This window comes from Triticum aestivum, chromosome 2B (genome assembly GCF_018294505.1).
Source record: "Triticum aestivum cultivar Chinese Spring chromosome 2B, IWGSC CS RefSeq v2.1, whole genome shotgun sequence".
In the NCBI taxonomy this organism is placed as follows: Eukaryota; Viridiplantae; Streptophyta; class Magnoliopsida; order Poales; family Poaceae; genus Triticum; species Triticum aestivum.
Window position 1 is genome coordinate 614,931,082 of NC_057798.1, and position 71,654 is coordinate 615,002,735.

At 44.6% G+C, this 71,654-nt stretch overlaps 2 protein-coding genes, 2 long non-coding RNA genes and 1 other non-coding gene across 17 annotated transcripts; 3 read left to right on the forward strand and 2 right to left on the reverse strand.

Moving 5' to 3' along the window:
- The first annotated feature begins 12,816 nt into the window (after positions 1-12,816).
- LOC123046304 (uncharacterized) lies at positions 12,817-17,360 on the forward strand. Of its 13 annotated transcripts, none has more exons than XR_006422157.1 (9): positions 12,817-13,729; positions 13,830-13,994; positions 14,289-14,397; positions 14,823-14,870; positions 14,951-15,077; positions 15,270-15,319; positions 15,681-16,476; positions 16,724-16,787; positions 16,996-17,360. It is a non-coding gene; the product is annotated as an uncharacterized lncRNA (long non-coding RNA). The 13 variants fall into 13 exon arrangements; XR_006422153.1 differs by having other exon boundaries at positions 15,681-15,832; positions 16,411-16,476; positions 16,724-17,360; XR_006422152.1 differs by having other exon boundaries at positions 15,681-15,832; positions 16,416-16,476; positions 16,724-17,360.
- A 16,549-nt stretch (positions 17,361-33,909) lies between these two features.
- On the forward strand, positions 33,910-43,985 carry LOC123046305 (uncharacterized). The gene is made up of 24 exons (XM_044469630.1): positions 33,910-34,263; positions 36,134-36,267; positions 36,405-36,489; positions 36,570-36,623; positions 36,719-36,810; positions 36,896-36,999; positions 37,436-37,508; positions 37,651-38,032; positions 38,647-38,964; positions 39,044-39,235; positions 39,341-39,433; positions 39,520-39,577; positions 40,162-40,274; positions 40,877-41,123; positions 41,233-41,351; positions 41,431-41,555; positions 41,647-41,761; positions 41,879-41,934; positions 42,156-42,249; positions 42,320-42,512; positions 42,715-42,813; positions 42,938-43,056; positions 43,273-43,335; positions 43,569-43,985. The coding sequence occupies exons 1-24, from the start codon at positions 34,225-34,227 to the stop codon at positions 43,671-43,673; spliced, it is 3,072 nt and encodes a 1,023-aa protein (XP_044325565.1). The 5' UTR covers positions 33,910-34,224; the 3' UTR covers positions 43,674-43,985.
- TRNAT-CGU (transfer RNA threonine (anticodon CGU)) lies at positions 36,011-36,082 on the reverse strand. Its single transcript has one exon. It is a non-coding gene; the product is annotated as a tRNA-Thr (tRNA).
- A 484-nt stretch (positions 43,986-44,469) lies between the features above and the next one.
- Positions 44,470-46,402, reverse strand: LOC123046306 (DNA-binding protein MNB1B). The gene is made up of 7 exons (XM_044469632.1): positions 46,169-46,402; positions 45,963-46,046; positions 45,827-45,884; positions 45,646-45,690; positions 45,060-45,122; positions 44,886-44,954; positions 44,470-44,788 (listed from the first exon to the last, which is right to left on the reverse strand). Exons 1-7 carry the CDS (start codon positions 46,195-46,197, stop codon positions 44,774-44,776), a joined length of 363 nt encoding a protein of 120 aa, XP_044325567.1. The 5' UTR covers positions 46,198-46,402; the 3' UTR covers positions 44,470-44,773.
- On the forward strand, positions 46,391-47,957 carry LOC123046307 (uncharacterized). Its single transcript, XR_006422158.1, has 2 exons — positions 46,391-47,127; positions 47,632-47,957. It is a non-coding gene; the product is annotated as an uncharacterized lncRNA (long non-coding RNA).
- The last annotated feature ends 23,697 nt before the right edge of the window (positions 47,958-71,654 follow it).

Consider the following 71,654-nt stretch of genomic DNA (forward strand, 5'->3'; position numbering starts at 1 on the left):
GTTGACATCATATTTGTGGCAAAGCCACCTTGACAATTCTTTCATACATGTCACTCTTGATTCATTGCATATCCCGGTACACCACCGGAGGCATTCACATAGAGTCGTATTTTGTTCTGAGTGTTGAGTTGTAAATAAATAGAAGTGTGATGATCTTCATTATTATAGCATTTTCCCAAGTGAGGGAAGGATGATGGAGACTATGATTCCCCCATAAGTCGGTGTAAGGGCATATTTATCCCAAGGTGTTTTGGTGATTGATGACAATGCTTTTGCGGACTAATTGTGTGTGTTGAGTTTTTCAGAGATTCATCCTTTTGCATGAGACGATTCCTTCCCCTTGGTGTTTTATTCAAGACGGTGTAGCTCCTTCGTTCCTATGTTGGTGGACTAGTTTCGTAGGAGTCATCGTACTATCAAGAGGGGATCCACTTTGGTAAGGTTTGGGTGGAATCAACACGTACACATCCTTATCGCACCCGTTGTTCCTTTCCGCTTCAATGGAGTTCCCTTTCCTCTCCTTGCTTGCCCTGACTGGTCCCAGTGGTAGTACCGCGGGCCTCAGCGGTAGTACCGCCGAAGCACATCAAGCGGTAGTACCGCTCCATAAGCGGTAGTACCGCTTGCTGTCTTCCGCCACAGTACCGTTGTGGCTCCGGGCTACTACCTCCTTGACTTGAGGCCTCGTTTTCTCGTGTCAGATTGTGTGGCACTTGCTACGGCAGTAGCGGCAGTAGTACTGCTCCCAAGCGGTAGTACCTCCCTTACCACCGCGGTAGTACCGCTCTGGGCCCAGGTCCCTGCTCCTCTCATGTGCGCAGCAGTACCGCTAGGTGGGACAATAGTACAGGTGGCTCAGCGGTAGTACCGCCCACCCAAGCGGTAGTACCACTCTTTGCGGGGCTGCTTGGGGGGTAACGGTTGGATTGTTCCCCCCCACTATATAAAGGGGTCTTCTTCCCCAAAAGTTGACCTACGTCTTCCCCCCCAAAACTCCATTGTTGCTCCAAGCTCCATCTTAGCCCGATCTCTCTCCCTAGCCAATCAAACTTGTTGATTTGCTTGGGATAGGTTGAGAAGGCCCCGATCTACACTTCCACCAAGAGAAATTTGATTCCCCCACTAATCCCTAGCGGATCTTGTTACTCTTGGGTGTTTGAGCACCCTAGACGGTTGAGGTCACCTCGAAGCCATAGTCCATTGTGGTGAAGCTTCGTGGTGTCATTGGAAGCCTCCAATTAAGTTGTGGAGATAGCCCCAACCTTGTTTGTAAAGGTTCGGTCGCTGCCTTCAAGGGCACCAATAGTGGAATCACGGCATCTCGCACTGTGTGAGGGCGTGAGGAGAATACTGTGGCCCTAGTGGCTTCTTGGGGAGCATTGTGCCTCCACACCGCTCTAACGGAGACGTACTTCCCCTCAAAAGGAAGGAACTTCAGTAACACATCCTCGTCTCCATCGGCTCCACTCTTGGTTATCTCGTGCCTTTACTTGTGCAAGCTATTTGTGTTGTATCCCTTGCATGCTTGTGCACTTATTGTTGTTGCATCATATAGGTTGTTCACCTAGTTGCATATTTAGACAACCTACTTTGATGCAAAGTTTAATTTGGTAAAGAAAAGATAAAAATTGTTAGTTGCCTATTCACCCCCCCCCCTCTAGTCAACTATATCGATCCTTTCAATTGGTATCAGAGCCTCGTCTCTTTATTAAGGGATTTGCCGTCCGAAGAGTATGGTTGACACCGTAGACGGTGGGGAGGAGGAGCACTCCGGTGTGAATCCGATCTTGTCTACGGGTGATGGGGAAACCGCGATGTCCCGTGAGGAATTCAATGTGGCCTTGGACACATTGAAAACCTCCATGACGACCATGGTTGAAAGCATGTTTAATAAATTCTTAGAAGGACTTAAGCTACCTACTTCGCCGTTGAAAGTGGGTGATCCCACTAACAATGTGATAGATGCTAACTCCGACAAGGGGGAAGCTAATAGTGAGAAGGGTCCTTCTACTAGTGGTAGAAATGGCACCGGCATCTTTGCCCATGTGGAACCTCCAACTTATGGAGGACGATTCCCTCTACTCATTTAAATCATGCCGGCCCTCCTCCTAAGATTGTGAAAAATGAGGATTTTAATTCTTGGGTGTATCGCTTCAAGCGTCATTTAAATCATGTGAATACTAATCTTTGGAGAATCATTGAAGAAGGTTTCTATCCACATGACCGAAGCAACTTCACCCCTAGAGAAGCAGTGGATAATCAATTCAATGAGAATGCTCTCTTCATCATCCAAGATGCTATCCTCCCTGAAGATCTTCCTCGTCTCCAACCCCATGCCATGGCCAAAGACACATGGCAATGCATTGTGTCTCTTTATCGGGGAAGCGCGAGCATTCAATGCTCCAACTATGAAGTGGTGCAAGATGAAGCCGATGAGTTTGCAATGAAAGAAGATGAAGAACCTCGTGAGCTCTTTTGGAGAGTAACCAAACTCGCGGTCTCACTCCGAGATCATGGAAGCAAGGACACGAATGACAATTGGATCAAGCGCAAGTTCCTCAAGGCCATGATGCCCTACAACAAGGCCATGTCCTCCGTCATTCGTCAAAGACCGGACTTCCACTCCATGACCTCAAGTGAAGTGTTGGATGAGTTCATTGCAATGAGCATCTTGGACAAGACCGCCGATAACGCAGTGCTCCGCTCTCAAAGGGCAAAGAAGCCCAACCTTGCATTGAAGGCCAAGGTTATTTTGGAAGAAGAGGAAGAAGAGGAAGATGAGGAGAGCAACCCCGAAGATACAAAATATGATTATCATGAGCACATGGCTCTTGCTTCAAGGCAATTTTGGAGCAAGAAGAACTCAAGGCCCAATTTCAATAAGAACAACTCAAGTGGCTTCAAGGGCAAGCAACGAGAAAGAACTTGTTACAACTGTGGCAATGTGAGCCATTTCATTGCGGATTTTCCTTACGAGAAGCGGGAAGACAATGGTGGCAAGCTCATCCGAAAAGACAAAGCCAAGTCCTTCCCCAACAAGAACAACTTCACCAAGAAGACTCCTATTCGAGGGTTGGTGGTTCAAGAACAATACCGTGAGGATGACGATGATGATGAAGATAGTGAAGCAATGGCCATGGCATCCGTTGCCATTGCCACAACTCCCCGGATGTCTCTCTTCGATTCACCCAACGAGAACATCACCGCCATGTGCCTCATGGCTAAAGCCACCAACAAGGTAACCCCCAACATCAAAACCACCATCATTACTAATCCCTCTTTGACGGATGGCATTGATGAAAGTGAAGGGTCTAATGAGGAAGTCAATGAATTTGAGTCTTTTATGAGTAAGCTCAAGGGAAAATCCAAGAAGCACTTTGTTGCTCTCTTGGAACAACTTGGTGAAGCCAATGACATGATCGAGGCTCACGAAGAAACCATCTCTAAGATGGAAGGTCATAGTCATGACTATGCCGATGAGATATCGGATCTCTCTAATGCTCTTGAGGAAGAGTGTGGGCTGTTGGAAATATGCCCTAGAGGCAATAATAAAATGATTATTATTATATTTCCTTGTTCATGATAATTGTCTATTATTCATGCTATAATTGGGTTATCCGGAAATCATAATACATGTGTGAATACATAGACCATAACATGTCCCTAGTGAGCCTCTAGTTGACTAGCTCGTTGATCAACAGATAGTCATGGTTTCCTGACTATGGACATTGGATGTCATTGATAACGGGATCACATCATTAGGAGAATGATGTGATGGACAAGACCCAAATCCTAAGCATAGCACAAGATCGTGTAGTTCGTTTGCTAGAGCTTTCCAATGTCAAGTATCATTTCCTTAGACCATGAGATCGTGTAACTCCCGGATGCCGTAGGAGTGCTTTGGGTGTACCAAACGGCACAACGTAACTGGGTGACTATAAAGGTATACTACAGGTATCCCCAAAAGTATCTATCGGGTTGACACGGATCGAGACTGGGATTTGTCACTCCGTATGTCGGAGAGGTATCTCTGGGCCCACTCGGTAATGCATCATCATAATGAGCTCAAAGTGACTAAGTGGTTGGTCACAGGATCATGCATTACGGTACGAGTAAAGTGACTTGCCGGTAACGAGATTGAATGAGGTATTGGGATACCGACGATCGAATCTCGGGCAAGTAACGTACCGATTGACAAAGGGAATTGTATATGGGATTACTTGAATCCTCGACATCATGGTTCATTCGATGAGATCATCGTGGAACATGTGGGAGCCAACATGGGTATCCAGATCCCGTTGTTGGTTATTGGCCGGAGAGTCGTATCGGTCATGTCTGCATGTCTCCCGAACCCGTAGGGTCTACACACTTAAGGTTCGGTGATGCTAGGGTTGTAGAGATACTAGTATGCGGTAACCCGAAAGTTGTTCGGAGTCCCTGATGAGATCCCGGACGTCACGAGGAGTTCCGGAATGGTCCGGAGGTGAAGAATTATATATAGGAAGTCCAGTTTCGGCCATCAGGAAAGTTTCGGGGATCACCGATATTGTACCGGGACCACCGGAAGGGTCCCGGGGGTCCACCGGGTGGGACCACCTATCCCGGAGGGCCCCATGGGCTGAAGTGGGGAGGGGAACCAGCCCCTGGTGGGCTGGTGCGCCCCCCTTGGGCCTCCCCCTGCGCCTAGGGTTGGAAACCCTAGGGGTGGGGGGCGCCCCACTTGGCTTGGGGGGCAAGCCCCCCCCTTGAGATCCAATCTCTAGGGGCCGGCGCCCCCCCCCCCCCAGGGCCCCTATATAAAGAGGGGGGAGGGAGGGCTGCGCACCCCTGCTCCTGGCGCCTCCCTCTTCCTCTGCAACACCTCTCCCTCTCGTAGAGCTTGGCAAAGCCCTGCCGAGATCGCCGCTAGTTCCACCACCACGCCATTGTGCTGCTGGATCTCCATCAACCTCTCCCTCCCCCTTTCTGGATCAAGAAGGAGGAGATGTCTTCCCCAACCGTACGTGTGTTAAATGCGGAGGTGCCGTCCGTTCGGTGCTAGGATCTCCGGTGATTTGGATCACGACGAGTACGACTCCCTCAGCCCCGTTCTCTTGAACGTTTCCGCGCGTGATCTACAAGGGTATGTAGATGCACTCCTCTCTCTCGTTGCTAGATGACTCCATAGATTGATCTTGGTGAAGCGTAGAATTTTTTTTATTTTCTACAACGTTCCCCAACAGTGGCATCATGAGTTAGGTCTATGCGTAGTTTCTATGCACGAGTAGAACACAAACTTGTTGTGGGCGTAGATGTCGTCAATTTTCTTGCCACTACTAGTCTTATCTTGTTTCGGCGGCATCGTGGGATGAAGCGGCCTGGACCGACCTTACACGTACGCTTACGTGAGACAGGTTCCACCGACTGACATGCACTAGTTGCATAAGGTGGCTAGCGGGTGTCTGTCTCTCCCACTTTAGTCGGATCAGATTCGATGAAAAGGGTCCTTATGAAGGGTAAATAGAAATTGGCATATCACGTTGTGGTTTTACGTAGGTAAGAAACGTTCTTGCTAGAAACCTATAGAAGCCACGTAAAAACATGCAACAACAATTAAAGGACGTCTAACTTGTTTTTGCAGCATATGCCTTGTGATGTGATATGGCCAAAAGGATGTGATGAATGAAATATATGTGATGTATGAGATTGATCATGTTCTTGTAATAGGAATCATGACTTGCATGTCGATGAGTATGACAACCGGCAGGAGCCATAGGAGTTGTCTTTATTTTTTGTATGACCTGTGTGTCATTGAATAATGCCATGTAAATTACTTTACTTTATTGCTAAACACGTTAGCCATAGAAGTAGAAGTAATCGTTGGCGTGACAACTTCATGAAGACACGATGATGGAGATCATGGTGTCATGCCGGTGACGAAGATGATCATGGCGCCCCGAAGATGGAGATCAAAGGAGCAATATGATATTGGCCATATCATGTCACTATTTGATTGCATGTGATGTTTATCATGTTTTGCTTCTTATTTGCTTAGTACGACGGTAGTAAATAAGATGATCCCTTATAATAATTTCAAGAAAGTGTTCCCCCTAACTGTGCGCCGTTGCGAAAGTTCGTTGTTTCGAAGCACCATGTGATGATCGGGTGTGATAGATTCTAACATTCACATACAACGGGTGTAAGACAGATTTACACATGCAAAACACTTAGGTTGACTTGACGAGCCTAGCATGTACAGACATGGCCTCAGAACACAAGAGACCGAAAGGTCGAACATGAGTCATATGGAAGATACGATCAACATGGAGATGTTCACCGATGATGACTAGTCTGTCTCACGTGATGATCGGACACGGTCTAGTTGAGTCGGATCATGTATCACTTAGATGACTAGAGGGATGTCTAATCTGAGTGGGAGCTCATTAAATAATTTGATTAGATGAACTTAATTATCATGAACTTAGTCTAAAACCCGTTGCAAAATGTCTTGTAGATCAAATGGCCAACGCTCATGTCAACCTCAACTTCAATGCGTTCCTAGAGAAAACCAAGCTGAAAGATGATGGCAGCAACTATTCGGACTGGGTCCGGAACCTGAGGATCATCCTCATAGCTGCCAAGAAAGCATATGTCCTAGAAGGACTGCTAGGTGAAGCACCCATCCCAGAGAACCAAGACGTTATGAACGCTTGGCAGTCATGTGCTGATGATTACTCCCTCGTTCAGTGCGTCATGCTTTACAGCTTAGAACTGGGGCTCCAAAAGCGTTTTGAGCAACACAGAGCATATGAGATGTTCGAAGAGTTGAAAATGGTTTTCCAAGCTCATGCCCAGGTCGAGAGATATGATGTCTCCGACAAGTTCTAAAGCTGTAAGATGGAGGAAAATAGTTTTGTCAGTGAGCACATACTCAAAATGTCTGGGTTGCACAACTGCTTGTCCCAGCTGGACATTAACCTCCCGGACGAGGCGGTCATTGACAGAATCCTTCAGTCGCTCCCACCTAGCTACAAGAGCTTTGTGATGAACTACAATATGCAGGGGATGGTGAAAACTATTCCTGAAGTATTTTCAATGCTGAAATCAGCAGAGGTGGAAATCAAAAAGGAACATCAAGTGTTGATGGTCAATAAAACCACTAGTTTCAAGAAAGGCAAGGGTAAGAAGAACTTCAAGAAGGATGGCAAGGGAGTTGCCGCGCCCGGTAAACCAGTTGCCGGGAAGAAGCCAAAGAATGGACCCAAACCTGAGACTGAGTGCTTTTATTGCAAGGGAAAGGGACACTGGAAGCGGAACTGCCCCAAATACTTAGCGGACAAGAAGGCCGGCAACACTAAAGGTATATGTGATATACATGTAATTGATGTGTACCTTACCAGTACTCGTAGTAGCTCCTGGGTATTTGATACCGTTGCGGTTGCTCATATTTGTAACTCAAAGCAGGAGCTGCGGAATAAGCGGAGACTGGCAAAGGACGAGGTGACGATGCGTGTCGGGAATGTTTTTAAGGTCGATGTGATCGCCGTTGGCACGCTACCTCTACATTTACCTATGGGATTAGTTTTAAACCTCAATAATTGTTATTTAGTGCCAGCTTTGAGCATGAACATTGTATCTGGATCTTGTTTAATACGAGATGGCTACTCATTTAAATCCGAGAATAATGGTTGTTCTATTTATATGAGAGATGTGTTTTATGGTCATGCCCCATTGGTCAATGGTTTATTCTTAATGAATCTCGAACGTGATGTTACACATATTCATAGTGTGAATACCAAAAGATGTAAGGTTGATAACGATAGTCACACATACTTGTGGCACTGCCGCCTTGGTCACATTGGTGTCAAGCGCATGAAGAAGCTCCATGCTGATGGACTTTTAGAGTCTCTCGATTATGAATCATTTGACACATGTGAACCATGCCTCGTGGGCAAAATGACCAAGACTCCGTTCTCTGGAACAATGGAGCGAGCAACCAACTTATTGGAAATCATACATACTGATGTGTGCGGTCCAATGAGCGTTGAGGCTCGCGAAGGCTATCATTATGTTCTCACTCTCACTAATGACTTGAGTAGATATGGGTATGCCTACTTGATGAAACACAAGTCTGAGACTTTTGAAAAGTTCAAGGAATTTCAGAATGAGGTGGAGAATCAATGTGACGAAAGATAACATTCTTACGATCAGATCGCGGGGGAGAATATTTAAGTCACGAATTTGGTACGCACTTAAAGAAATGTGGAATCGTTTCACAGCTCACGCCGCCTGGAACACCTCAGCGTAACGGTGTGTCCGAACATCGTAATTGCACTCTACTGGATATGGTGTGATCTATGATGTCACTCACCGATTTACCGCTATCATTTTGGGGATACGCTCTAGAGACAGCTACATTCACTTTAAATAGGGCACCGTCTAAATCCGTTGAGACGACACCGTATGAATTATGGTTTGGGAAGAAACCTAAGCTGTCGTTTCGAAAAGTTTGGGGATGCGATGCTTATGTCAAGAAACTTCAACCTGAAAAGCTCGAACCCAAGTCGGAAAAATGCGTCTTCATAGGATACCCTAAGGAAACCATTGGGTATACCTTCTACCTCAGATCCGAAGGCAAGATCTTTGTTGCCAAGAACGGGTCCTTTCTGGAGAAAGAGTTTCTCTCAAAATAAGTAAGTGGGAGGAAAGTGGAACTTGATGAAGTACTACCTCTTGAACCGGAAAGTAGCGCAGCTCAGGAAGATGTTCTTGTGGTGCCTGCACTGACTAGAGAGGAAGCTAATGATGATGATTAAGGTACTTCGGATCAAGTTACTACTGAACTTCGTAGGTCCACGAGGACACGTTCCACACCAGAGTGGTATGGCAACCCTGTCCTAGAAATCATGTTGTTACACAACGGTGAACCTTCGAACTATGAAGAAGCAATGGCGGCCCAGATTCCAACAAATGGCTTGAAGCCATGCAATCCAAGATAGGATCCATGTATGAAAACAAAGTGTGGACTTTGACAGACTTGCCCGATGATCGGCGAGCGATAGAAAACAAATGGATCTTTAAGAAGAAGACGGACGCGGATGGTAATGTTACCATCTATAAAGCTCGACTGGTCGCTAAGGGTTATCGACAAGTTCAAGGGGTTGACTACGATGAGACTTTCTCTCCGGTAGCGAAACTGAAGTCCGTCCGAATCATGTTAGCAATTGCCGCATACTATGATTATGAGATATGGCAAATGGACGTCAAAACGGCATTCCTTAACGGCCATCTTAAGGAAGAACTATATATGATGCAGCCGGAAGGTTTTGTCGATCCTAAAAATGCTAACAAGGTATGCAAGCTCCAGTGCTCCATCTATGGGCCGGTGCAAGCATCTCGGAGTTGGAACATTTTCTTTAATGAAATGATCAAAGCGTTTGGGTTTATGCAGACTTATGGAGAAGCCTGCGTTTACAAGAAAGTGAGTGGGAGCTCTGTAGCATTTCTCATATTATATGTGGATGACATACTTTTGATGGGAAATGATATAGAACTTTTGGACAGCATTAAGGCCTACTTGAATAAGTGTTTTTCAATGAAGGACCTTGGAGAAGCTGCTTACATATTAGGCATCAAGATCTATAGAGATAGATCGAGACGCCTCATAGGTCTTTCACAAAGCACATACCTTGATAAGATATTGAAGAAGTTCAATATGGATCAGTCCAAGAAGGGGTTCTTGCCTGTGTTGCAAGGTGTGAAATTGAGCTCGGCTCAATGTCTGACCACGGCAGAAGATAGAGAAAAGATGAGTGTCGTCCCCTATGCCTCGGCCGTAGGGTCTATCATGTATGCCATGTTGTGTACCAGACCTGATGTAAACCTTGCCGTAAGTTTGGTAGGAAGGTACCAAAGTAATCCCGGCATGGAACACTGAATAGCGGTCAAGAACATCCTGAAGTACCTGAAAAGGACTAAGGATATGTTTCTCATTTATGGAGGTGACAAATAGCTCGTTGTAAAGGGTTACGTCGACACTAGCTTCGACACAGATCTGGATGACTCCAAGTCACAAATCGGATACGTGTATATTTTGAATGGAGGGGCAGTAAGCTGGTGCAGTTGCAAGCAAAGCGTCATGGCGGGATCTACATGTGAAGCGGAGTACATGGCAGCCTCGGAGGCAGCGCATGAAGCAATCTGGATGAAGGAGTTCATCACCGACCTAGGAGTCATACCCAATGCTTCGGGGCCAATCACCCTCTTCTATGACAACACTGGAGCTATTGCCCTTGCCAAGGAGCCCAGGTTTCACAAGAAGACTAGGCACATCAAGCGTCGCTTCAACTCCATTCGTGAAAATGTTCAAGATGGAGACATAGATATTTGCAAAGTGCATACGGATCTGAATGTTGCAGATCCGTTGACTAAACCTCTTCCGCGAGCAAAACATGATCAACACAAGAACTCTATGGGTGTTCGATTCATCACAATGTAACTAGATTATTGACTCTAGTGCAAGTGGGAGACTGTTGGAAATATGCCCTAGAGGCAATAATAAAATGATTATTATTATATTTCCTTGTTCATGATAATTGTCTATTATTCATGCTATAATCGTGTTATCCAGAAATCATAATACATGTGTGAATACATAGACCATAACATGTCCCTAGTGAGCCTCTAGTTGACTAGCTCGTTGATTAATGGATAGTCATGGGTTCCTGACTATGGACATTCGATGTCATTGATAACGGGATCACATCATTAGGAGAATGACGTGATGGACAAGACCCAAATCCTAAGCATAGCACAAGATCATGTAGTTCGTTTGCTAGAGCTTTTCCAATGTCAAGTATCATTTCCTTAGACCATGAGATCATGTAACTCCCGGATGCCGTAGGAGTGCTTTGGGTGTACCAAACATCACAACATAACTAGGTGACTATAAAGGTATACTACAGGTATCCCCGAAAGTATCTGTTGGGTTGACACGGATCGAGACTGGGATTTGTCACTCCGTATGACGGAGAGGTATCTCTGGGCCCACTCGGTAATGCATCATCATAATGAGCTCAAAGTGACTAAGTGGTTGGTCACGGGATCATGCATTATGGTATGAGTAAAGTGACTTGCCGGTAACGAGATTGAATGAGGTATTGGGATACCGACGATCGAATCTCGGGCAAGTAACGTACCGATTGACAAAGGGAATTGTATATGGGATTACTTGAATCCTCGACATCATGGTTCATTCGATGAGATCATTGTGGAACATGTGGGAGCCAACATGGGTATCCATATCCCGCTGTTGGTTATTGGCCGGAGAGTCGTCTCGGTCATGTCTGCATGTCTCCCGAACCCGTAGGGTCTACACACTTAAGGTTCGGTGACGCTAGGGTTGGAGAGATACTAGTATGCGGTAACCCGAAAGTTGTTCGGAGTCCCTGGTGAGATCCCGGACGTCACGAGGAGTTTCGGAATGGTCCGGAGGTGAAGAATTATATATAGGAAGTCCAGTTTCGGCCATCGGAAAAGTTTCGGGGGTCACCGGTATTGTACCGGGACAACCGGAAGGGTCCCGGGGGTCCATCGGGTGGGGCCACCTATCCCGGAGGGCCCCATTGGCTGAAGTGGGGAGGGAAACCATCCCCCGGTGGGCTGGTGCACCCCCTTGGGCCTCTCCCTGCGCCTAGGGTTGGAAACCCTAGGGGTGGGGGGCGCCCCAATTGGCTTGGGGGGCAAGCCACCCCCCTTGGTCGCCGCCCCCCCCCTCGAGATCCAATCTCTAGGGGGCCGGCGCCCCCAGGGCCCCTATATAAAGAGGGGGGAAGGGAGGGCTGCGCACCCCTGCTCCTGGCGCCTCCCACTCCCTCTGCAACTCCCTCTCGTAGAGCTTGGTGAAGCCCTGCCGAGATCGCCGCTACTTCCACCACCACACCGTCGTGCTGCTGGATCTCCATCAACCTCTCCCTCCCTCTTGCTGGATCAAGAAGGAGGAGACGTCTTCCCCAACTGTACGTGTGTTGAACGCGGAGGTGCCGTCCGTTCGGCGCTAGGATCTCCGGTGATTTGGATCACGACGAGTACGACTCCCTCAACCCCGTTCTCTTGAACGCTTCCGCGCGTGATCTACAAGGGTATGTAGATGCACTCCTCTCTCTCGTTGCTAGATGACTCCATAGATAGATCTTGGTGAAGCGTAGAATTTTTTTATTTTTTGCAACGTTCCCCAACATGGGCATCGTTTGGCTCTTGAGGAGTCACACAACGATGACCATGCCAAGTTAAAGAAAGATCTTGATCATGGTCTTGTTGTGTCTCGTGTGCTAACTTCCGAGAAGGCTAAACTTGGGGTTGATCATGCTAGACTCAAGAAGAGTTTGATGTACTTGACAAGGCCCATAAGGTCTTGAAGGGTGCTCATGCAAACCTCAAGGAGTCTCATGATCAACTCCAAGTTAAGCTAACCAACGAAAAGGCCACCTTTCCTCATATGGTATCTCTACTCCTAATGGAGCAGTTGGTAGTCTCGCTTCCAGGCTTTTTTTCGTCCCACCTTCCATGGTTTTTTTTGATACCTCCTCCCACCTTCGCTGGTTTTTTTTCGTAGATTTTTTTCGTCCCCTCCCCCCACTTCATCGGTTCATTTTCGCGTCACCCTCTCACACAACGAAAGAAATCTGAACATATCAGAACTTTCCATACTGGCGCAAGTTATTTAGTAATGTAGAATCAATCACGAACAATCTCTAAAGATTAAATCTAAATTAATTAACCTTACCTTAAATCACTCAATCACATTAATTAGAAAACAAATATCCCCGAAAGAAAAATCCAATCCCCGAACACCTCGTCCCTCCATGCCCCGAACCCTCGACCTACCTATCCCAGGCTCTCAGCCTCCCTCCCTGCGCCGCCGCTAGCACCTCCATCCCTAGCTGGCCGCCATCACACCCCCAGCAGCCATGTACAGCGGGGCGGCCCAAGGAAAGGAGCTCCCCTCCCCGACCCGATCTGATGGAGAGAACGCCAGGCCTTGCCACTCCGGTTGTCGCTGTGGCCAGATCCGATCGTGGGAGCCGCCGTAGAGCCTCCATGTCGGCGGAGCAGAGCAGTCCGACAGTGGTGGGTGCCCGATCTCGTCCAGCAAGTCGCCGTTGGTTGCCACGACCACCTCATTCCCTGTCGCCCCTCTCCTTCAACCATGGTGGCGCTCCTCCCCGCATTGCCGTCGTTGGTGGAGCTCGCCTCACCCTCCTCACCCCGTCAGCTGCAACCGCTCCTTACCTCCACGGTGCTCCCCTTCTACATCCAATGCAGGCCAGTGAACGGCGACGACTAGGAGGCCTCTACCTCGACTCTACCGGCCGTGGTCGCCCCGCGTCTCCGCGCCCCCGCCCCTTAGCATCGCGTCGACGCGTCGCATCCCTCTCAACGAAGAGAGGAAGAGGTGTACGAGAGTGAGGAGAACGCTGTTCGCGGGGCCTCCAAGCAGAAAGACACAAGAGGAGAAGCGGATGTGACGGAAATCTCACAATCGCATCTCCCGTCTCTCTCATGTCAAGTCAGGTGACGAAGACCGGCGACTGCGACCACGCTCTACCATCGTGCATGTCTCTCCGCCTATCTTCCCGCCCCTCTTCGCTTGTCTATCCTTGAATTCAGAATTTCGCTATCATTGGTGACCACTACATCATCATCATCGATGGAGATGCTATTGATGTCGATGAACATGGCTGTGTAAAAGGTGCAAGTCATCATCGATAAATGGGGTACACCCAATGATGCTACTACTACTGCTTTGGAAGATCAACTGAATGAGGCTGAACAATGCATCTGTGTTGCAGGCAAGGACATGGATGGTATTCATGTGAGGGGAACATGCTGGAGCAAAGGATCTGCGTCACGGTCTTATTTCATTGCTGAAAATCACAAGGATGTAGTGGGGTGTGTCTGCCATGAACGAGGTGCACCTGGGTATGATCTTGCCATGAACATGACAGCTTATCAAGGTACCAGAGAAATTTGTCTTCTGCGGCGTTCTCAGCCTTGCTCTGTAATCCTGCTATTCTATCTGAACCTTTGCTTCTCTTCTTTTGTTTTAGTTCTTAGTAGTGTCGATCATTTTTGTTTACTTTAATTGTGCGTGTAGTTTACTTCCTTTTACTTACTGAATCTGGTTCTCATTGTTTGAACAATGTGTTAATTCGGTTATGATTGAAAAATGCAAAAATATTAGTGTCCTCTGTATTGTGTTTCTGCCTGAACTTGTTCTGAACCTTACCTGCTGATGCTTTACTTTGCAGTTTCGTCAGAGTTATGTTTTGGTTGGCTGATAGCTTGCAAGATCTTCATCTTCTACTATCTGCTTCCTTCAGTTTGTGTAGTCTACATAGTAGGCCATCATCCAGAAAGGTAAGCATTTGAGGCATGTCTGGTTTCATGTAGCTTTTAAGGAAAAGTGGATAAAGTTGTAGCGAAGACCAGTTAAGTAGAGCAACGAAAATCACATGGATTTTAGAAATTAATCATTGTGGAGCTCAATCGAAAGGTGAGATTGATGATTTCATCCGTCTATATTCAGTCAAATCATACTATCATAGGATTATTGATCCGGCTAATTAGATTTTTTATTTTGGCATGAATTTCTCCCTCAAAATTAGCTGTCCTACTGGTCCTTGCCAAATCCTTATATATTATACGCAGGGACTAACGATATATAGTTGAACACAGAGCTAGATCCTCTTATTGTTTATTGTCCATAAAGTGTCGTATTCAAGTACCCTATTAATTCCATTGTTACTATTAAACTACCCTATTAATTCCATTGTTACTTGCAGGAAGCGATGGATTAAAACTTGTGGGTTTATGGCTCTTTCCTCGTGAAGGTAAGCTTCTCCGGTTGATCCATTTATATACCTGTAATATCTTAATTCGGTTACTATGTTTACTTTTCATTGCTTTACAGAGTATTCCGGGAAGTACGAGCTCAACTTTCAGGTTCATCGGCTTAGGTGTCGTGCCTGCTCGGAAAGGATGTGATGGAGATGGTGCACACGAACTGATATTTCTTATAAGAAAGAGAAATCAACAAGGTATTTTTCTTTGATGCCTAATTTATATGTACCGGTTATGTTTTCTTCAGATATATAGCTATATCCATGTATAAATAACTATTTTTCACGAAGATATATTTATAATAATATTGCCAAAGTACCTCTTATTATTTGATTACCAGTAACAGTTTGAGCTGCTCATATTGTTTCCACCCATGTGAAAAATAACAGGTGCTTGGAATTGGAATGTTTTCATTCTTTGAGTTTTGGTCATTTTAAAGGTATGCATGCCACTACTCATTTTTTTGCCTCTGTAGCCAAGTGTTTAAATAGTGTATGGACTAAATCTGGAATTATATGAGCTAAATTATAGTATCAGAGTATGCTACTGGTCTTCAGTCTTCCGCTTCATGGTTTATCATAAAATAATATAATCATTTCCTCCATGTGAGAGGTAGCATAGCAATATATTTAGTGTTATCCAGCAAGTTTTTTGAGGCATGTGTGTTCCTCAAAGAAAAAGGTGTGTCAGTCTCGGTGATAGCCTTTGAGTTTTTGAACAATTGCCACTGCTAAGGTGATTGGAAATTGCTTTGTACACATTCTACTAGGCTCATTTTCTGTTAATCCCTACAATTTCAGGAATGAAGGGAAGGGAAGACGTGAGGAGAAAGCTCTACCTGCACAGGACACAAGATCCGTGCCGGGAATTCGGTTGTGCTTGTATGTTACTGTAGAGCGACCATTTCAGGGTGGATGTTGATGGTCTCAGATTGATTCGATGCTGCAGCGAGGTAAAGTTGCTATTTACTTCTCAAGTTCAGACTTGCATATCAAACAAACATAACTTGGCAGCAAGGTTAACATCTAGGAAAAAATGTGTGTGTGTGTGTGCGCGTGCGCGTGCATCTTGCATGCGTCAGTGTCGATACATTCACATGTTGATAAGTATACGAGCATGTAGGCAAATGATGTCAAGACAATTCAAGACACACAATATATACTTTGGTAGAGAAAACCTTGTATATGTTTCAATACATAATCTAATGTGACTTTCATGCATTTCAATATCTACAAGAGGGTTAACACAAGAACCATACAGTACCATCTTGGATCTTCCTGCCATCAGATCAATGTTTTAATACATCATTAGTGCAAACCCATACTAGCTGAAAACACAAACATGGAATTAGTTTCTAGGGGACGATGCTTTGTTTGGATACCAAAAAGAAAAATAGTACACATAGAGAGACTTTCTTCGTTGCAGAGTAACAACATATAAGGGTGCATCTTTTGACCATTTAATGAATCAGAGTTTTAAGTAAGACTAACTCATAACTGGAGCGTGAGATACTAATTGCTTTCTTTGTAGTGAAGATGGCCTCTTTTGGGGTGAGGCACAACTATAGTTGCACAGCTAAAGTTCCTATGTTCAAAGGTTATAACTCCTTGTCCTTTGTAGTTTGGATTTTGGAATAATTATCCTGGATAGATGCTAGAATGGGAGAAATACCCAACAAAACACAAATTTAGCAATGGACATGCATGTCTTTTAATCACTTCGGCTTGCTTCTATTGTTTGTGTTTTCATCTGGTATGGGCTTTGAAGCATGCCGTCGTCAGAAAGAATCCATCATTTTGTCAAAATATTGGATGTATAACTAATTCCATGTTTGTGTTTTCAGCTGGTATGGGCTTGCACTAATGATGTATTAAAACATTGATCTGATGGCAGGAAGATCCAAGATGGTACTGTATGGTTCTTGTGTTAACCCTCTTGTAGATATTGAAATGCATGAAAGTCACATTAGATTATGTATTGAAACATATACAAGGTTTTCTCTACCAAAGTATATATTGTGTTTCTATTGTTTGCCTGAGTAATCTGAATTCACCTTATATTGTTGAAGTTATTGGTCTATCAATTATTTATCTGTATTTCATTTTGCCAAAAAAGCAAACAAACAGAAGAGCCAAACATTGCATGCTTCGACAGACGAAACCTGCCCACGGAGGTGGTGGCGCCGGTGGTAGGCGGCAATGAGGCAACAACGCTTCATGAGGCGGTCAAGTCTGTGGTCATGAGCCGATGCATCCACCAACACCGCAATCGAGTCAACTTCAGGACTCCATTAGTGATAGTTGGCTGTGTTAAAGGAAAAAATTATTAGGATAATAGAAACTGTTGGGATAATTTCTTTCTATAGTGGATGAAGTTATTTCAAGTAACATATCTTGGTTTCTCCCTGTAGTCGTGTACTTAAGAAAAGCTCCAACACAATGAAATGGCAGCAAAGAAGCCCGTATTATGTTAGCACAAAATACATTTGGTATTTGGCCTTCTTTTTTTTATGTTAGCATGTAATTAGTCATGTACTCCTATACTAAAGCTAAATCAAGTAGATAGTCTAAAGCTTGGTCAGTTAAAATAATGATTGAGTCTTTCTTATTATCTTTTGCCATTTTGTGTACTTTTGGTTTATCTTCAAACTATTTTCTTCCAGCCCTTGGTTTCTCCCATAACAACCTAAAGAAGTTGATCCAATGACAACATAAATAAGTTGCTTGGCATGGTAGTTTCTCCATCCCATTATTTGAGGATTAGAGCTTGAAATAATTCTCTAGCAAAGGTAATATAGCTAGGAAGTCAGAATTTCACAAAGTAGGAACAATTTTTCAAGTGTGCTTCTTTGGTCCTGAAATATGTCTTCGCACGGTTTCTGTTCTAAAAAGCAAAATGCTTCAGGTTTCGGCAGTTAGGGCAAACAATCAGGAAGGGAAGTATATATATTGAAAAGAGAGCCCAGACATGGTGTCGAGAATGAAGGAGAATGGAAAGTAAGGGTATGATTTCTTTTTTTTTTGTCTTCTAAAAATAAATAGAGCGAGGTTAAGGAGACACAGAAAATGGAAATGAGGGGTAGGATTTTTTTTGGTCTTCTAAAAATAAATAGAGCGAGGTTAAGGAGACACGACAATTATTGATAGAGAAAAAGAGTTGGAGAATTAGTTTTTGTGGTATCAATGGACGGTATAAGCCATCATGTTTGACATATTATTTTCTAAATTAGAACAATTTTTGATCATTTATTGTTATTGCGTGGCAATGCGTGAATATTTATTGTAAAGTATATGTCGGACAAGATTGATGTTGAACCGCTAGAGTACATGCCCATTGTCGTAGTATATATACCATTTCATATATCATGGCCGACTATGATGGTGTGCATTCTTTGGCACTGGAAATTGGCCCGGGACACCATAGAGGGGAAAGGATGGGGAGGGCGACGCCATGGAAGGAAGGGGAGACTACGCTGAGAGAAAGATGTCGGTTGAACGTCGTGGTTGGGAGAGATGGCAATGGCATCAGCGAGGAAAGCAGTGCGGGGGAATGAGATGTGGGTATGAGCGTTGTGCCATGTAGTGAGAGAATGAGAGAGTGATTTGCTTTTTTTTCATAAGAAAAACAATAAGGTGTGGCTGTTTGCTTTTTTTAGGGAAAGAGGTTGTTTGCTATGAGAGAAATGCCACATACTCTTATGTAGTGACAAATATCAGATACCTTAACAAAGACATTTCTAGATTTTTTTTACCAACAAGTGATTTACATGTGAACTTATACTTTATTAAAATTAGAATCTGACCCACTTTACTAGAAAGTATGATGCCACTCACTCCGACTAAAAACGTAACCTACTCTCATTTAGCATCTGACCAATGAATATATGTTGTATATAAGCTTATATTTTTTTTAAATACTGTTTATATGTTCACTTTTGTATATCAGAGATAAAAACCGGTGGCATCCGAGGATGCTTTGGTAAATGTCGATTGACAAAGTTTTATGATGGTTCTGACTGAAAAATCATCGAGTTTTACACAATCCGGAAAGATGCATACAAATGATTATTCTTTATATATTTGTTGCACATCATAATACAAAAGGTGTGTTTCTATATATCTTTATTTTTGTAGATTATGGGAGAGATGGAAATGGATTATGTCGACTTTAAAAAAATCCATCCACAAAGGTGTCGAGGTGATGTTGTTAAAATTCACCGAGCTTTATACAACGAAAAGCCCGTAGCAACGCACGGGCATTCTACTAGTTAATTGATAATGCATATGCCACTAACCCGTGTTATGAGCATGTGCATCTTGTGGAGGAGAATGCCAAATTGAAGGATCAACTTGAGAAAGGCCTTGTGACATGCATTCAAGGTAAGAAGAACCTCAACGACCTTTTGAGCAATCAAAAGGAATTTGTGGCCAAGGAAGGTATTGGGTTCGCACCCAAGTCCAAGAACAAGAAGAAGAACGACAAGACCAAACGATCTCCTCCTCTCAAGCAAACCTTTGTGAAAGAGGGAGAGGGTGCTCCTAAGGAGAAGAAGAACAATGTGAAGGGGGTTGATGTCAAAAAGGGCAAAACCACCTCATCCTCCTTCAACAAAGTCGGCGACTTTAACCCTTCTTATGTGTTGTGCCGTGCTAGTGATGGACATGTTTATGCTAAATTTGTTGGTTCTCCTTATGAGTACATTGAATGGTCTATTTGGGTTCCTAAGACCCTTGTTACTAACATCAAAGGACCCATTACTAAATGGGTACCTAAAACCAAGCATTGATCTCTTATAGGTGTTTGCTTCTGTGGGGGATCATGGTTGCTCGATAGTGGAGCAACAAATCATATGACCGGGAGCAAGGACTTGGTGGTGGACGTGCAAAAGATCCCATCTATGCCCACCAATGTCGAGTTGGGTGATGCCTCACATTCTAAGGTATTGGGTCTTGGCAAGGTTGTCATTTCTCATGGTCTAACGATTGAGAAAGTCATGCTTGTTGAGTCCCTTGCATACAATTTACTTTCCGTTCGTCAACTTGCACTCATGGGTTTTGCCACTTTCTTTGATATTGATATCGTGGCCCTCTTGTGGAGCAAGACTCTTAAAGTAGCCTTTGTTGGGCATGTCGAGAATGGTCTCTATGTGATTAACTTTTCGGAGCGACCCACTAAGACCGCGACATGCCTAATGGCTAAAGTTGACGTGGGATGGCTTTGGCATCGCCGTTTAGCCCACGTCAATATGAGATCCTTGCAAAATCTCCTCAAGGGGGACCATGTCCATGGACTCACAAATGTTAGTTTTGACAAAGATCGTGCTTGCAGTGCTTGTATCGAAGGAAAGCTTCATGAGAAGGCTCACCCTCCCACGACCATCATCTACTCAAAGAGACCCTTGGAGCTCCTTCACATGGATCTCTTTGGACCTCCATCCTTTGATAGTCTTGGAGGTAGAAAGTATTGCTTGGTGATTGTGGATGATTATTCAAGATACACTTGGGTATACTTCTTCAAGAGGAAGAGTGAGACTCAACAAACCGTCGTCGACTTTGCAAATGAAGCTCTACGTCGACATGATGCAAAGATCTTGACAATAAGGAGTGACAATGGCACCGAGTTCAAGAACTACACCTTGGATGAGTTTCTTAGTGATGAGGGGATCAAGCATCAATATGCTGCACCATATACCCCTCAACAAAATGGTGTCGCGGAGAGGAAGAACCGGACGTTGATGGATGCGGCAAGGGACCATGAAGGCGGAGTTCAAGTATCCATACAACTTTTGGGCTGAAGCCATCAACACAGCATGTCATGCATCCAATCGGCTCTATCTCCGCAAAGGCTTGAACAAGACTCCCTATGAAATACTCACCGGTAACAAGCCCAATCTCAAGTACTTCCGGGTGTTCGAGTGTAAGTGTTTCGTTCTCAAGAAAGGTGTTCGTTTGTCTAAATTTGAGGCTAGAGCTTATGAGGGCATATTTGTTGGTTATGCTACAAACTCTCATGCTTACCGTGTCCTCAACAAGTCCACCGGACTCATTGAGGAGACGTGTAACATAGAGTTTGACGAAAATAACGGCTCCCAAGTGGAGCAAAGTGGTACTTGTGATGTAGGTGATGAAATTCCTCCCCAAGCCATAAGAAGAATTGGTGTGGGTCATATCCTACCCATTGAGGAACCCCTTGTGGCCGAAGGAGAAGGACAATGCTCCACTCAAGTGGAGCCATCACCTCCCCAAGACCCACACGCTTCCGAAGAACAAAGTGAAGGCCCTCAACCTCATGAACAAGACCAAGGACAAGATCAACCTCAAGATGGTGGTGAACCACCAAATGATGCCCAAGGTCAAGTTCTCCCCCTCGAGCAAGTTCAAGATCAAGAGCAAACTCAAGATCTTGAACAAGCTCAAGACGGCGCTCAAGATAATCAAGTTAACCCTCCTCCTTCCACATCCGAGGAGGAATTAGAGCATCGTGCCGCGAAGATTGCTTCCAAGCTCACCACCAAAGGTAATCTCATGGAGAATGTGGTTAGAAGCCTAAGAAAGGGGGTAAGCACTCGTAGACAATTAGCAAACTATTGTGAACATCACGCGTTTGTCTCTTGCGTTGAACCCCAAAAGGTCTATGAGGCGCTCGAAGATCCGGATTGGCTCAATGCCATGCATGAAGAACTCAACAACTTCGAGTACAACAAGGTATGGAGATTGGTGCCAAGGCCGTCGGGGAACCACAACGTCATTGGAACCAAGTGGATATTCAAGAACAATCAAGATGCTCATGGGAACATCATTCGCAACAAGGCAAGATTGGTAGCACAAGGCTACTCCCAGGTCGAGGGTATCGACTACGGTGAAACCTTTGCTCCCGTTGCCCGCCTTGAATCCATTAGTTTGTTGATTGCTTATGCTTCCCATCACAACTTTAAGTTACAACAAATGGATGTGAAAAGTGCTTTTCTTAATGGTCCTATTAATGAGTTGGTTTATGTCAAGCAACCCCCCGGGTTCGAGGATCCCTACTTCCCGGATCATGTGTATCAACTCGATAAGGCACTCTATGGCCTTAAACAAGCCCCACGTGCGTGGTATGACCACCTTACCGAGTTGTTACAAGATCGTGGATTTGAGGTTGGGCAAATCAATCCCACTCTTTTTACTAAGAAGGTCAAAGGGGAGTTGTTTGTATGCCAACTATATGTTGATGATATTATCTTTGGTTCCCCTAACAAAGCTTTCAATGAGGAATTTGCCGCTCTCATGACCTCTAAGTTCAAGATGTCATCAATGGGAGAGTTGAAGTTCTTCCTCGGTTTCGACATCAAGCAAAGAAGAGAAGGTACCTTCATCAATCAAGCCAAATACACTCAAGACATGCTAAAAAGATTCAAGCTAAGTGATGTCAAGCCAGCTTCTACTCCAATGCCTACCAAGTGCCCACTTGACATTGATCCCAATGGTAAAGCGGTGGATCAAAAGGTATATCGCTCCATGATTGGCTCCTTGCTTTACCTTTGTGCATCTAGACCGGATATCATGTTGAGTGTGGGAATATGTGCACGGTTTCAAGCCGCACCGAAGGAAAGCCACTATGTGGCGGTCAAGCGAATCTTTCGATATTTGGCTCATACCCCAAACTTTGGTTTATGGTACCCAAGAGGAGCAAACTTCAAGCTCGAAGGTTATATGGATTCTGATTGGGCGGGAGACAAAGTGGATAGGAAGGCCACTTCCGGAGGGTGCCAATTTCTTGGTTGCTCTTTGGTGAGTTGGTCTTCCAAGAAGCAAAGTTGTGTGTCTCTCTCGTCCACCGAAGCGGAATATGTGGCGGCCGGTAGTTGTTGTGCACAACTCTTATGGATGAGGCAAACTTTAAAGGAGTACGGTGTCATTTGTGACAAAGTGCCTCTTTGGTGTGATAATGAAAGTGCCATCAAGATTTCTCTCAACCCGGTGCAACATTTCAAGATGAAGCATATTGAGATTCGGTATCACTTCATCCGGGATCACATTAGGCGTGGGGAGATCGAGCTCAAGTATGTCAACACTAATGATAACCTTGCAGATATTTTCACCAAGCCCTTGGATGAAGCAAGATTTCGCGAGTTAAGGCATGAGCTAAATATCATTGATTCAAGCAATGTATCTTGAACCCATGCACATCCCACCACATTCAAGGTGTCGTCTAGTTTAGGTGTAGGCATGGATTTAGGGGGAGTGTTGTTCTCTCAATAAACTCCCCCTCCACCCATTATGTATAAATTGATCAAGTCTTTCACTTTAACCATCTTCGATGGTACTTGTGCTTCAAGGACAAGTTTTGGTCATGGGCCCAAGGTTAAAATATTCGCGGTGCCATACCTCGTGACTCAAACATAGGTGGCCTCGGCCACCGCCCTCTCTTGAAGAGGTGTGTCTTGGCCCCTTGCTATTGTGCTTGTTGCCTCGTCGTGTTTGGCGTTGGTTTCTCTCTTTTGAGCTTAGTTTTCTTTGTGTGTCTAGTTGCCGTGGCGTGCTGGGCGGTACTACCGCTGGTGGTGCGCGGTACTGCCGCTTATAAGCGGTACTACCGCCCACCAGCACGGTACTACCGCTGCGGGGCGGGATCAGGGGGGTCATTTCGGGGCAGAGGGAGGTTTCTCTCCCCCATACCCATTCGCTTCGCCCCCTTGCTCCTCTTCGTCTCTCCAGCACCGTCTTGCGGCGGGAGGGCTCCGGCGGATCTCCTTCTCCGGGGCGTCCCTCTCCATTTCCTTCGGTGGAGTCGATCCCCACCCCGTCCTCTTGCCATGGATGCCGGTATTGCCCCCGTTCCCTTACTCTTTTTGTCTAGATTTCAGATCTAGCATCTTAGGGGCATTAGTGGTTGCATCTCTAGATTTTTGGCTAAATCTAGGCTTGAGTAGGATGGAGAAGGCAACTAGGCATCGTGGATTAGTGTTTGGTTGGAATATTTTTGAATTTGGCAGGCCGGTAGTGCCGGATCTGACCACGACAGTAGGAAACCATTGTTTCCCCGCTTCGGGCGGTACTACCACTCTCATTGGAGCGGTACTACCGCTTGGAGCGGTACTGTCGCCTCCAGGTCGCGGTACTACCACTGCCTACCAAATTCCATCATGTCTCTACCTTTCATTGATCCTTTTGTTGTGTTTTGTGGCTTATGCTCGTTCTTTCTAGTTGTTTTGCGTGTTCGTGTGTTTGGCTCCAAGTGATGAACATCCTGAGCATCAAGCTCACCGTGTCAACCCCGGTCGTGCCACGTCAAAGCGTTACCGCACATCTGAGTCAGCAGGAGGTTCCTCAAGTGCTCCACCTCCACCTCAACTCAAGAAGAAGTCTGCTGTCAAGCCAAAGTCAACGGGCAAAACCGTGCCTCAAATGAATGCCAAGGAGTTCTGGGCAAGGCGTCGCCGTAACCCTTATGAGGTGGACCAAGAACCCACTTTGGTCAACCGTCCGTTCTAGAACCGCTTTCAGTTTGCCATCTTCTTTGATGTGCTCAAGGCCAAGAAGAATCTCTATGTTGATGTGCGCTCCATCGACACGGACCATATGGAGCAGGATCCTGAGTACTTTGGTGAAGCTTTTCAGATGTGCTCTCAGCTAAACATTCTCAGCATCATGCAATTCAACAAGGACTATGATGCAGATATCGTGGCTCAATTCTATGCCATGGTCCATCTAGGGACTGATGAGGACCGGACTCTGACTTGGATGACCAATGGCAAGTTGCTTTCTATCAAGTGGAAGGCATTCATGGAGTTACTTGGAGTGGAAGATCACGGTCTTGAGACTCCTGTCGGCTTTCGCCCTCACCGCAACACAACCCCACTCACAAGCAAGCTCTCTAGCCCTACTTCACTTTGAAGAAGAATCCTGAAACTAAGAAGGAATCATATGAGCTGTCTGCCTATCTGGACATTCTCCACCGTGTCTTCCATGAGACTCTTTTCCCTCGCATCGGGAATCTGGATATGGTTCACTCTTATCTCGTGGACATGCTTCTCTTCTGCCAGCATGAGAAGGAAGCAAACACTGGCGAGTCCCTGGACATTTCTCATGTTATGTGGTAAGCTCTTATCTGCTATCTCTGAGCGCAAGTGCCCGATCTATGGTCCGTTCATCATGCTGCTCATTGAGAAGGCCTCGAGTCAGACCTATCCCAAGGTTATGCTCGAGACTGGAGAGTTGGTGGCTCATGAGATCAAGCGTCTGAGGAAGAAGGACAACTGGGGCACTCATGTTCCTAAATCTGGGGGTACATCATCTGCTGCTGCCATGAAGACCGAGGAGGAGGCTGAGGCTGAGGATGATGATGACTATGAGCCTTCTGGGGCAGAGCCCTCTTGGGCAAAGAAGCTCAAGCTCAAGATGAAGAAGCTATTCTGCATGGAGTCTCACAGTCAGTACATGACTCATGTGGCTGAGAAGAAGGTCAGGGGACGTCACAAGGAGCTCATGCATCAGTTGGGTGCCACCGTTAACAGTGCATCTGAGGACCAGCTTACTAAGGAGGAGGAGTGGATTCAGCAGCACTGTCCATGGACAGATTCTAATGCCAAGCAGTTCCCGATCGACGACGGTGGCAAAGACGATCCCGCTGGGATCTGATATTCAAGACCCTCGCTTGCTATCACCTAGAGCTGTAGCAACACTCCCTCTCCTTTTTGGTGTCTCGATGCCAAAGGGGGAGAGAGTTTAGGGATTTGTGTCGTTGTTGTTGTCTGTTTCGCGAGTGTGTCTTCTGTCTTCTGTGTGGTGTGTTTGTGTTTTCTCGCCGTTTGCTTTGTTTGGTTTTGTGTTAGTGAGACCTAAGTTCCAAACATATGGTGTGAGACATATGTTACCTTATCTTTAGATTATCATTATCTATGTCTATCTAGTCCCTCGGTAGCTTATGAGTTGCATGCTTATCCTGTTATATACTTTGCTCTCATATACCCTGCTTAGGTTGTTGGTCCCTAAAATGTAGGGGGAGCGTTGATCCTAGTATGTGTGCCATGCAGTCCAAAGCACTTATCTAGATAGCACACATCTAGGGGGAGCCCATCTACATTTTAGGGTTGTGGGGTTTGCGCATGTCCTATGTCTTTTTCCGTTTGCACAAATCCCGTATTGTCATCAATCCACCAAAAAGGGGATATTGTAAGGGCATATTTATCCCCAAGGTATTTTGGTGATTGATGACAATGCTTTTGTGGACTAATCGTGTGCGTTGAGTTTTTCAGAGATTCATCCTTTGGCACGAGACAATTCCTTCCCCTTGGTGTTTTATTCAAGACGGTGTAGCTCCTTCGTTCCTATGTTGGTGGACTAGTTTCGTAGGAGTCACCGTACTATCAAGAGGGGATCCGCTTTGGTAAGGTTAGGGTGGAATCAACACGTACACATCCTTATCGCACCCGTTGTTCCTTTCCGCTTCAATGGAGTTCCCTTTCCTCTCCTTGCTTGCCCTGACTGGTCCCAGCGGTAGTACCGCGGGCCTCAGCGATAGTACCGCCGAAGCACATCAAGCGGTAGTACCGCTCCATAAGCGGTAGTACCGCTTGCTGTCTTCCGCTGCAGTACCGCTGTGGCTCCGGGCTACTACCGCCTCGACTCAAGGCCTCATTTTCTCGTGTCGGATTGTGCGGCACTTGCTGCGGCAGTAGCGGCGGTAGTACCGCTCCCAAGCGGTAGTACCGCCCTTACCACTGCGGTAGTACCGCTCTGGGCCCAGTTCCTGCTCCTCTCATGTGCGCGGCAGTACCGCTAGGTGGGATGGTAGTACAGCTGGCTCAGCGGTAGTACTGCCCACCCAAGTGGTAGTACCGCTCTCTGCGGGGCTGCTTGGGGGGTAACAGTTGGATTGTTCCCCCTACCGTATAAAGGGGTCTTCTTCCCCAAAGTTGACCTACCTCTTCCCCCAAAAACTCCATTGTTGCTCCAAGCTCCATTTTAGCCCGATCTCTCTCCCTAGCCAATCAAACTTGTTGATTTGCTCGGGATAGGTTGAGAACGCCCTGATCTACACTTCCACCAAGAGAAATTTGATTCCCCCACTAATCCCTAGCGGATCTTGTTACTCTTGGGTGTTTGAGCACCCTAGACAGTTGAGGTCACCTCGGAGCCATAGTCCATTGTGGTGAAGCTTCGTGGTGTTGTTGGGAGCCTCCAATTAAGTTGTGGAGATAGCCCCAACCTTGTTTGTAAAGGTTCGGTCGCCGCCTTCAAGGGCACCAATAGTGGAATCACGGCATCTCGCATTGTGTGAGGGCGTGAGGAGAATACGGTGGCCCTAGTGGCTTCTTGGGGAGCATTGTGCCTCCACACCGCTCTAACTGAGACATACTTCCCCTCAAAAGGAAGGAACTTCGGTAACACATCCTCGTCTCCATCGGCTCCACTCTTGGTTATCTCGTGCCTTTACTTGTGCAAGCTATTTGTGTTGTATCCCTTGCATGCTTGTGCACTTATTGTTGTTGCATCATATAGGTTGTTCACCTAGTTGCATATTTAGACAACCTGCTTTGATGCTAAGTTTAATTTGGTAAAGAAAAGCTAAAAACTGTTAGTTGCATATTCACCCCCCCCCCCTAGTCAACTATATCGATCCTTTCAGTCGGGATGAGACTTCGGACTTTATGAAAAATAAAAAAGGACAAAGAAGCCCAAATAAAAAAAGAGAGGCCAAAGAAGCCCACCAAAAATTAAAAACAAACAAAACAAAGAGAGAGAAAAATAGAGAAGGGGCAATGCTACTATCCTTTTACCACACTTGTGCTTCAAAGTAGCACCATGATCTTCATGATAGAGAGTCTCCTATGTTGTCACTTACATATACTAGTGGGAATTTTTCATTATAGAACTTGGCTTGTATATTCCAATGATGGGCTTCCTCAAAAGTGCCCTAGGTCTTCGTGAGCAAGCAAGTTGGATGCACACCCACTTAGTTTCTTTTTGAGCTTTCATACACTTATAGCTCTAGTGCATCCATTGCATGGCAATCCCTACTCACTCACATTGATATCTATTGATGGGCATCTCCATAGCCCGTTGATACGCCTAGTTGATGTGAGACTATCTCCTTATCTTTGTCTTCTCCACAACCACCATTCTATTCCACCTATAGTGCTATGTCCATGGCTCACGCTCATGTATTGTGTGAAAGTTGAAAAGGTTTGAGAATACTAACGGATGAAACAATTGCTTGGCTGAAACCGGGGTTGTGCATGATTTAAATATTGTGTGATGAAGATAGAGCATAGCCAGACTATATGATTTTGTAGGGATAACTTTCTTTGGCCATGTTATTTTGAGAAGACATGATTACTTTGTTAGTATGCTTGAAGTATTATTACTCTTATGTCAATATGAACTTTTATTTTGAATCATTTGGATCTGAACATTCATGCCACAATAAAGAAAATTACATTGAGAAATATGCTAGGTAGCATTCCACATCAAAAATTCTGTTTTTATCATTTACCTACTCGACGACAAGTAGGAATTAAGCTTGGGGATGCTTGATACGTCTCCAACGCATCTATAATTTTTGATTGTTCCATGCTATTATATTACCCGTTTTGGATGTTTATGGGCTTTACTATACACTTCTATATCATTTTTGGGACTACCTATTAACCGGAGGCCCAGCCCAAATTGCTGTTTTTTTTGCCTATTTCAGTGTTTCGCAGAAAAGGAATATCAAACAGAGTCCAAATGGAATGAAACCTTCGGGAGAGTTATTTTTGGAACGAAAGCAATCCAGGAGACTTGGAGTAGACGTTAGGGAAGCAACGAGGTGTCCACGAGGGTCCAAGGCGCGCCCCGGCCCTCGTGGGCCCCTTGTGGCTCCCCTGACCGACTTCTTTCGCCTATATATATCCATATACCCCGAAAACATCCAGGAGCACAATAGATCGAGAGTTCCGCCGCCGCAAGCCTCTGTAGCCACCAAAAACCTCTTAGGAGCCCGTTCTGGTACCCTGCCGGAGGGGGAATCCAGCACCGGTGGCCATCTTCATCATCCCGGCGCTCTCCATGACGAGGAGGGAGTAGTTCACCCTCGGAGCTGAGGGTATGTACCAGTAGCTATGTGTTTGATCTCTCTCTCTCTCTCTCTCTCTCTCTCTCTCTCTCTCTCGTGTTCTTGATTTGGCATGATCTTGATGTATCGCGAGCTTTGCTGTTATAGTTGGATCTTATGATGTTTCTCCCCCTCTACTCTCTTGTAATGGATTGAGTTTTCCCTTTGGAGTTATCTTGTCGGATTGAGTCTTTAAGGATTTGAGAACACTTGATGTATGTCTTGTCGTGCTTATCTGTGGTGACAATGGGATATCCACGTGATCTACTTGATGTATGTTTTGGTGATCAACTTGCGGGTTCAGTGAACTTATACATATGGGTTGTCACACCTTTTCGTCTTGACTCTCCGGTAGAAACTTTGGGGCACTCTTTGAAGTTCTGTGTGTTGGTTGAATAGATGAATCTGAGATTGTGTGATGCATATCGTATAATCATACCCACGGATACTTGAGGTGACATCGGAGTATCTAAGTGACATTAGGGTTTTGGTTGATTTGTATCTTAAGGTGTTATTCTAGTACGAACTCTAGGATAGATTGAACGGAAAGAATAGCTTCGTGTTATTTTACTACGAACTCTTGAATAGATCGATCATAAAGGATAACTTTGAGGTGGTTTCCTACCCTACAATAATCTCTTCGTTTGTTCTCCGCTATTAGTGACTTTGGAGTGACTCTTTGTTGCATGTTCAGGGATAGTTATATGATCCAATTATGTTATTATTGTTGAGAGAACTTGCACTAGTGAAAGTATGAACCCTAGGCCTTGTTTCGAAGCATTGCAATACCGTTTGTGCTCACTTTTATCATTAGTTACCTTGCTGTTTTTTATATTTTCATATTACAAAAACCTATATCTATCATCCATATTGCACTTGTATCACCATCTCTTCGCCGAACTAGTGCACCTATACAATTTACCATTGTATTGGGTGTGTTGGGGACACAAGAGATTCTTTGTTATTTGGTTGAAGGGTTGTTTGAGAGAGACCATCTTCAATCTACGCCTCCCACGGATTGATAAACCTTAGGTCATCCACTTAAGGGAAATTTGTTACTGTCCTACAAACCTCTGCACTTGGAGGCCCAACAATGTCTACAAGAAGAAGGTGCGTAGTAGACATCAGCGCATCGGGACAAAACCGTGGAGGCACATTGGCATGAAAGAGAAGGGTACGAACGCAATCATTGAGAATGCATAGCACACGTTCAGCGTGGCCATTTTGTTGTGATGTATAAGGACATGTGAGACGAAAGATCGTGCCATGTGATGCGAGAAGGGTGTGAACAGCAAGATTGTCAAATTCTTTCCCGTTATCGGTTTGGAGTGCATGTATGGGACGACCAGACTGTGTGGAGACATAGGCATAGAAAGTCGTAAGAGTCGCTAGTGCATCAGACTCGTAAGGGAAACATACACACATAATTTGAAAAATTCTCTAAGATCACGAGGTAATAAAGATAGCCAGTATTGCCTGCGGCCAGAGATGTCCATATATCACTATGAAGTAATTGAAATGAAAAAGAAGATATGGTGGTGGATGCACTAAAAGGAAGACGAACGTGCTTCCCGACACGACAAGCAAGACAAAGGTGATCGTCGATCTTATTACATGTGAATGAGAAACCTCTAAGAATATGACAAAGTGCGGATGAATTGGGATGACCCAAATGAGCATGCCAGAGGTCTACACCGGTGGAGAGGATGACAGGGGTGACAGTGGCGGTGGAGGATGAGTGCACCGGGTGGAGTTTGGCTGGGCTGTCACACCGGAGGAGAACCATATGGGTACGGGCGTCCTTGATATGTCTCTGTCATATCTACTTTTCCAAACACTTTCGCTCTTGTTCTGGACTCTAATTTGCATGATTTGAATGAAACTAACCCGGACTGACACTGTTTTCAGCACACCTACTATGGTGTTGTTTTTGTGCAAAAATAAAAGTTCTCAGAATTGGATGGAACTTTTTGGAGATTTTTTACGGAATAAATAAAAATACTAGAGCAAAGACCCACTGGAGGGGGGCCACTAGGTGCCCACGAGGCACCAGGGTGTGCCCTGGTCGCTTGTGGCGCCCACGTGGCTCCGCTGACCCTAATCTCGGCACTATAAATTCCTATTTCCCGAGAAAAAAATAGGGGAGGAAGTTTCATCGCGTTTTATGATTCGGAGCCACTGTCACCTCTTGTTCTTCATCAGGAGGCCAGATCTGGAGTCCGTTCGGGGCTCCGGAAAGGGGGATCTTCCTTCTTTGTCATCATCAACCATCGTCCATCACCAGTTTCATGATGCTCACCGCCGGGAGTGAGTAATTCCTTCGTAGGCTTGCTGGACGATGATGGGTTGGATGAGATTTATCATGTAATCGTATTGGTTTTGTTAGGGTTGATCCCTAGCATCCACTATGTTTTGAGATTGATGTTGTTATGACTTTGCTATGCTTAATGCTTGTCACTAGGGCCCAAGTGCCATGATTTCATATCTGAACCCTTTATGTTTTCATGAATACATTTGAGTTCTTGATCTAATCTTGCAAGTTGTATGCATCTGCTACGTGTTATGATCTGCATACCCCAAGGTGATAATAATTGGGATTCTTTCCGGTGATTACCGTAGTTTGAGGAGTTCATGTATTCACTATGCGTTAATGCTTTGTTCCGGTTCTCTATTAAAAGGAGGCATTAATATCCCTTAGTTTCCTTATGGACCCCCTGCCACGGGAGGGTAGGACAAAAGATGTCATGCAAGTTCTTATCGCAAGCACGTATGACTACATACGAAATACATGCCTACATTACATTGATTAATTGGAGCTAGTTCTGTGTCACCCTATGTTATGATCGTTACATGACAAACCGCATCCGGCATAATTATCGATCACTAATCCGGTGCCTACGAGCTTTTCCATATACTGGTTCTCGCTTATTTACTTTTCTGTTGCTACTGTTACAATCACTACAAAAATACCAAAAACATTATTTTTGCTGTCTTTACTTTTGTTGCCGTTACCACCACTATCATATTACTTTGCTACTAAACACTTTGCTGCAGATACTAAGTTTCCAGGTGTGGTTGAATTGACAACTCAGCTGCTAATACTTGAGAATATTCTTTGCCTCCCCTTGTGTCGAATCAATAAATTTGGGTTGAATACTCTACCCTCTAAAGCTGTTGCGATCCCCTATACTTGTGGGTTATCAAGACCTTTTTCTGGCGCCGTTGCCGGGGAACATAGCTCTATTCTTTGCGTCATTTGGGATTTATATCTGCTGGACATTATGAAGAACTTGAAAGATGATAGAACTAATATTTTGCCCTCAACTACGAGGGGAGGTAAGGAACTGCCATCTAGCTCTGCACTAGATTCTCCTTCCGTTATAAGTAAGCTTGCGACACCTAAACCTGCTTCTGCTATGAATTCTGATATGTCGCATGTTATTGATGATGCCACTTCTGCTATGCATGATACTTATGATGAAACCACTTCTATGCTTAGTAATACTGTGCCCCTTGGTAAATTTCTTGATGAACAAATTTCTAGATCTAGAGAAAGAGAAATTATTGAATCTGAATACGATGATGAGAGTGATGATGAAAAAACTTGCGTCATCTATGGTGGATTAGGGTTTTTGTGGGAGATGAGAAGGGAGGGATAGAGGCAGCGGCGGTAGTAGGGGCGGCGGCGACGGGTTGCGCCGGCGGCTAGAGGTAGCGGTGACGGCGAAGAGGAGAAGCTGAGATGAGAAGGGAGGGAGAGAAGCAGCGGCGGCAATAGGACGGCGGCTGCGATGAGGAGAGGAAGGGCGGCGGCGGCGGTAGCAAGGTGCGGCGACGACAAGGAGAGAAAGCTAGGCCGCACGAGAGAAAACGAAAATTGATACCATGTTGTTCGGAAAAATGTGATTGCACGCAACACAATTCATCGATCACGTGCAAGTGCACATATACAGGTATAAGGGTGCACGACCTTGACTTATCTTCTAAACTATACACTATACATAGGAGAAAGGAGGTGTGACAATACATAACCCTAACTTATACGTCCATACGCGTTCAACATAGCCTACGAACATAGCAGACAGGGTTCGCCATTGGAGGCTTGGAGCATTTTTTGAGACGTGATCAAAGATCGATGACACTTTTGCGACCCAGACCTGTCTGGACCTTCTTTTCCTCTGTTGTTTGGCGTTTTGGCTGATACTACGACGTTTGGCGTTTCAGACTCGTCGATGAGTTTGTGAGCGTTCGAAACCTCACTCTCACGTAGGTGTGCCCTACAGCCTCATTCCTCTGTTGTCCGTTCCTCTCGCGTGTTGACACCTGGCAAGCACACCTCAAAGCGCACAGGAACCGTCCTATACTACTATTCCCGACCTTGCTGGCGCCGACCATCCGCGGACGGTGGGTTCTCTGTCCCACAGACCCCCACCCATCCCATCCTATCATCTCCACCAGAATCCCTGAATCTGCAGCTGATATTACTACCACATCTCTGAATTCGGCAAAATAGGATAGGGCAGATAAGCACACCACTTATGGCCTCTCCAGAATCCAGGCAATGCCATCAACCCACAATAACGTGTCCTCTCCAAAACAAGCAACCAGTGGTAACGCCATGCCCATGCCCAGCTCTCCTTTCCTTCCTCGGCGCTGCCTGCTTCTACCTTCCTCAGTACATTCCATATGCGGAGGACCGGCCGGCACCCCCACACCGACTGAACCGATCGTTCGTCGCGAGTCGCCTCGCTGCCACGCTACCCTTCCTCTGCTGACAGCATGAAGGAACGAAGGTGGTTGAAGGGAAAAGGCACGTCGCCAGGACAGATTTTATTTCTCGGTTGCGTTGAGGCGATGCCAAGTGCCCGCACCGGATCACGCCCTGGTCCGTCGTTGAACCGGGAGCCCGGGATTATTATTCCGCGTCGGTTTGCGGTCCCTGGCTGGCTCCTCCCTCCTTCCTTTTTAAACCCCCTTCTCTCGCTCACTCGACAGTGTAGCATCGATCTCAACCTAATCCTTAACTGCCCTCCCAACACAAAACTCCTCTTCCTCCCCTGTCCGCGACTCTGTCTGACACCCCGTTCTTCCTCCCTGCCTTCGTCGACGGTTTCGTCCTTGGTTCCCCGATTCATTCCCTCCTGCTGTTCCTGAAGGCCAAGTTGACAACTGCTGCTGCTGCTTCGGGTACAGAAGAGAGGCGTCGATCCTGATTCATCTGCGACTGGATTCTTGGTTGGATTCTACCTTGGTCGCCGTGGATCGGCCATGTTCGTCAAGAAGCTCGTGGAGAAGGCCTCCAAGAAGGTATATAACCTCTCTCTCGCTCGCTCGCTCGATCCAATCCAGTCCAATGCTCTCTGCTGCCATTTTACTACTACTCCGATTTATCAGCTTCCTTGTTCTCGGTCGATTCTGTGTGGTAGGGAGTAGAGATTAAGACAATTTTGCTACAGCATGTAGTAGATGAGATTTGAGGGTGAGTAGTAATCCTAGAATGGTCTCTTTTCTTATCCTGATTGAGGAGTAGTTGTTGATGTCGCTCCTCCCCTTCTCCACCGACCGAATTCGCACGTAATCCTTCCTGCGGAAAATGTCACTTTCTGCTCATTTCCTTATTTTCGCCGTGGGAACAAGAAAAGAATGTTGCCTCGTGGACGCCGTCCCCCAATGTCGCCCTGCCTCGTCAGAGATGGAGTGTCGCGCTCGCGTCCTTGTTTCGGTCCGAGCTCCGTTCAAATTTGAAACACCCACAAATGTCATGGACTCATGTAGTACGATTCAGAAATTTAAGGCAGCTCTGCAAGTCCATGTGACCTCATTAATGTCGTCCAAGCAAAGGACGCATTGTTTAGTCGCTGCGGAAATGATTCTACCTAGTGCCGTGGCACCAACAGTGAGGCGACCGATCGAGATGGATAATAAATTTTGATAGATTGACCAAGTTCGACGCATAGATTGGATGGGTTACAATACTGTGGAGTTGTTGATAGTATAAAATATCCTAGTAGTAGGCCGGTCCTTGGAGATCAACGAGACAACGAGATTCGCTTATTCTTATACGTATATGCTCTTCGGTTCAGCGTAGGCTTGCCGGCTTTGGCCTGCAGTCACCGACGACTGTTTTACAGCGGGCATTGTTCAGTCGCGGCTGTCGATTTCAGTATCTGGCTTTGGCCAACTCTTTCATATCGTGCCGTTTCCAAAACATGATCTGCGTCATATGCCTTGACTCTCTGCTGAATTACTCGCTCGTGCAGCGAGATACCTGAGGCTACAGTAGTAAGCATGTAGGGTTCATTTCTGACGGGGCACTCTTGACATGATGGGGCGTGATTTTCCCTTTTTTATTTAAGGGTGAAAAAGGTATTAGTAACTTCATAGCAGGGCAACTGAGGAAGGTGCAACAAAGTGGATAAACAAAATGATACTCTAGCAGGCCATGCAGTAACAGCAACGCGCTAGTGCAAACTTGAGATTTGTGATGATTCACTCTGGAAAAAGATTTTTGATGATTTCAAACATGAATCTTATTTCAGCAGTGCTACACACATGACACACTGCGCACGATTCATGGACGATACTTAAATCCAGCCGCACATGCACATCATTGAGAAGGACACCAGCGGCTGGATTAGCACGTCGTGCATATATCGGGCAGCAGTGTCGTCTGGGTAGCAGTTTCGATCTTATTTTGAAATTGCACTAGCCTGACGCGTGTACCAGTCCGTTCGCATCATGATTTCTCAGCGCTAATTAGATCACGCCACCTGGTCGTTTTATTAGATCGTGCAAAAGTTAAGATGCTGCCACTACGTGCTCATTTCGATGTGACTATCCCATGTGCTTGGCCGGCTGAGCTCATGGGCCGGGGGATCAAGACATCCTGACACGTAGATGGACTTACATCAAGTAGGAACCAGGACATATCTCGTCCTTTTCCTTCATTTATTATTTTTGTCAGAGACAAACATTTCAAGTTTGAAAGTGATATTTTAGGGTGCAATAAGGACAAAATAGGGTGAGAAAATAAAAGATTTGAACAAGAAAAGAGAGCTCCCGGCGAGGATCGAACTCGCGGCCTTTCGCTTACGAAGCGAACGCAATACCACTATGCTACGGAAGCACCTGCGTCCCATTTTCCGTATGCCTCTAATCCTTGTTTACTTCTTCGCAGCAACACAGCGGCGGCACCGGCGGGCTGCGGGCCGAGGACGTGAGCCCGCGGCTGGCCTTCCACTACGGCGTCCCCGCCGACGCCGCCCTCCTCGCCTACGACCCGCTCCTCCACGTCCTCGCCGTCGCCACCAGGTAACCCACCGGCAGCTCTCAACAAACCCCACCCGCTTGCCTGCTGCTTCCCTTCCGTTCCGAGTTCCGACGGACGCGCCGCCCACCCACCTCTCCCCGCCGTTGCTCACCCCCATTGCTGCGCCGCTCACCTGCAGGAATGGGCAGATCAAGCTGTTCGGCCGCGACAACACGCAGGCGCTGCTCCAGTCCCCCTCCCCTATCCCCTCCAAGTTCTTGCAGGTACCACTCACCACCTGCTTCCAATCCCATTGCTGTTCCGTGTCCAGCGCTGCATTGCTCAACTTGGATCGATGTTTCAGTTCGCCGATGGCCAAGGGATTCTCCTGAACGTCAACACTCAGAACCAGATCGAGGCACGTCTATTCCTCCTACACATTACCTTGGTCCATTCACTAAATGTGGTCTTCTCTCTCCATGCGTTGTTGACTCGGAAGAGCGTCGTTTGCAGGTCTGGGACATCGACACCAAGAGGCTGTGTTATCTGCATCCCTTTGAGAAGCAAATAACCGCGTTTACAGTACTGCAGAAGAGTTTCTACATGTAAGTGATGGTTACCGAATGTACTGGTACTGCGGCATGGATCTTGATGGGTTAAATGTGCTAACGAGAATTCTGGGTTGCGCAGATATGCAGGAGATAGTTTTGGAAATGTGTCCTTGTTCAAGCTTGACTTGGGCCAGCGGTGTCTAGTTGACCTGCCGTATTGCATTCCTTTTGCTGAGTCCTATGGTATGCTGTCTTTTTTTTTCTTTCCTTGAACACGCATCAAAATGCGTGTCACTTTGTATTAGGGGAAAAGCACCAAGACAAAGGCCAAAACACGCCAAAACGACAGAACAGAACGAAACTATCGGAAAAGAACTAGAATCGTAACTAACCAAAAAAGCAGCAAACCAAATCAGGAAAGATAAGCCGTCTCTAGAATAACAATGTATATGTTGCATACTCACTTTTCTTAAGGCTAGCTGCATACCCAACTTTGTTAATTCTTCTTCGAGGAAGTTTATTTAGTTTGCAGTTATATGTAAAATATCATCCCCATTCAGATATTTGGTAAATATTCAGAAAGAAACTTCACAACAGCAGTACTGATGCCAATCAATAAGAGACATTTTAATTGGAAAATGAAATTCAAATTTTGACTCACTTTGATCTGTTATTGAAGGTTCCACGGCAAATGGTGGTAATGGGGTAGAAGTCGCATTTGTATCGCCGCAGCCTTTGGCTGAATCTAACAGGTGGGTCTCTTCTCATTACCATGGTTTGGCACGAATAATTGCAGCTTTTGAGCCATGTCATATTCGTGTTGATCTTCCATATAATTCATAGCCCTCTGTAAGCATAGTGAGATATCTGATTAAGTTGCACTCTTCCTCTCAGGTTGCTCATTATATTCAGAGATGGTGTCATGACCTTATGGGATATTAAGGCAAGCAGAGTGGTATTCGTATCCGGTAGAACTACGCAACAACAATTGCACCAGGAGGAGAAAAATGTGACATCGTCATGCTGGGCTTGTTCCAAGGGAAGCAAAGTTGCTATTGGATATGACAGTGGTGATATCTACCTTTGGGCTATTCCTGATATTTTCAGTGCAGAAAATTCTTCATCTTTGAGTAATCAGAATCTACCACTTCAGAGGCTTAACCTTGGATACAAGCTAGACAAGGTGCCAATAATCTCTTTGAGATGGGTTCCTAGTGATGGAAAGTCTGGACGTTTGTATATTAATGGATTCAGCGAACATGCATACCTATATCAGGTAGAAACACTGAAATATTTTCACAGTGGTTTTTATGATGTTCCTGATTTTCTGCCATACTTTTCAAGTGCATGCTTCCCATATGGATATTGTTATTCCAAATGACATTTTAGTTATTTCACATCATATCTTAGCAAACTTTAGCTGATTGCAAATAATTGGAGCAGTAAATTGCATCATATCTGTCTGCCAGCACTATCACTAAATAACTATCAGGTTGTCAGATACCGATTTTCTCTGGCCTCTGGCCCTTTTGAATACGAAACTCAGGTTCTATGATTTTGCTTCTCAGTATTACATTTTCTAGGGTTTTAAGAAGCGTATCGATTGGTAACAGACCGATTTAGACTGGATGATCTACTGGTTTTGGGACTGACTTGAACAAATAAAAAATTATGGGTACTCAAAGTAAATGCTCACCCAAAGGGCAACGGATTGGGTGTCATTTTTCCAGCAACCAGACAAAAGATCCATGTCCAAAGCATTATTTGAACTTGGAACGGTCGATTTCTTTCTGAAGAATAGCTGGTTCACGTGGATAAGATGTCTTGGTATTTTTGTTTAGTGAGAAATGCATCTTCGTTCAACCTTTCATTTGTGTTTTCTGGACACAGGTCCTGATTCTGAATGAAGAGAGTGAATCTCGAATAGTAAAGATGGTATTGCCCCTCACAGAAGCTTGTCAAGGAATGGAGTTTGTTACAGGCCTTAGCGACCCAAATAAGCAAAGACAGACTGTTCTTGTTCTCTTGTTGAAATCTGGTCAAATCTGTTTATACGATGATTCAGAAATTGAGCGCTACCTTCTTCAATCTCAGTCTAGATCACCACCAACACTTCCAAGCCACTCATTTGTGAAACAACCGTATGGTGATTCGGGCATCAACGTTGCAAAGTTCTACACAAGTGACCGTACAGCAACAGCTAATGAGGCATGTATAGATTTGTAAATTATACCTGCAAACAACTGTGAACTCTTTGACCAGACAGCTTCATCTTTTTAATGGACAGGATTATTTTTCAACATTGGCCTCCAAATATCCATGGCTGCTTTCACTGAAGGATAAAGGTCAGATATCCGCAAGTCTTAGCAACATCCATAAAACCAGGAATCTTTATATAACTGGGCATATGGATGGAACCATAAGCTTTTGGGATGCATCATGTCCTCTTCTGCTGCAGATTTTTATGATAAAGCAGCAGGTAGCTTCAAATCCCAACTGTTTTGCCAAGTGTTATACAATTATGAATTCTTATACGAACTGTCGTGTTCAACTTCATTCTAATAACCATCTAATAACTTCACAGCATGAAGATAATACATCAAGTCGAGCCCGTATTACTTCATTGCAGTTTGATACGTCCTCCAGTATTCTTATATCTGGGGATCAGGGTGGAACAGTAAGCTATTCCACGGCTACCAGGTGGTTTCTAGTTTATGTGTTAAATACACTTCCAGTGCATTGACATTTATTTCTTCTTTCCAGGTCCGCGTAATCACATTCAAAAAGGACTCTAGCGACAATATATTATCCATTTTACAAGGTACTAACTTGCTCAGGGGTTGTGCTTCCATCTACCTATAAAAGAGTTTGCACTAGAATAATTTCAATAATATTACTGCAAACTTTGCAATTTACCAGTTAAATTTTAGCACATTCAGTGATTTTTTGGCGCATTAAACTAATGGATGGTTAGTATACATTCATTATCACGTTTGCATTATCCGAGTATAAGATCACCTCCTTTCAGTAAATAAGCATGAGTTTGCGGCTTGTCTCGCCCAGTTCTAAACTATCATAATAAGGTTGTTTATAGGGTTTCCATAGGCGAACCTTCAATTAAAAGTAAGAGATGATCCGGAGTTTGCTGCATTAATTCCAAAAGAAAGGACAGGCGCATAATGTAGAGTTTCTCAAGAGTTATATATGTTTGGTTGATTTTGGTGTCCACAAGTAGAAACAATTTATATATTTTATATATGAGGTATAAGCTTAATAAATGGCTGTCAGCAGTTCAGTACCGCCTGATCTTATCATCTAGTTGATGTATCTTTTTAATAATGTTTTTATATCTAAGTCTATGGAATTTCTCTATGTTAGTTAACCAGAATTTTTGTGACTCATTAGGAAAGCAAGGGGATAACTACGATGCAAGAAGTATAAAGCTCAAGGGAGCTGTAACCTCAACCTCTATGATCTCTAACTCGAAGCATTTTGCTGTTGGGACAGAAAAAGGAATTGTAAGAAATTTGTCCATTGTGCAAAATGTTCTCGATTTTCTGAACTATTAGGCTCAAAGCACCGTTAATCAACACAATAAAAGCATAGTATCACAGTTTCAAAATAGTAGCACTAAAATTTTACCACTGTCTACAATAGTCAAACTGCAGACTCAAAGCTACTCCCTCCGTCCCATAATATAAACGTTCTTATATTATGGGATGGAGGGAGTACTAAATATCATATGTGTTTGATATGCGATCTCACAGAAATTTTTAAAGTTAAATGGTTAATATTACTCACAGTTCAACAAGTTTTAGTATCTTGTTAAGCAAAATAGTGGTTACTTCTTTGAAGACTTTGCAGTTCGCCATTCTTGATATGAAGTGACTCATGTCATGTATGTTATTTATTTATTATTATTTTTATTTATCTACGGCGGGCTTACGCCGGCCTGAACCATATGTTATTTATTGTTTTGATGATTATTTTAAAGAGATAGAGGAACTATCACACAATCATTTATCTCATGAAAGCAGTTCGTTAAATATGGTTATTCAACTCAAAATTTGAGCTCATTATTCAACCAAGAAAGTGACATGTCTGGAAAAACATGTTTCAGGTATCAGTTATCAAAGTAGATGATGCTACTATATTGTATCAAAAACAGCTTGAGTGTCGTGTCTCTGGTGGAATTGCCTCCTTGCAATTTGAACTCTACAGCCACAATGGGTACGATAAGGATCTTCTGATGGTAGGAATGGAAGATTCTTCTATTTGTATTCTCGAGGAAGAAACTGGAAAACTTTTGAATGCCAACCCAGTTCAGACAAACAGACCCACAAGAGCCCTTCTGCTGCAGACATTGGGTGAGCTATAATAATCCTTTTTTTGGTATATCTACCCACCAACCCCATTCTCAAGGTACTATTACTGCACTATTATGCCATTCTAAAGCCACATAATGCCATCATCTAGAGTTATCTCCAAACGAAGCACCAGGATCTGATAACCATGATACAGCATTGAAGGAATCTTTGCTGTTGCTTTGCACAGAAGATGCAATCCGCTTATTTTCCTTGAGCCATGCGATTCAGGTATTTGTATTTCCAGTTATCTCAGAAGTTCTGTTTTTATGTGAGTGTTGTTGTTCATATGGAGCTTTCCTTTGTGCAGGGAATGAAGAAGATAACTAATAAGAAAAAGTTAAATGGTAGCTGTTGTTTTGCATCTGTTATCCATGGTGCTTCTTCTGAAATTGGAATTGTACTAGTCTTCTCCAACGGAAAAGTAGAAACAAGGTGAGATAACAGCTGAGTTGAAAACTTTGCACGAGGGGTCGAGGGCATTCAAATGAAGTCGATGAATTCTAGTGTATTTATGAAACTGCAGGTCCCTCCCAGATTTATCCTTGTTGAAGGAAGCCTCTTTACGAGGTTTTGTACATTCAAAAAACTTGAATTCCTCTAGTTCCATAACATGTTCATCTGATGGAGAAATCATCTTGGTATGGATTGTACTATAACTTTACATTTTGAGACATCTTCTGTAGTAACTTCAGTATAGCTCTATTCATGATTTTAAAAGTAGCTTTTACTTATAAATAGTTTCTTTGATTATACAGATTAAGGGAGAGGAGACATATTTTTTTTCTACTCTCTGTCAAGATGACATCTACAGGTATGGTAGCATGGTTAGTTTATAACTTTGGTAATGATGAATAGTTGACCTTGTTTACCAATAATGGAGCTTTGCAATTTAGTGCACTACCACAGACCCATTGAGCCATTCTAGAGCTCCTATTATGATCGTCAAATAGCGGGCACGATGATTTCATTATTTATTTCGAGCTGAACTTACAATTTTTAACATAGTTATCTAAGCGTGTGGTTTGTACGCAGGCATGTAGACAATATTAATATGGTATACAGAAAAGACCGCCCTCTCAGGGAAGAATCTTCCTATGTGGTTAAGTCTCCCAAAGAAAAGAAAAAGGTAACTGATTAATCTTATGGTCAGTTGAGGCATCTGTGTATCTTTCTTTCTAATAATGGAAATTCTCCAGGGCTTATTTGGGATGATTATGAAAGACACTAAAGGGAGCAAGACAAACGAGAGTGATACAAATGGCAATGGACAATTCATCGCAACAACATCTGAAGAACTGGCCTCAATATTTTCATCAGCGAACTTCACTCCACCATCTGCAAGGAGGAGCAGTTCACTGAAAGATGATGAAAATATTGAGTTAGACATAGGTATACGATGTTCAGTTGTTCACAGTTCTAAAAGGCCCTAGCCCCTAGGTGCCTTCCTCCCGCCTAGCCCAACTAGGCGCTAGCCCCACTACCACATCGTCTGCCTGGCACCTATCACTTTTTAGAACACCTTATTACAATAATTTTTAGACGACTATTACTTTTTCTGGGTATACTTACTCTAATATGTTTCTTTCTGAAGATGATATCGACATTGAAGACAACACACATAAGCAGAAAGGACCGCACTTCGCAGGTCTAAGCAAACAGAAATTCAGCAAGGGACTCCAGGCTCTTAGAGGTCAGAAAAGTATTATACTAAGATGTTTGTAATTAACTTTGCAATCCAAGGTGCGGCGTTTCAAAATTAGCGCTCTAGTTCAACTATTTTAGTGTGATATGTTGTTCAAATGTGTAATATGCAGGAAAACTGAAGCCCAGAACAGAAGAAAAGGTGAATGCAGAAAATAAGAAGCCTGAAGATGAACCATCAGTTAGACAAGTTGACCAGATAAAGATGAAGTATGGATATGCAACAAGTGATGTGAGTGCATAGAAGCGTCAGTATATCATTGAAATTATGACCTGCACATTTATGTCCATAGACAGGCTGATCTACTCCGATTGATGACCATCTACATGGAATCGTATTAGCAATGCATAGAATAGTGCACAACATAATAGGTTATTTCCCCTCAAGGGAAGAAATGTGACTAGTTGATGCATTCGCTTACCTTTCCTTCATTGTTGATCTGAACAGGACTCAACCAGTGTTCCAAAAATGATTGGAAACAAGCTGCAAGAGAACATAAAAAAATTGGAGGTAAACATCATTTTGCTTCCCTACTGATAGTATTATGCCTATTCCTATTACCATGTTGCTCTGTACGGGACCTACCGCGTAATTCAGTTTCCGAACAAAGTTCTCTCATTCCCGATTTCTCTATGTTCTGCAAAACTTCCCAATTTCCCTATGAATGTCAGGGAAGACACCTGTAAAGAACATTCTGCATAAACCTGAAAGGGCATTAACATGTACAAATGTGCTTCCTGCAGGGCATTAATCTTCAGTCCGCAGACATGGCTCATGGTGCTCAATCCTTCTCGTCAATGGCGAAAGAGCTGCTCCGAACCACGAAAAACGAGAAGAGCTCATCATAGCAATGGCAGCTATATGCAGTTGCTTTTCGTCTAGTTATAAAGCTCTTTTTTATGTTTGTTTGAGATGGCCAACTGCACTTGCCATGGTGTCAGCTGTAGATAGTCTTCTTCACTTCTCTTTACACTTGCTAAGGTTCTTGACAGGTTACTGCCATGTTCAAGTTGAGCAGTGCTACACACACGACGCTTGCACGACACTGCATCACAAACCATCCACTGGCAAGTCTGAGCAGCCGTAGGCGCTTGGATCAGCTATCGTGCATGCGTCGTTCAACAAAAAATCGTCCGTCAAGTAGTTCCGGTTCAAGTTCACCTCACGCGTGTGGAACATTATGCAGCGCTGCCTTAAAATGATTTTGTTGTAGATAGCAAACAGAGGGTACCTTACACCATCAATTGTTTCACTGCACAAATTTGGATTGAAGAATACATGGGCAAACTTAACGTGTTTGAATCTGATGAAGATAATACCACGCTTCATGGCTGCACTATGCTAACACAAGTCACACAACCACCAGCGGCAAGCCAGCAACTGGCATCGATTTTTACATCCTGTCTAAGTAGAAGAAAAAAAACTTCCGTTCCTGACTGCAAAATGTTACTCCCTCCGTCCCATAATGTAAGACGTTTTTTTACACTAGTTTAGTGTCAAAAAACATCTTACATTATGAGACGGAGGGAGTAGAACAGATGGCCATTGGTCAACTACAGAGGAAAAAGCAATTGGACACAATCTTAATAAATAGTAAAATTTGCTGCACAAAACTCAAGCAAGTGCAGCAGGAGAAGCAATAAGTGAAAGGCGAACACAAGACATAAAGCAATTAATAGCAATCCAACAGCAGGCTAGTCATCAGATCAGTAGATAAAAGCAAGCATAATAACTGTTTCCACATGCTGTGGAAATCCACGAAAGAAAAGCAGTCAAGGGTTTTAAGCTTTTCTTGTCAAACAAAGACATCTCCAGCATGCCACAGCCCAGGAGTACGCATCTAAACATTCTCCTTACATAACATTACATAATCCGGACATCGACATGGCAATCTAAACCCTAAGCAGCAAACGCTGATTTGCACCGCTGCTGTTCCCTCATCTACTATTTACTCCTCATCCTCCTGCGATAAGACAAGCAAACATATGTTAGCAACAAGAAGTAAATTCCATCAGCACTGCAATTTATGCCACCTTAACCGATGCATAAATTTTATATACCTCATCATCCTCAACGTCAGAACCTTCTTCGTCAGCGTTAGTCTTGGTCTTCTTGGAGCTGGTGCTCTCCTGATAAAAATGGAAAACAACATTATTACCCCAAAACTGATATTACTTAAATGCATAGCAGTATAAGCTTTTACTTCACAAGATTCATGGCAGCGATAACACTACCTTCTTGTTCACCGCCTTGCTTGCTGGGGCATCTGCCTTCTTGCCGCCATACTTTGCCTTCTCCTAAACAAGGCATGCATTAACCAGTTAGGACCAAACAATTCATCTTTCCTTCACCAAACAGACGCTTGGAGTTATTAAACAGCTCAGCAAGACAGTGGCAGATAAGGGGTAACATATTTCCGTTTTCCCTTTGCTAACCTCGAGCGAAATATTTTAGAAAGCCAGAACATTGTAACAGAGACTGACAGCGTTATCAGTTAAGGGTAATAGAGCACAGCTTGGGTGTTATTTTGGTAAGCGGCAAATATAACGGCACTGGACAGGTATCCAACAACATTATTAATTACACAAGCACTCCAAAGATCATATAAACATCATCCGTATTCTGACACACTGACATTGTAACCGAGACTCGCTGTGTTATCATCTTGGGGCAACGGACTGAAAATTAGTTATTTAACACAACGGGTGCGACAACCTAGTACTCCGGAGTAGTATTTTGGCAAGTTGTGGCAAGTATAACGGGCACCGGAGCAAGTTTCCACAATATAAATTGCATAAGCAGCGCAAAGACCAGACAAACCTCATCCGACATGCTGCGCCACTTCTCCCCAGCCGCCTTGGTGACCTAAAAGGAGAGAGAGAACAAGCAGCACATGCACACACTTATGAGCCATGGGCCATGGAAACGAAACCCTAGATGCAAAACCCTAAAAGCAAAAGCCTAGAAGCAAACTGGCAAAAGAGAAGAGTGGGAGACTCACGGCCGCGACGCCCTTTGCCTCGGGGTGCTTCTCCATGTACTGTGGCCTGAACTCAGCCCTGCCGCCGAAGTTTCAAAACATATTAGAGTACGGAGACGAACAGATCTGGGGGAGGTGGCGGGGAGTGAGGGCTTACAGGAAGGCGAAGAAGGGGGTGGGGGCGCGCTTCGGCTTGGCGACGCCGCCGGTGGCCGTCTTGTTCTTGCCGGAGGCCTTGAACCTGCAGCGCACCACCACGGAATCATCAGCGGAAACGGAGACCAAGATAGTCGGTACGACCGAAAGCCATGAACGTTAACCCTGCAGGAAGAGGAGGCGGGGGAGCGGGAGCAGGTGACTTACGCGGTGTCTCCGTTGGCCTTGGACCTCATGGCGGCGGAGCGGGCGAGCGGTTAGGGCTTTGGGGAGGGTGAGGGTGTCGGTGCGGAACTGCTGCGGACTGGGAAGCGGAGGGAATGGGACGGGGAAGGACAACGAAAGGGGGAGAATGCGACGTGTGGGCGTGGAGTGGCCGCGTTGGGGGTGGTATCGGTTGCGATCGCTGGAAACCTGGGCACTGGGCCGAGAGAAACTGGACCGGCCCTGCACATTTGCGAGGGTTTCAAGATGGGAAATGTTTGTAAGCGGCGGACCGGCCGAAGCTTGGGCCGGTCGCGCGTGCGTCGTCGGATGAGTTAGAATCCATCGCCCCTGCTTGTTCCATGTAGCACTGGCCCACTCACCGCTTCGCAGCTACCTTATCTCTTCGCGCACCTGCCCTTGACGCATCTCATTTCATCTCTTTCTCTCGCATCTTCCTCTTCTATCCAGATCTTCCTCGCGCACCTCCGCCCAGGTCAATGCCCTCAGCCTCGCGCCCGTGCAACCTGCCGTTGCCCCGTCTGTACCTTGGAGCTTGACCCCATTGACTCAGGCAGCGCGCTGGACGGCTGCACCCTGGACCCTGGTTGCACTCTTGACTTCGGTGGCAGGGAGGTTCCGCCGGCTGTTCTGTCCAATCCGTCGCCTGGTGCTGGGACCGGGCGACGGGATCTGCAGACTTGGTTTGGTGGAGATGCAACCGTGGCGACGAGGAGCTGCAACCGGCCGTGGATTAGAGCTGCATCCGATGGCGCTGCCTGGTGCTCGGACTGGCAACTATGCTGTGCCGGGACGGTGGCCACAAGATTTGGAGGCGACAAGTGTTACAACCAACACCCACCGGTGCTGGAGACAACGACGACAAGTGCTAGAGAGCCGCAGCGACCGGCGTTCAGGATCGCTTGAAACCACGACGACAAGTGCTGGGAGATCCGGCGAGGGTCTGTTTTGCTGGAAGCAGCCCCAATTTTTGTTACAACCGTCTTCTTTTTTTGCTGGAATCAACCATTTTTTTGCTACCATGTTTCTGTTTTGCTGGAACCAGGGCGTATCAATTTTGCTACTACCATGTTTTGTTTTTGCTGGAACCATCTTAATTTTTTGCTACCATGTTTTTGATTGGCAGAAGCAGTGTAGCAATTTTTGCTACAACCATGTTTCATTTGTTGCTGGAATCAACCAAAAAAGTTTGCTACCATGTGTTTTTGTTTGGTGGAACAAGTGTACCAATTGTTTTGTTACAACTGTTTTGAGTTCTGCTACTATCGGTGTTGTCAATTGCTACATCTCTTCTTCCATGACGCGCCGAGATCCATGACTATGTTTTTTTTTTGCTGCAACCATTGTCGTTTTTGCTACTACGGCGTTCATGAATTGATACATCCGTTGTCTATTTTTGCTACTACCATGGATGCGCAGTCAACAACTTTTTTTTACGTTGACAGTGGCAAAGCGTTGGGGTTGAGATTCTACGGCGAGCGACGGGAGCCAGGGCGGCGAGGGTGGCGACGAACGAGCGCGTGGGTGGCGCTTTGAGGCTGGTCATGTGCTCGTCCATGAAGAGTGCGAGGAGGAAGAACAAGTGCGGGGTGGAAGAAAGAAGATCATGTGGTTACGAAGCGTTTTATCGTGTGGTCCTGGTGCGACCGGCCCAAAGTTGGGCCGGCGCGCCGGCGCCTATCAGCCGCCTTTCAAGATTTAGTTAGGCCTCTTCCAATACTTCATCTTGTACGGATGCTAAATCTTTCATGTAGATAAAAAATCTGATGTAGAAGAGGGAAGAGATGAGTGTGATGACCCTAAAAAAAACAATGCTAAGCGCGTGAACCTAGATAAAATATTTAAAGAAAGGAAACCCACCAATACATGAAGAACTTTAGTTGCTAAATCATTAAATGAAGCAAGCTTAGCAACCATAAATTCCAATCGTTGGTGCTTAGAGCATCTCCACTAGGGCCCCCACGACGCCCCCAAGCACCTTTCTTTAGCACCGGCGGGTAAAAAACGTCCCAACCAGGCCCCCAGAACGTCGTTTTGCACCGGATTTCGGTCGGCGCGCCCACCCCACACCCAGCCCCCTAGGGGGCAACTGGGGACGCCGGCATCTGCTTTTTCAGCCGCTGCCCCACTTGGCAGCCCCTCTCTCTCCCCTCTCCTCTCATTTTCTCTTTTCTCTCTCCTCTCTCTTTTCCTCAGCCGCTACCCCACCAGGGCCGGCCCTGGGGTATGGCCGACGGGGCGACGGCCCAGGGCCCAGGCGAGGGGGGGCATGATGGAGTATATACATATACTATAGCCCAGCAAAAAGCAAGTAAAAATTACAAAAGAATTAAAGAAAAGAAATAAGATGGGCTAGGCGGCCCAGATATAGCTAGCTAGTGATCGCTGATGGATTAGCGAAGGCGAAGCGGCGCCGTGACTCACGCTAGTTGACAGGGCTAGGAACATGCCTGCTCGTTTCCTTCGTAGGTTCGTCGCCCTCGCCCGCCCGTCGGCCTTCTAGCTCGCTCGGCGCCTTGCCCCTTGGCCCTTGCCGCGTCGCCCTCGCCTGGCCGCCACACAGCAGTCCGGCAGGCAGGCGGCAGCCCGGCCATCCGGCATTCGGCACCGCGGCAATACAGAAATACCTATACAAATACGCATCCGACTGGAAGTCAAGAAGTATGCATCCATGTTCCTGTCCATTCCCAAACCTCAATTTGACAATTTCAGTAGTTTATTTATTCTTTATTTAGTATGTACGTATTCTAATCCAATCTATCATTTTTTGTCATTCTATGTAACATGTCTAGGGTTCCAATCATCTCATCTATAAATTCCTAATTCTTTGTATGCTCTTTTGATCTTTTCTTCATGATTTTAGGACATTAGCCTGCCATGTTACCTAAGAAGAAGCAATTGTCGGGGGCTGAAAAAAGGAGGAAAAAGAAAGAAAGTGATCTGAAAATTCTAGCACTGAAGGGTTCTTTGAATAACTTCTTTACATCTTCAAGCAATGTTGATGTCAGTGAAGAACAAGGGCAAGAAACTACTTCTAAGCATGAAAATCCAGATGTTGAGGTGAATGAAGATGGTGCGAGCACAGGGGAGCAAATAAATTTTGAAGTTGATGCTGACTGTACAATGGAGGAGGAAAATTTGCAGCCTTCCTCTAATGATGAACATGAAGATTCCCTTTCATTTATTTTTGATCCAAGAACATGGGAAGTTCTTGACAATAGCAAAAGGGATATTTTAATTGAGAAGGGACCTATTAGAGTACCGGATCTGGAGTTCGAGAAGGACACCATTGGTAGACATTTTTCATATGCTTTTTACTCCAGGAAGTTAAGTAATGGTGAGTTTGTTGACAGAAAGTGGTTGGTTTACCACAAAGGTGCAAACAAAGTATATTGTTTTTGTTGCAAGTTGTTCAAATCAAAACTAAGCAAGTCTATGCTGGCATCTGATGGATTGAATGACTGGAAGCGTTTGAGTGCGCGTCTCAAAGATCATGAGAACAGTGTTGAGCATTTGACAAACATGAATACATGGAATGAAGTTAGGTTGAGACTAAGCAAAAATCAGACAATTGATGATGATATGCAAAGGGGGATGGCAAAGGAGAAGGAGGTTGGAGACAAGTTCTGGTAAGAATAGTTTCAGCTGTGAAGTTTATTGCAAAACATACTTTGGCTTTTCGTGGATCAAATGAGAAGTTGTATCAAGATAATAATGGTAATTTTTTGAGCACGATTGAAATGATTGTTGAATTTGATCATGTTATGCAAGAACACATTCGGTGTATTCAAAATAGTGAAATCCATCATCATTATCTTGGCCACAAAATCCAGAACGAGTTGATCTCAGTTCTTGCTAATGCCGTGAGAAATGTAATTTTAAAGATCATCAAAGATGCCAAGTATTTTTCAGTTATTTTGGATTGTACCCCGGATGTGAGCCATGAAGAACAAATGAGTCTCATTGTGCGTTGTGTCAATATGTCAAGCAACCTTCCGAGAGTGGAGGAGCTTTTCCTAGAGTTCCTAAAGGTTGAGGACACATCGAGGTTGGGGCTTTTGAAGGTATTGGTGGATACATTGAGTTTTTTTATTTGAATGTTGCTGATGTGAGAGGTCAAGGTTATGACAATGGTTCCAACATGAAAGGACAATACCAAGGTGTTCGGAGTCGCTTCCTTAAAGAAAACCCCAAAGCATTGTATATGCCATGTGCATGTCATAGTTTGAATCTCACTCTTTGTGATATGGCAAAATCTTGCAAACAGGCTATTACATTATTTGGTATTATACAACGGATATAAATGTTGTTTTCATGTTCTACTAAAAGGTGGAAGATTTTACTTGACTATCTTCCAAAAGGAACAAAACTAACTCTCGAGCCTTTGTCATGTACTCGTTGGGAGAGTCGAATAAAGAGTGTGCAGCCTATCAGGTACCAAACTATCCATGTAATTTCAGCTTTGAAGGAATTTGAGGAGACTTCTTGTGATGCCCGGATAATCAAGCTACAGTAATCCTCTACCAATGATGCCAGGTCACCACTTCTACTGTTGCTAAGTCCCACGTTGATTCAAATCAATCCAAAATTTAAATTTGAAATAAAGGCAAACATCAAAAGTTTCAAACTTTAAAACTAAAATGTTCGTTTTGTGACTTATAAAACGCAATTAATTGTGGTGCAGAAACCCCACTTTCATAAAATGTTTAAATACTCTAAGGTGAATAAAACAGTAGCAAAAACCAATATTTAAATGATTTTATAATTAATAGAATACTAAACTAAATGGTTTTGGGGTAAAACCTTTTGTTTGCAGTGGGTTTTGTGTTATTACTATTTTAGGGATCATTTTAAATATTAAGTAAAAACTAAACAGAAAAGAAAGTAAAAAAACAATAAATAAAAGGAAAAGAACAAAACAGGAAATGGATAAAAAGAAACAGGGAGAATCCCCCTCATCACGGCCCACCGGCCCAGCTGGCCGGCCAGCCCAGTGGCCCAGGCCGGCCCCCACTCCCCCATAACCCCACTAAACCGAAACCCTAACCCCCACTCGCTCCACTCCCTCCCCTGATTCCCCTGGATCGGGATCGACCCCTCACTCTCCCCTCACGCCTCGCTCCCCCACTCCTCGATCCCCTTCTGGATCGGGGCAACAACCTCGGCGACCCGCTGCTTACCCTGTCGTCCCCCATCGCCAGGCGCTCGTTTGGACCCCGTCGGCACCGTCCCGTCGTCTCTCCCTCGCCCTTCCCCCTTGCTCTGTTGGAAATATGCCCTAGAGGCAATAATAAAATGATTATTATTATATTTCCTTGTTCATGATAATTGTCTATTATGCATGCTATAATTGTGTTATCCGGAAATCTTAATACATGTGTGAAAAAATAGACCACAACATGTCCCTAGTAAGCCTCTAGTTGACTAGCTCGTTGATCAACAAATAGTCATGGTTTCCTGACTATGGACATTGGATGTCGTTGATAACGGGATCACATCATTAGGAGAATGATGTGATGGACAAGACCCAATCCTAAGCATAGCACAAGATCGTGTAGTTCGTTTGCTAGAGCTTTTCTAATGTCAAGTATCATTTCCTTAGACAATGAGATCGTGTAACTCCCGGATACCGTAGGAGTGCTTTGAGTGTACCAAACGTGACAACGTAACTGGGTGGATATAAAGGTACACTACAGGTATCTCCGAAAGTGTCTGTTGGGTTGACACGGATCAAGATTGGGATTTGTCACTCCGTATGACGGAGATGTATCTTTGGGCCCACTCGGTAATGCATCATCATAATGAGCTCAATGTGACCAAGTGGTTGGTCACGACATCATGCATTACGGTACGAGTAAAGTGACTTGCCGGTAACGAGATTGAACGAGGTATTGGGATACCAATGATCGAATCTCGGGCAAGTAACGTACCGATTGACGAAGGGAATTGTATACGGGATTACTTGAATCCTCGACATCGTGGTTCATTCGATGAGATCATCGTGGAACATGTGGAAGCCAACATGGGTATCCAGATCCCGCTATTGGTTATTGGCCGGAGAACTGTCTCGGTCATGTCTGCATGATTCCCGAACACGTAGGGTCTACACACTTAAGGTTCGGTGACGCTAGGGTTGTAGAGATATTAGTATGCGGTAACCCGAAAGTTGTTTGGAGTCCCAGATGAGATTCCGGACGTCACGAGGAGTTCTGGAATGGTCCGGAGGTGAAGAATTGTATATAGGAAGTCCAGTTTTGGCCACCGGGAAAGTTTCGGGGGTCACCGGTATTGTACCGGGACCACCGGAAGGGTCCTGGGGGTCCACCGGGTGGGGCCACCTATCCCGGAGGGCCACGTGGGCTGAAGAGGGAAGGGAACCAGCCCCTGGTGGGCTGGTGCGCCCCCCTTGGGCCTCCCCTGCGCCTAGGGTTGGAAACCCTAGGAGTGGGGGGGCGCCCCACTTGACTTAGGGGGCAAGTCCCCCCTAGGCCGCCGCCCCCCTTGAGATGGGATCTCTAGGGGGGCGGCGCACCCCCTAGGCCCCCTATATAAAGAGGGGGAGGGAGGGCAGCCGCACCGTAGTCCCTGGCGCCTCCCTCTCCCCACGTACCACGTCTCCCTCTCGCCGAGCTTGGCGAAGCCCTGCCGAGATCGTCGCTACTTCCACCACCACGCCGTTGTGCTGCTGGATCTCCATAAACCTCTCCTTCCCCCTTGCTGGATCAAGAAGGAGGAGACTTCTTCCCCAGTCGTACGTGTGTTTAACGCGGAGGTGCTGTCCGTTCAGCACTAGGATCTTCGGTGATTTGGATCACGACGAGTACAACTCCTTCAACCCCGTTCTCTTGAACGCTTTCGCTCGCGATCTAGAAGGGTATGTAGATGCACTCCTCTCTCTCGTTGCTAGATGACTCTATAGATTGATCTTGGTGAAGCATAGAATTTTTTTATTTTCTGCAACGTTCCCCAACAGTGGTATCAGAGCTAGGTCTATGCGTAGTTTCTTTACACGAGTAGAACACAAATTTGTTGTGGGCATAGATGTTGTCAATTTTCTTGCCACTACTAGTCTTATCTTGTTTCGGCGGCATCGTGGGATGAAGCGGCCTGGACCGACCTTACACGTACGCTTACGTGAGACAGGTTCCACCGACTGACATTTACTAGTTGCATAAGGTGGCTAGCGGGTGTCTGTCTCTCCCACTTTAGTCAGATCGGATTCGATGAAAAGGGTCCTTATGAAGGGTAAATATAAATTGGCATATCACGTTGTGGCTTTTACGTAGGTAAGAAACGTTCTTGCTAGAACCCTATTGCAGCCACGTAAAAACATGCAACAACAATTAGAGGACGTCTAACTTGTTTTTGCATCATATGTCTTGTGATGTGATATGGCCAAAAGGTTGTGATGAATGATATATATGTGATGTATGAGATCATGTTCTTGTAATAGGAATCACGACTTGCATGTCGATGAGTATGACAACCGGCAGGAGCCATAGGAGTTGTCTTAATTATTGTATGACCTGCGTGTCAATGAATAAACGCCATGTAATTACTTTACTTTATTGCTAAACCATTAGCCATAGTAGTAGAAGTAATAGTTGGCGAACAACTTCATGGAGACACGATGATGGAGATCATGATGATGGAGATCATGGTGTCATGCCGGTGACGAAGATGATCATGGCGCCCCGAAGATGGAGATCAAAGGAGTAATATGATATTGTCCATATCATGTCACTATTTGATTGCATGTGATGTTTATCATGTTTTTGCATCTTATTTGCTTAGAACGACGGTAGTAAATAAGATGATCCCTCATAATAATTTCAAGAAAGTGTTTCCCCAAACTGTGCACCGTTGCGAAAGTTTGTTGTTTCGAAGCACCACATGATGATCGGGTGTGATAGATTCCAACGTCCACATACAACGGGTGTAAGACAGATTTACACATGCAAAACACTTAGGTTGACTTGACGAGCCTAGCATGTACAGACATGGCCTCGGAACACAAGAGACCGAAAGGTCGAACATGAGTTGTATGGAAGATACGATCAACATGGAGATGTTCACCGATGATGACTAGTCCATCTCACATGATGATCGGACACGGTCTAGTTGAGTCGGATCATGTATCACTTAGATGACTAGAGGGATGTCTAATCTGAGTGGGAGTTCATTAAATAATTTGATTAGATGGACTTAATTACCGTGAACTTAGTCTAAAAACCCTTGCAAAATGTCTTGTAGATCAAATGGCCAACGCTCATGTCAACCTCAACTTCAACGCGTTCCTAGATAAAACCAAGCTGAAAGATGATGGCAGCAACTATACGGACTGGTCCGGAACCTAAGGATCATCCTCATAGCTGCCAAGAAAGCATATGTCCTAGAAGCACCGCTAGATGAAGCACCCATCCCAGAGAACCAAGACGTTATGAACGCTTGGCAGTCACATGTTGATGATTACTCCATCGTTCAGTGCGGCATGCTTTACAGCTTAGAACCGGGGCTCCAAAAGTGTTTTGAGCAACACGGAGCATATGAGATGTTCGAACAGCTGAAAATGGTTTTCCAAGCTCATGCCCGGGTTGAGAGATATGAAGTCTCCGACAAGTTCTACAATTGTAAGATGGAGGAAAATAGTTCTGTCAGTGAGCACATACTCAAAATATCTAGGTTGCACAACCGCTTGTCCCAGCTGGACATTAACCTCCCGGACGAGGCGGTCATTGACAGAATCCTTCAATCGCTCCCACCTAGCTACAAGAGCTTTGTGATGAACTACAATATGCAGGGGATGGTGAAAACTATTCATGAAGTATTTTCAATGCTGAAATCAGCGGAGGTGGAAATCAAAAAGGAACATCAAGTGTTGATGGTCAATAAAACCACTAGTTTCAAGAAAGGCAAGGGTAAGAAGAACTTCAAGAAGGACGGCAAGGGAGTTTCCGCGCTCGGTAAGCCAGTTGCCGGGAAGAAGCCAAAGAATGGACCCAAGCCTGAGACTGAGTGCTTTTATTGCAAAGGGAAGGGTCACTGGAAGCGGAACTGCCCCAAATACTTAGCGGACAAGAAGGCCGGCAACACTAAAGGTATATGCGATATACATGTAATTGATGTGTACCTTACCAATACTCGTAGTAGCTCCTGGGTATTTGATACCGGTGCGGTTGCTCATATTTGTAACTCAAAACAGGAGCTGCGGAATAAGCGGAGACTGGCGAAGGACGAGGTGATGATGCGCGTCGGGAATGGTTCCAAGGTCGATGTGATCGCCGTCGGCACGCTACCTCTACATTTACCTACGAGATTAGTTTTAAACCTCAATAATTGTTATTTAGTGCCAGCTTTGAGCATGAACATTGTATCTGGATCTCGTTTAATACGAGATGGCTACTCATTTAAATCCGAGAATAATGTTTGTTCTATTTATATGAGAGATATGTTTTATGGTCATGCCCCACTGGTCAATGGTTTATTCTTAATGAATCTCGAACGTGATGTTATACATATTCATAGTATGAATACCAAAAGATGTAAGATTGATAATGATAGTCCCACATATCTGTGGCACTGCCACCTTGGTCATATTGGTGTCAAACGCATGAAGAAGCTCCATACAGATGGACTTTTGGAGTCTCTTGATTTCGAATCATTTGATACGTGCGAACCATGCCTCATGGGTAAAATGACCAAGACTCCGTTCTCCGGAACAATGGAGCGAGCAACCAACTTATTGGAAATTATACATACTGATGTGTTCGGTCCAATGAGCGTTGAGGATCGCGGTGGCTATCGTTATGTTCTCACTCTCACTGATGACTTAAGTAGATATGGGTATGTCTACTTGATGAAACACAAGTCTGAGACCTTTGAAAAGTTCAAGGAATTTCAGAATGAGGTAGAGAATCAACGTGACCGAAAAATAAAGTTCTTACGATCAGATCGTGGAGGAGAATATTTAAGTCACGAATTTGGTACGCACTTAAGGAAATGTGGAATCGTTTCACAACTCACGCCGCCTGGAACACCTCAGCGTAATGGTGTGTCCGAACATCATAATCGCACTTTATTGGATATGGTGCGGTCTATGATATCTCTTACCGATTTACCGCTATATTTTTGGGGATACGCTTTAGAGACAGCTACATTCACTTTAAATAGGGCACCGTCTAAATCCGTTGAGACGACACCGTATGAATTATGGTTTGGGAAGAAACCTAAGCTGTCGTTTCTAAAAGTTCGGGGATGCGATGCTTATGTCAAGAAACTTCAACCTGAAAAGCTCGAACCCAAGTCAAAAAAATGCGTCTTCATAGGATACCCTAAGGAAACCATTGGGTATACCTTCTACCTCAGATCCGAAGGCAAGATCTTTGTTGCCAAGAACGGGTCCTTTCTGGAGAAAGAGTTTCTCTCGAAAGAAGTAAGTGGGAGGAAAGTGAAACTTGATGAAGTACTACCTCTTGAACCGGTAAGTAGCGCAGCTCAGGAAGATGTTCCTGTGGTGCCAGCACCGACTGGAGAGGAAGTTAATGATGATGATCAAGGTACTTCGGATCAAGTTATTACTGAACTTCGAAGGTCCACAAGGACATGTTCCACACCAGAGTGGTATGGCAACCCTGTCCTGGAAATCATGTTGTTAGACAACGGTGAACCTTCGAACTATGAAGAAGCGATGGCGGGCCCAGATTCCAACAAATGGCTTGAAGCCATGCAATCCGAGATAGGATCCATGTATGAAAACAAAGTATGGACTTTGACAGACTTGCCCATTGATCGGCGAGCGATAGAAAACAAATGGATCTTTAAGAAGAAGACGGACGCGGATGGTAATGTTACCATCTATAAAGCTCGACTTGACGCTAAAGGTTATCGGCAAGTTCAAGGGGTTGACTACGATGAGACTTTATCTCCCGTAGCGAAGCTGAAGTCCATCTGAATCATGTTAGCAATTGCCGCATACTATGATTATAAGATATGGCAAATGGACGTCAAAACGGCATTCCTTAACGGCTATCTTAAGGAAGAATTGTATATGATGCAGCCGGAAGGTTTTTTCGATCCTGAGAATGCTAACAAGGTATGCAAGCTCCAGCGATCCATTTATGGGCTGGTGCAAGCATCTCGGAGTTGGAACATTCAATTTGATGAGATGATCAAAGTGTTTGGGTTTATGCAGACTTATGGAGAAGCCTGCGTTTACAAGAAAGTGAGTGGGAGCTCTGTAGCATTTCTCATATTATATGTAGATGACATACTTTTGATGGGAAATGATATAGAACTTTTGGACAGCATTAAGGCCTACTTGAATAAGTGTTTTCAATGAAGGACCTTGGAGAAGCTGCTTACATATTAGGCATCAAGATCTATAGGGATAGATCGAGACGCCTCATAGGTCTTTCACAAAGCACATACCTTGATAAGATATTGAAGAAGTTCAATATGGATCAGTCTAAGAAGGGGTTCTTGCCTGTGTTGCAAGGTGTGAAATTGAGCTCGGCTCAATGCCCGACCATGGCAGAAGATAGAGAAAAGATGAGTGTCATCCCCTATGCTTCGACTATAGGGTCTATTATGTATGCCATGCTATGTACTAGACCTGATGTGAACCTTGCCGTGAGTTTGGTAGGAAGGTACCAAAGTAATCCCGGCATGGAACACTCGACAACGGTCAAGAATATCCTGAAATACCTGAAAAGGACTAAGGATATGTTTCTCGTTTATGGAGATGACGAAGAGCTTGTCGTAAAGGGTTACGTCGACGCTAGCTTCAACACAGATCTGGATGACTCTAAGTCACAAAGCGGATACGTGTATATTTTGAATGGTGGGGCAGTAAGCTGGTGCAGTTGCAAGCAAAGTGTCGTGGCGGGATCTACATGTGAAGCGGAGTACATGGCAGCCTCGGAGGCAGCGCATGAAGCAATATGGATGAAGGAGTTCATCACCGACCTAGGAGTCATACCCAATGAGTCGGGGCCGATCACTCTCTTCTGTGACAACACTGGAGCTATTGCCCTTGCCAAGGAGCCTAGGTTTCACAAGAAGACCAGGCACATCAAGCATCGCTTCAACTCCATTCGTGAAAATGTTCAAGATGGAGACATAGATATTTGCAACGTGCATACGGATCTGAATGTCGTAGATCCGTTGACTAAACCTCTTCCGCGAGCAAAACATGACCAACACCAGAACTCTATGGGTGTTTGATTCATCACAATGTAACTAGATTATTGACTCCAGTGCAAGTGGGAGACTGTTGGAAATATGTCCTAGAGGCAATAATAAAATGATTATTATTATATTTCCTTGTTCATGATAATTGTCTATTATTCATGCTATAATTGTGTTATCCGGAAATCGTAATACATGTGTGAATACATAGACCACAACATGTCCCTAGTAAGCCTCTAGTTGACTAGCTCGTTGATCAACAGATAGTCATGGTTTCCTGACTATGGACATTGGATGTCGTTGATAACAGGATCACATCATTAAGAGAATGATGTGATGGACAAGACCCAATCCTAAGCATAGCACAAGATCGTGTAGTTCGTTTGCTAGAGCTTTTCTAATGTCAAGTATCGTTTCCTTAGACCATGAGATCGTGTAACTCCCGGATACCGTAGGAGTGCTTTGGGTGTACCAAATGTCACAACGTAACTGGGTGGCTATAAAGGTACACTATAGGTATCTCCGAAAGTGTGTGTTGGTTGACATGGATCGAGACTGGGATTTGTCACTCCGTATGACGGAGAGCTATCTCTGGGCCCACTCGGTAATGCATCATCATAATGAGCTCAATGTGACCAAGTGGTTGGTCACGGGATCATGCATTACGGTACGAGTAAAGTGACTTGCCGGTAACGAGATTGAACGAGGTATTGGGATACCTATGATCGAATCTCGGGCAAGTAACGTACCGATTGACGAAGGGAATTGTATACGGGATTACTTGAATCCTCGACATCGTGGTTTATTCGATGAGATCATCGTGGAACATGTGGGATCCAACATGGGTATCCAGATCCCGCTGTTGGTTATTGGCCGGAGAACTGTCTCGGTCATGTCTGCATGATTCCCGAACCCGTAGGGTCTACGCACTTAAGGTTCGGTGACGCTAGGGTTGTAGAGATATTAGTATGCGGTAACCCGAAAGTTGTTCGGAGTCCCGGATGAGATCCTGGACGTCACGAGGAGTTCCGGAATGGTCCGGAGGTGAAGAATTGTATATAGGAAGTCCAGTTTCGGCCACCGGGAAAGTTTTGGGGGTCACCGGTATTGTACCGGGACCACCGGAAGGGTCCCGGGGGTCCATCGGGTGGGGCCACCTATCCTGGAGGGCCACGTGGGCTGAAGAGGGAAGGGAACCAGCCCCTGGTGGGCTGGTGCGCCCCCCCTTGGGCCTCCCCTGCGCCTAGGGTTGGAAACCCTAGGGGTGGGGTGGGGGCCCACTTGACTTGGGGGCAAGTCCCACCCCCCCTAGGTCGCCGCCCCCCCTGAGATGGGATCTCTAGGGTGCCGGTGCACCCCCTAGGCCCCCTGTATAAAGAGGGGGAGTGAGGGCAGCCACACCCTAGTCCCTGGCGCCTCCCTCTCCCCATGTACCACCTCTCCCTCTCGCTGAGCTTGGCGAAGCCCTGCCGAGATCGCTGCTACTTCCACCACCACGCCGTTGTGCTGCTGGATCTCCATCAACCTCTCCTTCCCCCTTGCTGGATCAAGAAGGAGGAGACGTCTTCCCCAACCGTACGTGTGTTGAACGCGAAGGTGTTGTCCGTTCAGCACTAGGATCTTCGGTGATTTGGATCACGACGAGTACGACTCCTTCAACCCCGTTCTCTTGAACGCTTCCGCTCACGATCTACAAGGGTATGTAGATGCACTCGTCTCTCTCGTTGCTAGATGACTCTATAGATTGATCTTGGTGAAGCGTAGAAATTTTTTATTTTCTGCAACGTTTCCCAACATGCTCAAGATCGCGCCCGAAGGCCGCAGACGCCGCGGCCACCGCCGCCCCGCTTGGACCTTGCCGGAGCCGCCTCGCCGGAACGCTCCCTCACCGGACTGCCTCACCTGCATGCTTCCTCCCCATCCCCCACCTCGAGCACCACTGCCTTGTCCCCTACGACCCGTCGTGAGGACCCCTCTTCTCCCCCTTTCCCTCTGTCGCCGGCGCCGTTCGCGACGCCCCGACCTTCTCTACCGCGCGCATGCACGCGCTGCGCCCGTCGCGGCCCTGTACTCGTCGCGCCGTTCGGAGTCGCGCCCCGCGCCTCGCCCTCCCCCCATCTCCGTCGCACTCCAGCGCCCGCTCGTGACCGCGCCGCCCCGCTCCGGCCATGGTCGCCGGCGCTGGGCCACGCATCGGCCCCTCCCCTCCTGGCCGTGCACTCCGGCGCCCGGCGCACACGCCTGCACCATCGGGGCGAAGCCCCGGTTAGCCCAGCGCCCACACCCGCTAAGCAGCGCCCATTTGGCCCCTAGGGCCTATGGCAAACGGGGCCCAGCCCCAGAACGTTTCTTTAAAATAAAAGAAAATAAAATAAACATGAATTAATAAAATTAATAATTAATTAGTGACTTAATCTACCATTCTTTAGAAGTTGCTCCCCACTTCTCCCTATTCTCTCAACATGCAGTCCGTCCACATCATCATCTAGCCATGTCAGCAATTCTCTTGATTTTCCTAGCCTATTTCACCTTAACTATCGCGAGCATAAGTGCAACAGATAATTAGCAAAAAACTGAACGCAAGCGTCCATGCGTCCCTTGCTTGCCATGCATAATAAACAATAATCAAAACTTGCATGCGTCAGTTCTGTGTCCATCCACCTCTCGATATTCCAATGGGGTGGCCAGATTTGCGTTCAACCTTCCACACTCCGTCCCGTTCGTTGGCTCCACCTTCCTCGACTCCTCGGCTCCTAAAAACGCTAGCACCAACATAGCCGCTAGATCATGCAGCACCTTCCAGTCCCCCTTCCACTCCTTCTATAACTCCCACCCTCCTAATATAAATCCTCCACTGGTAAGAGAACCCCGTCATGTGCTCCAGTCAATGCCAAATCGGCCGCTGTTCAGCTCCTTCCATGTCGCCGTTGGGCTGATTCGAGAGGGAGACACGAGAAGGATAGGGATGTGGCGGCTGTGATGGAGAGAGAAGGCAGGGGAGCGCGGCGGCGGCTGTGTCAACGGGAGAGAGAGGGGAGCATGTTGTGGCCATCTCCAGGTCAAAGGACGACGAACACACCATCCAGAGTGACAAAATCATGTCGGCATCGTCTATAAGTTCGTTTCATAGCAAAATTTACACTCTCATACACCAAATCTCCCTCATCTGCTGCTCCAGCCGGTTCCGTGCGGCCGATCGCCTCCCTTAGGCCGGTGAGTCCACAATGGACGATGCCTCCTCCAACCACGTTTGGTACATGTGGTCCTGGTCAAGGTAATCACCCATCATCTACGCTCTCAACCTAGCGAGGCTCTGCAGATTGGTCGACATTAACAAATTCTACGGATGCCAGTGCCTTCGCTTCAGCCTCGGGTTTTGTTCCTCCAGGCGCGTCTGCGTTGCAACAGATCATGATGAGGAGACTCAATTCCCTAGCAATTTATTTTATTTTATAGGTACGTATATGTTCTATGCAAATTATTTTATACAGTACCTAATGACAGGGAGCATCCTCAGCAAAGTAGCATATAATATTAAATATATATAGTTTTACCAATCCAAGTATGCTATCCACCGAATTCACCATCCTTATATTAGATGATCCTTTGTGCAATTCAACGAGCTCAGATAATGGTGCAGTTCATGAGTTCTTAATCGATCCAACTGCCAACTTCTAATCTATGACATTAGTTATGTTCCAGTGCCATTGTAATAGCTAACATAGCAGGCTATGTAATTTTATACATTTAAATATGAAAAGACTCATCAACACTCTGTCCTCTCTTTTGTTCTCTTGCGCCCAGAGAGATGGTAGAGGTCAGTCATAGAGAGGTCTGCATCGAGGTACATATGTACAACATCCATTCGGTTGAGTTGGCGTAGAGGAGAAAGCTCATGTGTGGAAGGGAAGTTGCATTTGTAATGGATGCAAGCAAACAATGCTTTATTACAGAAGCAAGACTTTATCGAAAAAAATTTACAGAAGCCGCCACAACATGGTAAGTAGGAGCATGATGAAATCGAATAACGAGGAGTTCTGGATCCCTCTCTCTCCCTGTGTGTGTGTGTGCGCGTGTGTGTTCTTTTTGTATAATTTTGTTGGATATTCCTTTAATTCATTATGTGATAGTAGCTCATTGGTGCTAAATTTTACATCCACGTTAAATTTCTATTTTTGAGATACCATGATAAGCGCTACAAATTCCCGCGGCAACGCGCGGGGTATTGTCTAGTTAAGTTAATTATTCATGTTTAATTAATATAATTAACTAGTTAGTTTAATTAAATAGTAATTAGATTAGCTAAGTCCTAATTAACCTAAACAGAGTATGACAGGTGGGTTCCATGCGTCAGTTTGACCAGTCAACACCTTTGTTGACTGCCGACGTCATGCTAATGCAATAATGCTAATTTCGAATTAATTTAATAATAATAAATTAGAAAATGATTTAAAACTTTAAAAATTAGTATAAAATAAACCCTAGCTCAGATGGAAAAACTTTGTACATGAAAGTTGCTCAGAATGACGAGACGAATCCGAATACGCAGCCTGTTCGTCTGCCCCACATCCCTAGCATAGCGAACACGCAACTTTCCCCCTCCGGTTCACCTATCCCAAAACTCGAAACACCGGGGATATTTTCCCAGATGTTTCCCCCTTTCGCCGGTATCACCTACTACCGCGTTAGGGCACACCTAACACCGCTCCTTGTCATGTCATGCGTCGTCATGCTTATGTTTGCATTGTATGTACCGTTTCTTTCCCCTCTTCTCTCCGGTAGACTACGAGACCGACGCTGCTGCTGCCCAGTTCGACTACGGAGTTGGCGACTGCTACGTCTTGAGCTTGCGTTGATTTTCCTTGAAGAGGAAAGGGTGATGCAGCAATAGTAGCGTAAGTATTTCCCTCAATTTTTGAGAATCAAGGTATCAATCCAGTAGGAGGCTCTTCAAAAGTCCCACGCACCTACACAAACAAACAAAGAACTCGCAACCTATGCAATAAAGGGGTTGTCAATCCCTTCACGGCCACTTGCGAAAGTGAGATCTGATAGAGATAGTATGATAAGATAAATATATTTTTGGTATTTTATAATATAGATTGGAAAAGTAAGGATGCAAATAAAAGTAGATTGAAAGTTTATATGATAAAAGATAGACCCGGGGGCCATAGGTTTCACTAGTGGCTTCTCTCAAGATAGCATAAGTATTACGGTGGGTGAACAAATTACTGTCGAGCAATTGATAGAAAAGCGAATAATTATGAGATTATCTAGGCATGATCATGTATATAGGCATCACGTCCGTGACAAGTAGACCGATTCCTGCCTGCATCTACTACTATTACTCCACACATCGACCGCTATCCAGCATGCATCTAGGGTATTAAGTTCATAAAGAACGGAGTAACGCATTAAGAAGGATGACATGATGTAGAGGGATAAACTCATGTAATATGATATAAACCCCACCTTTTTATCCTCGATGGCAACATTAAAATACGTGCCTTGCTGCCCTTATTGTCACTGGAAAAGGACACCGCAAGATTGAACCCAAAGCTAAGCACTTCTCCCATTGCAAGAAAGATCAATCTAGTAGGCCAAACCAAACTGATAATTCGAAGAGACTTGCAAAGATAACTTAATCATACATAAAAGAATTCAGAGGAGATTCAAATATTTCTCATAGATAAACTTGATCATAAACCCACAATTCATCGGATCTCGACAAACACACCGCAAAAAAGAGTTACATCAAATGGATCTCCAAGAAGATCGAGGAGAACATGGTATTGAGATCCAAAAAGAAAGAAGAAGCCATCTAGCTAATAACTATGGACCCGAAGGTCTATGGTAAACTACTCACAACTCATCGGAGGGGCTATGGTGTTGATGTAGAAGCCCTCCGTGGTTGATTCCCCCTCCGGCGGAGCGCCGGGGAAGGCTCCAAGATGGGATCTCGCGGATACAGAAGGTTACGGTGGTGGAAATAGTTTTTCGTGGTCGCCTGATGTTTTCGGGGTACGTGGGTATATATAGGAGGAAGAAGTAGGTCGGTGGACACCCGAGGGGCCCACGAGATAGGGGGCGCGCCCTCCACCCTCGTGGCCGCCTCGGCAGCTTCTTGACTTGCACTCCAAGTCCTCTGGATCACGTTCGTTCCAAAAATCACGCTCCCAAAGGTTTCATTCCGTTTGGACTCCGTTTGATATTCCTTTTCTTCGAAGCACTGAAATAGGCAAAAAACAGCAATACGGGCTGGGCCTCCGGTTAGTAAGTTAGTCCCAAAAATGATATATATGTGTAAAGTAAAGCCCATAAACATCCAAAACGGGTAATATAATAGCATGGAACAATCAAAAATTATAGATACGTTGGAGACGTATCAAGCGTCCCCAAGCTTAATTCCTGCTCGTCCTCGAGTAGGTAAATGATAAAAACAGAATTTTTGATGTGGAATGCTACCTAGCATATTTCTCAATGTAATTTTCTTTATTGTGGCATGAATGTTCAGATCCAAATGATTCAAAATAAAAGTTCATATTGACATAAGAAATAGTAATACTTCAAGCATACTAATCAAGCAATCATGTCTTCTCAAAATAACATGGCTAAAGAAAGTTATCTCTATAGAATCATATAGTCTGGCTGTTGCTCTATCTTCATCACACAAAGTATTTAATCATGCACAACCCCGATGACAAGCCAAGCAATTGTTTCATACTTTAGTAATCTCAAACTTCTTCAACTTTCACGCAATACATGAGCGTGAGTCATGGACATAACACTATATGTGGAATAGAATGGTGGTTGTGGAGAAGACAAAAAGGGAGAAGATAGTCTCACATCAACTAGGTGTATCAACGGGCTATGGAGATGCCCATTAATAGATATCAATGTGAGTGCGTAGGGATTGCCATGCAACAGATGCACTAGAGCTATAAATGTAAGAAAGCTGAACAAAAGAAATTAAGTGGGTGTGCATCCAACCCGCTTGCTCACGAGGACCTAGGGCACTTTGAGGAAGCCCATCATTGGAATATACAAGCCAATTTATATAATGAAAAATTCCCACTAGTATATGAAAGTGACAACATAGGAGACTCTCTATCATGAAGATCATGGTGCTACTTTGAAGCACAAGTGTGGTAAAAAGGATAGTAGCATTCTCCCTTCTCTCTTTTTCTCTCATTTTTTTCTATTTTTTTTCTTTTCTTTTCTTTTTTTTCTTTGGCCTTTCTCTTTTTTTCTTTTTGGCCTTTTTTTCTTTTTTTTTATAAAGTCCGAAGTCTCATCCCGACTTGTGGGGGAATCATAGTCTCCATCATCCTTTCCTCACTGGGACAATGCTCTAATAATGAAGATCATCACACTTTTATTTACTTATAACTCAAGAATTACAACTCAAAACTAGAACAAGATATGACTCTATATGAATACCTCCGGCGGTGTACCGGGATATGCAATGAATCAAGAGCGACATGTATGAAAATTATGAAGGTGGCTTTGCCACAAATACGATGTCAACTACATGATCATGCAAAGAGCAATATGACAATGATGATGCGTGTCATATAAACGGAACGATGGAAAGTTGCATGGCAATATATCTTGGAATTTGGCTATGGAAATGCCATAATAGGTAGGTATGGTGGCTGTTTTGAGGAAGGTATATGGTGGGTGTATGGTACCGGCAAAAGTTGCGCGATACAAGAGAGGCTAGCAATGGTGGAAAGGTGAGAGTGCGTATAATCCATGGACTCAACATTAGTCAAAAGAACTCATATACTTATTGCAAAAATCTACAGGTCATCAAAAACAAAGTATTACGCGCATGCTCCTAGGGGGGTAGATTTGTAGGAAAAGACCATCGCTCGTCCCCGACCGCCACTCATAAGGAAGACAATCAATAAATAAAATTGTGCTCCAACTTCATCACAAAGCGGTTCACCATACGTGCATGCTACGGGAATCACAAACTTCAACACAAGAATTCTTTAAATTCGTAATCACCCAACTAGCATGACTCTAATATCACCATCCTAATATCTCAAAACAATTATGAAGCATCAAATTGATCATGGCATCCAATTCACTTCCTATGATAGTTTTTATTATACCCTAACTTGGATGCCTACCATTCTAGGACCAATTTTATAACCATAGAAAATACCATGATGTTCTAAGAGACTCTCAAAATAATATAAGTGAAGCATGAGAGATCAACTATTTATTCAAAATTAATCCACCGTCGTGCTCTAAAAGATATAAGTGAAGCACTAGAGCAAAAACTATCTAGCTCAAAAGATATAAGTGAAGCACATAGAGTATTATAATAAATTCCAATCAAGTGGGCTTCTTCCCAAAAGGTGTGTACATCAAGGATGATTGTGGTAAACTAAAAAGCAAATAATAATATCATACAAGACGCTCCAAGCAAAACACATATCATGTGGCGAATAAAAATATAGCTCCAAGTAAAGTTACTAATGATCGAAGACGAAAGAGCGGATGCCTTCCCGGGTCATCCCCAAGCTTAGGCTTTTGGCTATTCTTGAATATCTTGGGGTGCCATGGGCATCCCCAAGCTTAGGCTTTTGCCACTCCTTATTCCATAGTCCATCAAATCTTTACCCAAAACTTGAAAACTTCACAACACAAAACTCAACAGGAAATCTCATAAGCTCCGTTACTGAAAGAAGCCAAAATCACCACATAAGGTACCGTAATGAACTCATTCTTTATTTATATTGGTGTTAAACCTACTGTATTCCAAGTTCTCTATGGTTCATACCACTTAATACTAGCCATAGATGCATCAAAATAAGTAAACAACACACGAAAAACAGAATCTGTCAAAAACAGAACAGTCTGTAGCAATCTGTAACCCACGAATACTTCTGGAACTCTAAAAATCCTACAAAAATAGGAAATCCTGGGCAATTTGTCTATTGATCTACATCAAAAAGAATCAACGCAAAAGTACGTGTCTGTGATTTAACAAAACTAATTTCATGCGCGCAAAGTTTTTGTTTTTCAGCAGAATCAAATTAATTATCACCATAGGTTATCTTATAGGTTCTACTTGGCACAAACACTAATTAAAACATAAAAACACATCTAAACAGAAGGTAGATGATAAATTTATTACTAAACAGAAGCAAAACAAAAAACAAAGATAAAATTGGGTTGCCTCCCAACTAGCGCTATCATTTAACGCCCTTAGCTAGGCATAAAAGTGAGGATAGATCTAAGTAGTGCCATCTTTGGCACTCAATTCCTCAATAGAGCACTTATAATCTTTAGTGGGTTCTCCCCTTTTAGCAATGATTAAACCCTTAGGCAAGAATTCAAGAAATTCATTTGTAGTAAATGGTTTCTTAATGATAGAGAGACAATTGGGATGAACACTTATTGATTTGAGATCCGCATTTCCCTTACTAGAAGATTCACCCTTATTTTTAGGAATATAGATAAATTTGGTAGTTTTTGTAGGAGGATTTGGAGTGTTTTTCACGGAAGAAAATGCCGACCCTAGGTTGGTAATGATATCCTCAAGTTTACCGATTTTCGCATAATCTAGATCTATTCTTTCTTTGACTATAGGTTCTTTCTCTTTAAAAAAAATTCAAAGTAACTCCAACCCCAGATCCATATTGGGTAATATGATTATGAATCTTGTTATCCAAATTTTCAATCACCTCAATAGTGGCAACTTTATTCTCAATAATTTCAAGCCTTTGCATCACATGTTCCAAAGTTAAAATAGTTCCATTAACCAAAAGAGGTGGTGGGCCAAACAAATCTAACATAGCATTATAAGCATCAAACATATGGCTACTCAAGAAATCCCCTCCGGTAATGGTATCAAGAATACATCTATTCCAAGGAGTAATGCCTACATAAAAATTGCGAAGAAGAACGGAAGTAGAAAGCTTCCTAGTAGATTTATTTTGAGCATTGCAAATTCTATGCCAATCATCTTTTAAATTTTCTCCCTCCCTTTGCTTAAAATAAAGAATTTCATGTTCGGGAGTAATAACAAGGATAGGAGGACTAGCCATGACAAGGTAAATGATCTAACATACGAGTAAACAGAAAAAGGCGAGCGAAAGAGAGAGAAGAGAAGATTGGGAAAGAGAGGGCGAATAAAACGGCAAGGGTGAAGTGGGGGAGAGGAAAATGAGAGGCAAATGGAAAATAATGTAAATGCGAGGGAGATGAGTTTGTGATGGGTACTTGGTATGTCTTGACTTGAGCGAAGACCTCCCCGGCAACGGCGTCAGAAATCCTTCTTGCTACGTCTTGAGCTTGCGTTGGTTTTCCTTGAAGAGGAAAGGGTGATGCAATAATAGTAGCGTAAGTATTTCCCTCAGTTTTTGAGAACCAGGGTATCAATCCAGTAGGAGGCTCCTCAAAAGTCCAACGCACCTACACAAACAAACAAAGAACTCGCAACCAACGCAATAAAGGGGTTGTCAATTGATACGTCCATTTTGCATCATGCTTTTATATCAATATTTATTGCATTATGGCTGTTATTACACATTATATCTCAATACTTATGGCTATTCTCTCTTATTTTACAAGGTTTACCATGAAGAGGGGGAATGCTGGCAGCTGGAATTCTGGCTGGAAAAGGAGCAAATGTTGGAAACCTATTCTGCACAACTCCAAAAGACCCGAGACTCCACGAAACAACTTTTTGGATTTATTAAGGAATTATGAGCAAAAGAAATAGGCTAGGGGGCCCACACCCTGTCCAGGAGATAGGGGGGCGCCCCCCTAGGGGCACGCCCCCTATCTCCTGGGCCCCCTGGTGGGCCTCCGGCGTCCATCTTCTGCTATACGAAGGGTTTTGTCCTGGAAAAATTTGTGGGCAAGCTTACGAGACGAAACTCTGCCGCCACGAGGCGGAACCTTGGCGGAATCAATCTAGGGCTCTGGCGGAGCTGTTCTGCCGGGGACACTTCCCTCCGGGAGGGGGAAATCATCACCAACATCATCACCAACGATCCTCTCATCGGGAGGGGGCAATCTCCATCAACATCTTCACCAGCACCATCTCCTCTCAAACCCTAGTTCATCTCTTGTATCCAATCTGGTATCCAAAACCACAAATTGGTACCTGTGGGTTGCTAGTAGTGTTGATTACTCCTTATAGTTGATACTTATTGGTTTGCTTGGTGGAAGATCATATGTTTTCAGATCCTTAATGCATATTATTACACCTCTGATTATGAACATGAATATGCTTTGTGAGTAGTTACGTTTGTTCCTGAGGACATGGGTGAAGTCTTGCTATTAGTAGTCATGTGAATTTGATATTTGTTCGATATTTTAATGAGATGTATGTTGTCTCTCCTCTAGTGGTGTTATGTGAACGTCGACTACATGACACTTCACCATTATTTGGGCCTAGAGGAAGGCATAGGGAAGTAATAAGTAGATGATGGGTTGCTAGAGTGACAGAAGCTTAAACCCTAGTTTATGCGTTGCTTTGTTAGGGGTTGATATGGACCCATATGTTTAATGTTGTGGTTAGGTTTACCTTAATACTCCTTTTTGTAGTTGCGGACGCTTGCAATAGGGGTTAATCATAAGTGGGATGCTTGTCCAAGTTAGGGCAGTACCCAAGTGCCGGTCCACCCACATATCAAATTATCCAAGTACCGAACGTGAATCATATGAGCGTGATGAAAACTAGCTTGACGATAATTCCCAATGCGTCCTCGGGAGCTCCTCCCTCATTATTAGAATTTGTCCAGGCTTATCCTTTGCTACATAAAGGATTGGTCCACCTTGCTGCACTTTATTTACTTTATTTACTTTTGCTCATTACTATTTATCTTATCACAAAACTATCTATCACCTACTATTTCAGTGCTTGCAGAGAAAACCTTACTGAAAACCGCTTATCATTTCCTTCTGCTCCTCGTTGGGTTCGACACTCTTACTTATCGAAAGGACTACTATAGATCCCCTACACTTGTGGGTCATCAAGACTCTTTTCTGGCGCCGTTGCCGGGGAGCGTAGCGCTCTTGGTGAGTGGAACTTGGTAAGGAAACATTTATATTGTGTGCTGAAATTTTCTGTTACTTGTCAATATGGAAACTAATCCTTTGAGTGGCTTGTTTGGGGTATCTTTACCCCAACCAGAAGAGCAAAGAAATGCTCCTCAACCTACTGAACCTTATGAAAATGTTCACTTTGAGATTCCTTCGGGTATGATAGAAAAACTGCTAGCTAATCCTTTTGCAGGAGACGGAACTTTGCATGCCTACTTACACCTTATCTCTGTGGATGAAGTTTGTGGATTATTTAAGCTTGCAGGTATTCCCGATGATGTTGTCAAAAGGAAGGTCTTCCCTTTATCTTTGAAGGCAGATGCAATGACATGGTATAGGCTATGTGATGATACGAGATCTTGGAATTATAAGCGATTGAAATTGGAATTTCACCAGAAGTTCTATCCTATGCATCTTGTTCATCATGATCATAATTACATATATAATTTCTGGCCTCGTGAAGGAGAAAGCATCGCTCAAGCTTGGGGGAGGCTTAAGTCAATGTTATATTCATGCCCCAATCATGAGCTCTCTCGGGAAATGATTATTCAGAATTTTTATGCTCGGCTTTCTCTTGATAATCGCAACTTGCTCGATACTTCCTGTGCTGGTTCCTATATGCTGAGACTATTGATTTCAAATGGGACTTATTGGAAAGAATTAAACGCAACTCTGAAGATTGGGGTTCCGACGATGGTAAGGAGTCAGGTATGACACCTAAGTTTGATTGTGTTAAATCTTTTATGGATACCGATGCTTTCCGTGGATTTAGCTCTAAGTATGGACTTGACTCTGAGATAGTAGCTACTTTTTGTGAAACTTTTGCTGCTCACATTGATCTCCCTAAAGAGAAGTGGTTTAAATATAATCCTCCTGTTGAAGTGAAAGTAGTTGCACCTATTACAGTCGAAGAGAAGACTATCACATATAGTGATCCTATTATTCCTATTGCTTATGTTGAAAAACCTCCTTTTCCTGTTAGGATAAAAGATCATGTTAAAGCTTCGACTATTGTTCATAAGAGTAATACTAGGACCTATACACCTCCTGAGCAAATTAATGTTGAACCTGGTATTGCTATGATTAAAGATCTCTTGGATGAGGACTTAGATGGGCATGTTATCTCTTTCTTGGGCGAAACTGCTAATATTGCTAGACCCGATACTAAGACACGTAGACCTATTGTAGGCACGCCTGTTATTTCTGTTAAAAT

Bases quoted from the DNA above. Each gene is read 5' to 3' on its own strand.
- LOC123046305 (XM_044469630.1), top strand. From the start codon at position 34,225: ATGTTCGTCAAGAAGCTCGTGGAGAAGGCCTCCAAGAAG. The intron at 36,490-36,569 runs GTACCACTCACC...TCGATGTTTCAG, and splicing joins TCCCCTCCAAGTTCTTGCAG to TTCGCCGATGGCCAAGGGAT. The intron at 42,513-42,714 runs GTATACGATGTT...TTCTTTCTGAAG, and splicing joins AAATATTGAGTTAGACATAG to ATGATATCGACATTGAAGAC.
- LOC123046306 (XM_044469632.1), bottom strand. From the start codon at position 46,197: ATGAGGTCCAAGGCCAACGGAGACACCGC. The intron at 45,885-45,962 runs GTAAGCCCTCAC...CTTCGGCGGCAG, and splicing joins ACCCCCTTCTTCGCCTTCCT to GGCTGAGTTCAGGCCACAGT. The intron at 44,955-45,059 runs GTAGTGTTATCG...CATTTTTATCAG, and splicing joins GCAAGGCGGTGAACAAGAAG to GAGAGCACCAGCTCCAAGAA.